This window comes from Clinocottus analis, unplaced genomic scaffold (genome assembly GCF_023055335.1).
Source record: "Clinocottus analis isolate CAN_PGR_092001 unplaced genomic scaffold, fCliAna1.0.p SCAF_12, whole genome shotgun sequence".
Taxonomy (NCBI): domain Eukaryota; kingdom Metazoa; phylum Chordata; class Actinopteri; order Perciformes; family Cottidae; genus Clinocottus; species Clinocottus analis.
The window spans coordinates 9,186,477-9,258,565 of NW_027175843.1; the positions used below are offsets into that span (position 1 = coordinate 9,186,477).

Genomic DNA, 72,089 nt, shown 5'->3' on the forward strand with positions numbered 1-72,089 from the left:
CCTCTCCAAAATTGTCAGAAAGTCTGGCTGAAGGCATGCCCGTATCATACTTACATTAAATAATATACTCTATGTGCAATAGTACATCTTTTCCAGGCAGCTTCAGATCTCATCACACAGACATGCATGCACGCACGAACGAACACACACACACACACACACACACACACACACACACACACACACGTACACACACACACATTCTTCTGTTCTCTTACACTCAAACCAACATACGCAATGATAAAATGTCTTTTCACTTTAGATTTCAAGTAGGTCAGAGCACATGTGAAGGTAGCCCAAGGCAGAGTTCGTTCTAAAGAGAAATAACAATTTTTCCCTTAATTTAGTTGTTTTTCCCAATTTTTGTTATTTTACTTTCATTGCAGCTCATCTGCATCACTGACATTCAGGGAAATACTTTTTTCTTACTAAGAGTTAGATGACAAGATTGATAAAAGTCTCCTATCTGTCTGCTAAATATGAAGCTGGAGCAAGGAGATAATTCACTTCCCATACAAACTGCATACAGCCTGACGCTGTCCAAAGCTATAGAAAAAACAGCTAGAAGCACCTTTTAAAGCGCACTAATCAACATGTTATATCCTGTTTGTTTAGTAATACATGAAAACAGGATGTAACAACACATTGCTGTTTTATTGGGGTTTATGTAGGTAATCGAACAGTGACAGCAGTGACTGCAGGAAGTTCTGCTTTTGGCAAAATAAATAGTCTGACACCCCATGTAAAACTACAACTTAGTTTTGTAGTGCAGATTATTAAACTAAATGATTAGAGGGTTTTGTAGGTGCTGGTATGTAGCTTTCTTTTTTCCCTTTTGGACAGAGCCAGGCGAGTTGTTTCCCCCTGTTTCCAGTCTTTAAGATAAGCTAAGCTAACCAGCTGCTGGCTATAGCAGACAAAAGGTGTAACCAATCTTCTTATCCAACTCAAAATAAGAACTGCATTAAATAATGGTCCCCATTTGAATGCATCTGTAATCTCTGAGGTATTGATTTAGCTACATATGTATCCTGTCTTTAAGCTGCATTATCATAGCATTTAGCTTCCCTGTGTTTACTTAAAAAAATATTTTACTTGCAGAGCTCAGCAAAATCAGCTTTATGGAATGACTGATATCAATTTGCTATGCTTTCAAAGCGATCATGCAGAGTTATACCCAGTATCACACACACAAACACACACAGACACACACACAGTAACACAATGTTGTCTGTATAAATCGGTCCAAGCCTACAAGATGGATGCTAATCCTCTGACCTATTTGATCCCTTGTCACCATTGTTATTATGTGTCAGGCGCTTTGGCAATGGGCAGCCAGCTGCTCGGAGGACGAGTTTATAAGGTCATTGAGCCAAGTTCATACTGTAGATGGATTACTGGCCCTTCCATATTTTTTTTTGAAGGAATAAATGACCTCTTTAAAAAAACAGTCATCTTTGCGGGATGATTAGCAGTTCTGTGTACACTTCCATTTAAAAATACCTGGGCCTCATCTTCCTGTTCTGCTGTTGGTGTGGGTTCTCCTGGCAGCGGCTCTCCATTGTGAATGGGGGAGTCTTGGGAGGGCGTGTCAGGGGGGTTGATGACGACGGACCTCTCAGAGCGAACGCTGTCTTTACTGCTAGCCTTGTGCCGCTCACGGCTTCGATCGCTGAAGTTGAACAAACAGACACAAGAGGAATATAGACACAGGAATTTAAGATCATCAACACATATTCTCATGTGGTTGTATACTTATTATTGATAAATTTGTTAATTATTTTCTTGAATAATAATTTTGGCAATAAATAGTGTTGGAAAACAATTCCAACTACCCTGTCTGAAAATTCTCATACATGCAAAGCTCAAACCACCAAATGTTTGCTTGAGATATGACCAAAGAATTAAACATTAAAATATCTCCAGATACATTTTTTATCGATCAAAAAAACATAATTAATTAATCATTGAAATTATTTTTTATGCACAAAATCAAAAAAATACTCAAACACAAAAACACACTATACAAGAGCTGACACAAACAGACCAAAAGTGTCAAGGTTGAGTTGTTTCCTGTTTTATTTTGTAGTTTGTCTGTTTTCTCTGTCTCCCTGATTGATTGTGTCTTTGTTTCATTCTGTTCACCTCTCCTCAGCCACTCCCATGTGTGTCCCCTGATTGTTTATGCACCACACCTGGGTTTCCCCTCTGCTATGTATATACCTTTCTGTTTTCGTCTGTCAGGTCGTCATATGTAATTTACAGTTCATCATTCAGTACCGGTGTGAATTGTGTTAAGTGTCCTGCTGTTTTTGGTTCCTGGTTTTTGTTTGTCTGTTTATTGGACTAGTAAAGTGCCTTTGTTTTGGACCCTGCCTTCTGTCGTCTTCTTCTGCACGTGACTCCTCTGATTCTGCCACATTCGGTCATGAAAAAAAGATTAATCGACATAAGGACAATAACAAACTACTCAATAGTTAGCTGCAGCCCTATAGGACAAAATACTGGTGGAAAAGGGCCGTAAATCAATATGCCGGAGTGGACGGAACAGTACTCCAATAATTCTCTTATTTGCAGAAGAGGCCGTGTAAATCAGTGAAATAGGCTAGAGTCACTCAGCTGTGATGACCCTAATCCACAAGCTCTGTCTGTCTCACTCTCTTGCTTCTCACTTTTCTGACTCTCCCTGACTTTGATTCATTTGGCTACAACAAAACACAACCAAACTGAAGACGAACACATCAAACTCAATGTGCACTGAAGTAATAAACATACATGCAATAGCAGAAACTGCTAAGAGAGACGCAGCTTGTGATCAAGCAGAAATCTGTGTAACGAAGGAATAAATGGACGGATGCACAGTCGAGAAGAAGGCGGCCGGACAAGAGACATACCCGTGTCGGTTTGATCTCCCTGAGCGGCTGGAGTGATAGGAGTAGCCTGAGTGGGTCGACTCAGTGTCCATCCCAACGCAGGTCAAAGTCAGTAATTGGCCGAAGGGACGAGGAGTAATTGTTGTGTGGCAGAGAGGGTAAGTTGGTAGCGGTACTCAGGAGGAGGAATGGGTTGCTATAGAGAGGGGCCTCAGGATTTCCCAGCGACAGACAACTATCCCAGATAGCTGCTTCAGTGGCCACATTGACCTGCAAGAGAAGAGATGGAGGGTAATAAGCTTGCATCAAAATATGCAATGTTAACAAATAATGCATGAGATCAGTGGTCCTCAAATGGGAATGCTAGTACCCTTGAGGGTACTTGAATGCATCCCAGGGAGTACTTGATATTTAAAATAAATATATTCAGTTAATTAAAAAAAAAAAAAAAGTGTATGTTCTTAAACTGATACTCATTCAATGTATTTCAAATAAGACTAGAATGACAGGTCATCAAATTATTAGAGCCATCGTCCATCTGTATTATCTGTGCTGTAGCAGATAGACACATATTATTTATCCCGAATCTATGGACCTGCTTTCAGAATCTGCTCCGAACTCAAAACTACATTCTTGTTCTATTCACACTGGGCTTGAAATCCTTTACAAGACAAACTTTATTTGGTAAATAAAGGCAAAACCGGGCATTAAAATGCCACATTTACACGTTTTATAAAGAATGTCACCGTTTTAAAATAGCCACGCTCGCTTTGTTAAGCCTCTTGTGTTTTATGTAACTGTGTCTTAATGATGCCATTTTTGGCTCAGTTCCTCTTGTAAAACAAATAATTAAATCTCAGGAGACTTCAATAAAGATTAAATTAACAATGACATCATAATCCCACAAACATACTGCAGGAGCTCTCAGTATGTGAGAACTAACTCCATGTTACAATTCTTGTTTCAGTCATCACGGGGATCAGACTCACGTCTTGGGCCTGAACACCCACTGTGTGATGCATGAGGATGTCTCAGGTCGTCACCGTGCTTGACCGTTCATTTAACCTCAATCTACTGTCTCCCAGACCTGTCTGTCTGTTGTCCTGGCAAGCATGTTCCCATCACCATCTCCAGCCCAGTGTCACTTTACTAACCTGGATTGCCCCCCCCCCCCTCCCCAATCCTGTCATTTACAAGCCATTTGTCGCCTCTGGAGCCAATGGTGAATATAAAGAGTAAAAGCAGCCCATTCAGCATATTGTTATGTGAATCCATGCAGCTGCATGCTATGAAAATAAAATGATGGTGAGAAAAGTGTAGCTGATTACCATTAAGATGATACAGACAGGGTTGAACGTTTTTCTCTCTTTTCAGAACCCATAAAGAGAAATGTGGGCGGTGCACATGAGAAACCACTTACTTTCCATTCAGGATTGTCACACACTGCATATATTATGCAATACAATTACCACTGTCTGGATTACATTGGCCAAACAAAAGATAAAATTAGCAAATGATGGTGTGGTGACAAAAAAGTAGTAGTTAATAATAGTTTCATCAAAAGTGAACAGAGCACCAATTTCCATTGACACAGACACAGCATGTGATGAACAAGGCAGAGCTGTGTATCTAAGCAGGACTTCAATAAATAGTGTACTTAAACATAGCACTCAACATCAAAGATGATGTTATACATCAATTTTTAAAAGCAAAGCAGAGTTTAGAAAGAGGAAATCGCTCATCTCTAACCCACATCTGGAGCGTCCACTGTTGCCTTGGCAACACCGGAGGCAGGAGGCCCCATCTAGGAGCAATAATCAATCACCCCTGCTAGGGGTAAATTTGTGTTATGCATCTAGACGAGAGTGAGGGTGTGTGTGTGTGTGTTTGGCACAGTGAGAGGGCACAAAGAGCAAACAATGGCTTCTCATCGCACCCAGCGCCCATATGGTTAAATGAATGAGGCAATGATTTGAATAAAAGCTGTTAACCCCCTGAGTGCGGATCTCTGAGTGTGTGGCAGTGGTATGTGGGCCAAGATGATGATTCCTCTGAGAAGTCACTCATCCACGAGACGGGCCTGTAGAGGCATAGTGAACCAGGCCATGTGGAAAATCGCAGCCGCAGGGAAAGACAAACTATCAGTTACAAACCAACGGATGACTATATGAATAAAAGATAACAAGGCGCATCAGAGCTAAACGGGCTGTGCGCTTGTTCTGAGTTGGCCCATCCAAAAATGTAGTAGTCCTCTGTGGTTCACGGATTCTCTATGGAGAGGTATAGTTGCTTTGCTGCAGACCGTTCTGGTTGGCTGCACCAAGAACAGGTTCACAAGGGCAGAAAGTGACACTAATGTAAAACTAACACTCGTTAATGTGTTTTTTTTAGTGATGGAGAGTGGGGGCTACTGTAACTACTGTAACTACATGGATTCAGAGCTACAGACACCCGTGGTATGATGCACCCGTTTGTTCTTTATTTGATATATCCTAAAGAGAGAATGCAAACAGACTGCACTATTGAAACAAATATCCACCAGTAAGATCTGATGGATAAGGTTTTTTGTAGCATTTGCCCCACCGATCCAACTCATCATTTAATAATACACATACAAATGACAATTTGCTTCGGCCTCCAAAAGGGTCAGAGAAAGAGAGATGTGGAATTTGCGATTGCATTAAATACCCAATACAGAAATGCTAGCACCCCAAATGACACAGATCAGCCTCGTAGCTCATCCAGAGCACATGCTGAGGCCTGGTTACCAAGCATCTGTGCCCTTCTTCACAACCATTAGCCCTTGTGCCTTCCTTCCTTCATGTGCACCCTGCACTAGTGGCATTATGCCATAATCTGCAGATGCAGCAGCCCGTGGTCTGCTGTGTTAGTTAATTTCCTATATCATTCATTCGTTGTTACTAACTGATAACCATGCAATATCGTTGTGACAGCACAAGGTTACATCTTTAAATCCCTTGTTTTGTCCCAACCGCCAAGACTCAATTTACTATCACATGAGATAAATAGTCACACAAATGTTGACGTTTTGACAAATTGCTTCAGCTGTATATGTTTGTTGTCTAATAAAACACATTCTTTAAAAGTGGCAAATACAACACACACACACACACACACACACGCAAGCACACACACACACACACACACACACACACACACACACACACACACACACACACACACACACACACACACACACACACACACACGTGAGTAAAATAGTTGAGTAAGCTGGGTAAGACCTCTTTGAAATCAAACAATGGGTGACACTGTGTGTGCAAGTGTTATTTCTTGTAATAACAATCTCCAATCACTCCATGGACTTCGGATAACCCATAGAAACAGCTGCTGATTAACACATCGTAACATCACTGTTAACTGAGTAAAATCACACAAATGCAGCCAAAGATGCGTAGACATGAAACCCCAATGGAAATTATTTTGTGGGCCTCACCACAGGGACATATGATGTCATTTGGGACTTATTTCACGAGTATTTTCCTTCTATTGTTTGCTCTACGACTCTGACATTTGAATCTCGGCACAAAGGTATTTGTCAGATATGTGAAGAGAGAAAACTTGTGACCTTTGAGTGACTAGAGAGCTTCTGCTACTCCCACCCTGCTGTTCACACACACACACACACACACACACACACACACACACACACACACACACACACACACACACACACACACACAGTAAAAGGAGAACGTTAAGACCTGACACAGTACTCTGGAATGCAAACTTCCCTCTCCCCTGGTCCGTTCATGTGGAACTAAAGAAAAGTACAGCAGGAGAGGCAGTGCGGTAGAGAGAGCGATAACTAAATACATTCCCACCTTAAGAAAGTGCTTTTGTGCTGTAAATACACTTCTGTACACTGCTCTAAAATGCACCATGTATTACAGCGGGCTATCCAAGCGTAGCAGGATCCTAACACACCTTAGTAGCCTAAAGGCAGCTCCACTTTTCAATACACTTGTAGCAGTCTGTCCTGCCAGCCAGAAAATAACATGGTTTAAAAGAGAGCAATGACAAGAGCCTTGCTGACAACACTTTCTTTTGATCATTCATGGCAAGAATGGCTTCCAGGGGATGAGTCATCTAGTCAAGGGGTTCCCATACCTTCAAAGTGCCCTTACACCTCTGTGCTCAGGACCTATCAGCAATAAACAATAATACATGGCTGCAGGTGAAGCACATTTTCACTGCAGCATTATGATTTTGAGATACTGGTAAAGACAGCACAGGCAGTGTCAGAGGAGGCACGTGAGGCGATATCAGTCATAGTAACACATCATCCAGCTGTGCACAGTGTGCTCTTCAGGCAGCTGATGCTGATGGCGACACACACCATCACCCTGCAGCAGCGGCTTAATACGCCCTTTATTTTACAGGCTCTTGGGTCTGAAAGAGAGGGCGAAGGATGTGATGTTACGTCTCTATTACACAGATGCAGTCTCGGTTACAATATATCTGGTTTCAGTCACATCCTGAACATCAGTAACCACAGCAGATTATTAACTATCACATAAAGTGCATGCATTACGTTGGGTCTGATGTGTCTGAGGCACCGGGCAGTGTCTAAATAAAAAGGCAAATGCAGCCTACGATGGTAGCTCAACATAAATATATGCAAAAAGGACCAAAGGCTGCAGGTCTGATGAAAAGGAAACCATTTTTTTTTCCACGACGGCAGCATTGAACTTCATCATTCATTCCTGCGAGGGGCTGCGTGTGTCTCAGGCGTTTGGGAAGAATGTACCCAGTGAAATGAACGCAACATAAAGACAACACATTAATTTACCTACCTTTTGTGTGTCAGACGCGTGCCATATTCCTCTCTGGCGTCTCGGTATCAGTGTTCCGGTGAATCTGGCGCTCTGCGCTGCTGCTGAGGCGCGTCTGTGCTGCACTGACAGGGGCAGCTCCCTCATACGATCCTGGCCATTGTGGTTAGCAGTACCAGAAAGGGAGAGGCAGCATGGAGGTACAGCACACTACAAGTGCATTCAAACCAGTATTTTCAGCTGTAGCCCACAAGGGGTCGTCCTTTACGACAGACTTCGACCTACAAAGCAGGAAGTTGTTCCATATGAATCAAATAATAAAATCACCCTCCCTTCAAAAATTTGGTTTTCTTCATCGTTACTTCTGTTTGAACTTCACACAGAATGACGCATGTTTGCCTCACACCTACTGTAGAGACCAATGCGGTCCAATAAAGTGGGATGTGGAAACATGAAAGCACAGATCACATACGTTGAGCATTAACTTTTCAGTTTAGTAGAAGACATCTTGCACCCAGCTGTAAAACTTCTGAAAGTTGCATATTCAGTGAGGGAGAACCAGAATATGTCATTTGTTTTAGTTTGTTGGTACTTCATTGAACTTTCTCTGTAAAGAAAAAGCTAAAAAAAAACAAAAAAAAAACTTAATGAGCATATTTTTAGTGTACATATACTGTTGCAAGTGCACCAATATCCAAGATCATCAGGTTCACAGGTTCTATTTTGTGGGGATTGTAAATTATTTGGGAAAAGCTGTGTTTGCAGGACTAAACCAGAGTCTAACGCGATAAATGAAGGGCTTGGGTCCAGCTTCAATGCCTGTTCTTGAGGCAAGTGTCATCCTCGAACTATAATTCATAGAGGTTTTGGTGTCAAACGGACACCAAAACAGAGACAAAATGTTGAGGAAAGAGGCAGTTTTCACTACATGCACACATGAAAAAAGGGCAACGGAAATCCATAACAGCTGGTAAGATAACAACAAAAAGATGAATATAAGTGATAAACAAATACAGCAGCATTGAGTTTATTCCTGACATTCATGACTGCAGCTGACACAATAATCTCACCCCACTGTTTACTTAGTAACTGTTCTCAAGCTTTTGATGATATCTTTAACAGATCAATTCACTATCATTATGCACAGTTTAATTAGATGAAATGAACAATACTTGTGTTTGAACAACTACAATTTTATAACAACTGAACTCTATCTGCTGACAAATCTCATGTGATATGATCGAAAGCTCCAGAACAGCTTCTAAAAGCAAATAAAGCAGTGTTTTTATTTGCTCAAGACATAAACATAACACACAACTTGGCTTGGGTGGTGGTTACACGTATAAAGGTAAACATGCCCCTACAGTTGTCTGAAATACATTTGAAGGAAAGGCAACATGTGCAGTATGTCTTAATAGAGGATTAATCTCCATCAGAGGGTAGTGCTGCTCCTTCCAAACAGTCAGTGGTGTGTGTTAGAGCTGTATGCAGACTTAAATAGCTTACAGTTCTTGCCTAGTTTTAGTATTTGACCCACTTTGGCAAAAACTACATAGAATACGAATAACCATCAATGTATTGCCTGTACAGCTTCCACTGCTTCATTTATCTTAACATCTGATGTTAGGCTTGGCCTGTCCTCCTCTCTTCCCAACATATTGTATCCGGTGTGTAGACCAAGTGTGTAGTGTGTGGGCTGTGCAGTGTGCAGACAAAGGGTTGTCACTCTTACTGCTGGAGTGGACATGAACAATACCTCAACCCCCTTGGGCCACATTACACCGCAGAGACTCGCATAAAGGGATGACAGAGGGAGCACTGACGGCTTCTGACTAATGGAGAGAAAAGTCAAAGGGACACGCAAGAGTTTGTATCCATTGCCTGATCTTGAAAGAAAACATAAAAGCCATATTTGGGGAATTTGCAAAGCAGGGCATAATGTAAAAAACACACACAGAAGAACCACACATGATAGTCTAAAGGACTGCTTTGCTTTGATATTTGATATTTTGGGTTAAAGTTACAGAAATCCAAGTTAATCAAATCATGTTGGCATTCATCCCAAAACAGTGAAACAAATGGTGTATGGTATACATTTACCTTTCTCATACACATACCTTTTTTTAATGCATGTCCACTTGTGTGCTTTTGTGTCCAGAGAGGAAGGAGACAGATGGTTGCAATATTTTTTGGTTTGTCTGGAAAAACACATGCCCTATCCAGAGGGAGAGAAACCAAAAAAAATACCAAGACTTCACCAATGTGGTAGAAGAACAGTTTATGTTTATAGCTTCCCTTTATGAATTCACTTTAAAGGAATAGAGCTACAAAACAAGCTTGTAAGATGAAATATAATAAAACATTCAAATAAGAATCATGGGTTCAGACATATTGTAAGATGACTATAAACAGTATCAAAGCATCAGAACTGCTACAAGCAAGCGTCACTTCTCCAACTCCGACCCCAGACGCATGTGGCAGGGCATCCAGGCCATCACCGACTATAAACCCAGCAACCTCACACCCACAGCCACAGATATCGCCTTCCTAAACTAGCTTAACAACTTCGGAGTCACCGCCACCAAAACAACACTCCCAGCAGACCACCAGCCCACCACACTCTCCTTCACTGCTGTCCATACAGCACTAAGCCGGATCAACGCGTGCAAGGCTGCTGGACCTGACGGTATTCCTGGATGGGTGCTTAAGGCACCCATCATTAGGGAACAGCTCACGGGGATCTTCAGGGACATTTTCAACCTGTCCCTTGCCCAAGCAGCTGTCCCAATATGCTTTAAAGCTAAATCCGTCGTACCGGTGACTCTCTAAACATTCTAAGCCGATGGGCCTCAATGACTACCGCTTTGTAGCGCTCACACCCATCTGAAGACAGCTGAAAGACTCCCTCCCAACCATACTGGACCCACTCCAGTTTGTCTACTACAGCAATAGGAGCATAGATGATGCAGTCTCCACAGTACTGCACTCTGTGCTCACACACCTGCATAACACCAACACCTCCACGCGATTGCTGTTCGCTGACTTCAGCTCAGGTTTAAACACTGTCATCCCCTCCAAGCTAATCACTAAACTTGGAAACCTGGGCACCAACACCTCCCTCTGTAACTGGATTTTGGACTTCCTGACTAACAGACCACAACATGTTAGGTCAGGCCACACTTGCTCTACCACCGTATCACTCAGCACTGGTGTGCCACAGGGCTGTGTGCTCAGCCCATTCCTCTACTCCCTCTTCACCTATGACTGCAAACCTGTGCATAGATCCAACTCCATCATTAAGTTCGCAGACGACACCATGGTGATTGGTCTCATCACTAACAACGACGAGACAGCCTCCAGGAAAGAAATACAGCACCTGGCCACACGGTAAGCCAAAAATAACTTGCTCCTAAACACCAGCAAAACCAAGGAGCTCATCGTGGACTTCAGGAAGGAGAAAAGAAGCATACCTGCACCCATTCACATCAATGGGATGGACGTTGAGTGTGTCCCTAGCTTCAAGTTCCTGGTGACTCACATCTCGGAAGACCTGTCCTGGACCACCAACACCTCCAGCCTGGTCAAGAAAGCGAACCAGCACCTCTTTTTTCTGAGGACACTGAGGAAAAACCATCTGTCCTCAACAATACTGGTGAACTTTTACCGCTGTGTGATCGAGAGCATCCTAACCAACTGTGTCAGAGTCTGGGAGCTGCTCTGTTGCAGAGTCCAAGGGACTGCAGCGGGTGGTGAAGACTGCCCAACGCATCACAGGAACTCCAGTTCCAGCCATCGAGGAAGTCTAGAGAAAACACTGTCCGCATCGAGCTCGCATCATTCTTAAAGATGCCTCCCACCCCGCACACGGACTGTTCTCCACCCTGCTCTTAGGCAGACTCTCCAGGTGTCTCCGGACAAGACCAGCAGACTGAGGAACAGTTTATTCCCCAGAGCTGTGTCCTTATTGAACTCTGCCCCATGCCCAATGCTGACCCACCCCCTCACACTCTCCAAACATCACCACTCTCAAACCCCTCAACTCGTCTCACCCCTCCTTCCCCTCCGTCCCCACACTGATCAAAGGCTGTACACCTGCACTCTAACACTTCAAACCTTACACGAGTCTAGTAACATTAGGCAGCTACTGTTTATTGTTATGCACTATTTAATGTTCACTCAACTAATCATTTGCCTTTGTAAATTATGTTTATAGTTTCTGCTTATAGTCTACCTACATTTAATACACACATCATCCTGTATAATACAGAATTAAAAAATCTGTAAATTGCGTAATTATATATTCAGTTCCACTTTAAATGCTAACTTATTCTCTGTACATATTAACACTTACTACTATTGCACTTCTGGTTGGATGCTAAACTGCATTTCGTTTCTTTTAAATATTTACACTGTCCCAGTTTCATTTCAACTACAACTCAATCACACAAGCACACACACATCCAGTAGACTATCTTTTGTGTAGCTTAAATACATATATTTACAAAGTGGTGCACACAGAAAAGTCACGTAACTGGCAACGCGTTTACGTTCCCAAAAATATATATTGCTATCGATATCCAGAAGTTCTGCCTCAGTCCATCCTCCTGCTGGTTCTCCTAAACATCCAGCACGTGGTTGAGGTAGGAGATGTAACACATTGCAAGTTGCAGGATCTCAATCTTGGACAACTTTTTGTCTGGTGGGAGTGTTGGGAGTAGCTTTCTCAGTTCTGCAAAGGCCACGTTAAAAGACACTACGCGGACGCGCTCCCTGGTGGCGTGCGCAGATCGATACTTAGCGGTCGCGCGCCTCCTCCGCCTCTTCTCCTCCCTGCTGAGGGCGGGGACGTGCGCGGACAGCGCCTTGCAGTTATAGTCCTCGAGATCGGCTGGCATGAACCCACACTGTACATTGAAAGTGTTTAGAATAGTCACTGTGTCCGTTTGTCCCCAGGGCAGGCTGGACTCGAGCTGGTCAGGATTGAGCATCATTCTTCTGTCCTCAGACTGGAAGGACTCTAAAGAAAAGTAGAATTAGAAATTCAACGACTAATTGCTCCCGGGAACTGAGACAAATACAATGTCCAAAGATAGGCACCGATGGTTATTCAGACACAGACATTTGCGAGTTGAAGAGAGTCATTTTTGAACATTAGGATTAACCACTAGATTCAGATTAGCTGTAAACTACGATCGACAACATTAGGATATATGATATTTTGATATTATATATAAGGACCCCGAAATTTGAGACATTTATGGCGTTCCCTAGTGGAGGATCTGTTGCTTGCAGAGACCGGTGCTGTCCGAGGTACTGGAACAATATCAAGACTATAAAACAATTGCGACTTATGAAATCATTTACGATTATTGAAGTTTCATCCATTCGAAAAACATGATATTATATTCTGGCATGTGAGCTTTAATTTCACGTATTTGTTAAATTAAGGAAAATACTTTTTTTAAATTAAAAACATAACTCAAATTATATAAAACATATATTTATTTTAGCTCTGAGCTTCTTATTTAGCAGATTTTCTTTCGATTTTGGAACAGCAGGAGTACTTTAAAGGTATTTGTTTGCAACGAGCTGAGTCTATATTAAGAACATCAAACCTCTGAAACTGCGCTGCAGAGCAAATGTTTCGTAGAAGTGCAGTAGCTACATGCCATTTTAACTTACCTTGTACATTCAAAAACAACAGAGCAAACTGACACAAAAGCCTCACATTAAAAAAGCAGCATCCCAGACCCAATGAAGAGTCAATGCAGCAGCAACACGTAAAAGTATCTTCCCAACAGCCTCTATGCTGTTTTTCTTCATTTTTTTTTACGATGTTGAGTAAAGTGAAAATGCTGGTGACCGTAAGGGATGGAAAAAAAAACTCCATAGTCCCTCCTGTCCTCCTTTCTGTCCGTCATATTGTCAGGTGCATCACATCAAACAGTCAGGCATGTTGATCTGCCCGTTTCCCCCATCAAACCTCTGCTGGTTGCGCACAAGATAACACATCCAGATTTAAGGTGAAAAAAGAAGAAGTGATGACATAGCAGAATAACGCATGTTGTTGTGAACCTCGAGCTTTCACTTTCAACTGTTATTCTTATTCCGACATGCGTACAGATTAACTTTGAGGCGCAGCACGTTTCATTCAAAATCTTACAACCCAGGGAAATGTATTATCACCCTTGTTGTCGATACACGTTAATTGATTATAGTCTACGAGACGTGACACTGCTTCCAATGACGTCATATTCCCCCTTGGATCCTGTAAGTATAAAGTCAAGTGAGCACTTTGGGCCGGTTTTTCAAATTTTTTAATCTGGACTAAACTGATTCAGATTTGGAAATCTCTTTTTCTCCTACCCAGGATAATGTAATCCATTTGATTTTCATGCTGTTTTTTTTTTAAACAAACAATATTGAAAACAGGCACTCCGCTCATCTGAGACCTACAACAAATAAATACATACTTTACTCACAAATACATTATGGATGTGGGCTGCACGGTGGTGCACTGACGCCTCACAGCAGGCGGGTCTGGGGTTCGGATCCCGGTCTGGGCGTGGTTCGGATACTGGTCTGGCAGGTCCCTCTGCGTGGAGTTTGCATGTTCTCCCCGTGTCAGTGTGGGTTCTCTCTGGCTTCCTCCCACAGTCCAAAGACATGCAGCGTAAGTTAATTGGACTCTAAATTGCCCGTAGGTGTGAATGTCTGTCTGTATGTCTGCCCTGTGATGGACTGGTGACTTGTCCAGGGTGTATCCTGCCTTTGCCCATTGACAGCTGGGATTGGCTCCAGCGACCCTAAAAGAGGATAAGTGGTTAGGAAAATGGAATGGATGGACATTATGGATGTTTCAAACAAAGATTTATTGAACTGGCAAGAATAAGATGTTCCTCTGCTAGATGTATTTGTCTCTTTTTGCAGAAGTACCTTGTATCTTTCTGCTTTGAGCCTCTCTCTGGGGGTCTTGTGGGAACTAGGCCTTCTGGCTCCACATGTGATTGACCTCCCTCGATTACAGGGCTGAGATTAAGAATTAATTCAAGTGAAATTGATTAAATTGATGAATAAATATAAATACTGTAAAATGTATGCTATAAATGTTGTATTATTTAACTAACCACTTTTAGTTACCTAGTTTTATTACTGATATCCACCATGAATCCATCCGCCTGCTGGGATGAGATTAATCCTGATTTTTGGGATCAAAATGACCAACCATGAAGTTTTGAGAAACCCAAACTCAAGGGTTGATCCAACAAGATTGGAATACGTGATCCAATTCAAATTCTGAATCCTTTTTTTCTTTTGAAAAAGCCATTTTCAAGATTCGATCCAATCCGATAGCCGTAATCCGATCAGATTACTTTTGAAAAACCGGCTCCTGTATCTAAATAGAAAAAAACAACTGTAGTTTAGTCTCTTTGCCAAAACAAAAATGTCCTCCGCCTATATTGTCCATTAAAATGTTCAGAAACAATGAGAGCTAAATGCAACAACTGTGTCATATGAAGATTTGGCTGGTGATGAGTATTAAAAACTCAATAAAATAGAAGATTACAGATACCGGGAATCTGTAAAAAAATCGGTTTGGTCATAGGCTGTAAATCTCATCACAGTACATTATTTTCAATTTGCAGTACTTTAATTGGCCCAGTGCTGATGGGCTACAGGGTTTGGAGAAGAAGGATGAGGATATCAAACAGTTAGCAAGGAAATGGACACAGACTTTAATAAGACAGAGAGTTTAATAATTATTTGTTTGACTGTTGCCTGCTTCCGTTCTGTAAATGTGTCGCGTATTGCCATGATGTGTACAGTATATCTGATTCCTTTACTGCTAATGTAGATCACTTGAGAGCAATTGAGTTGTTGCTTCGGCTTGTCTCCTTTGCTTAATACTACATTCAATGAGTCTAGTAATTGTTAAACCCATCGTTGCTACAATCGTTAGTAAGTTTAACCTGCGATATGGCCAGGTTGTCAGTGTAGTCTTGGTGTCATACCTGAGGGATATCATTCTTGATAATGGCATTAACTGTTTGCCATTCCCTGTAATGGGATTATTCTAGGTAGCAGTCACCATTGTGGCAATGACAGTTTTTCTATGTATAAAGGTGCTTACTTTTACCTTTATACTAAGATCCAAGAAAAAATTCATTGGAAGTTCCACATTTAGACTAACCAATTTAAGTTCCTTGGGTTGTGACCTTAATGTGCTGTGCCTTAATGCTAATCTGTGCACATGTAGGACTGGGGATGAAAGCTTAACTTCAGCCTGCCGTGGTGTTTGCACCAGCTTTGTTAAATCAGGATGTTCTTGTGCACAACCGGGCAGGGTTGTGAGAAACTGGCAGAACAAGCCATGTGTCTTTTACTGAAGGATGTGATGCACCTGACAATATGACAGAGGTCAGTTTCTTTTAATCAATCAAAAACTAAAGAAACTTTTACGTGATATGAACCCAGACCTTTATATTTGAATCATGACATTGTAAATGCAGCAAAAACTCAAAGCGTCAATAGTCAGTTTTTATTTCCCATCACAATACAGAAACCCCACTGTCTTTAGACTCCAGCTTAACATTGTATTTGCTGTTCATGAGCTAATTAGTTTATTAATATCTATCCAGATGAGTTTTGAAAGGTGATTTACTGGCAGGCAACAATTAGAGGAAGCAAACTTCAGACAAAGTATGCAAAGGAAATTCTCCAATTACATGTTGGAGTGTACAACAGGATCCAAGAAAACATTTGTAGTTTCACGTCTAGACAGTCAGCCAAGGCTGAGAGGTTCCTTGGGGTTTTAATTTAGAATGAAATGTTCTGCACACGTTGGAGAGGATTAAAACAGAAAGCCGAACATTTAAAAATCAAGATACTTAGTATCTTCACTCAGTTACGGGAGATCAGGTTTCTATTGAATGGACAAGTTTTGATTGAGCAAGCCACTCTGAAGGATGTGATGCCACTGCCAATATAACCCTTCATATTTGAACTACACAATTGTAGAAAAAAAAAGTACATTTAAGTCAAATTTTATTTTTTCATCATACAATGATTGAAGGCCCTCTGTCTTTAGACTCCAGCCATCATCTGGTTGTTGGGCGGGAGCGCCTTTCCCAGGTGGATCCCAACAGTCAGCCCATACTCTTTGGCAGCGTGTTTCTCATGGACCTCAGGCTTTAGCTGGAAACCCTTCTCCCCATCAAAGCAGTCAGAGGGAGTGAAGGAAAGAGGTTTTTCTTCCAGGACGCCTTGCAGTCGGGTTCTCCAGCCCTCTAGCATGGTGCTGCGAGCCTCAGAGGGAACGTGAGACGGAGCCCAGAAGATCTGAGGGGCCAGAACCTGGAAGCCACAGTAGTGCAGGATGCCGTTCTGAAGATCAGAACAGTGTTTAAAGTCAAATGTTGTTCTTTCAATAGCTCATTTAAAAATAAAACTTCTTGAGACAGTTTTGAGTTTGGTCCTGTTAGATTATAGAAGGAACCTAGAAAACTCTGAAGACAACCCATTACCTGCTGAGATGTGAACATTTCAAGCAAAGGGGTGGGTATGCATGTATGCCAGTACCAACTCCTACATTCTGAATCTTTAATTAGTTGATGCAATACCTGTAGTGGCCACAGTGTGACATTCATGTCTCCATTGATACCATCTGCACTGAACATGGACTCCTGAGACCCAGTGGTGAAGGACAGCATGGCTTTCTTGTCCTGTGCAAAAATAAAGCAGATTCGAAAAAAGTAACACCCCTTTAAACTGGTGGTAGCTGCTTGATTTGAGCCTTTACCTTGAAGAGTCCCTGGCTGTATCTCTTCTCTTGAGTGAAGGCGTAGCCCAGTGTGAGCACCCGGTCAATCCAGCCCTTCATGATTGCAGGAACACTGAACCAGTACATGGGGAACTGAAGTAGGACCAAGTGTTAATATTTGAACATAGAGAGGAACACCCTCCCCATCCGTCAGGCTCCCACCCTACCATCATTCGAGCAAGCCCTCAACACATCTCTTGCAACTCTTTTGCCTATTAAACCCCTGCACCTACCCTCTGCTATGCCCCTTGCAGCTTCTTCAGTTTGCTTTCCTTTCTTTGTCACCTAAAATGTTCTGCTCGCTTTCCCATTTTTGTTGTGTTGTCGTCGCCTGTTGTCCATAATGTAAAGAGTCTTTGTGCATCTCGAAAAGCACTATACAAGTTGAATTAATTATTATTATAGTCACCAAACAGCTACCTGAAAGATGACGAGGTCTGCCTGAGTGAGTTTGCATTGTTCCTCACTGATGTCAGCACACAGCTTTCCTTCCTCCCATGCCAGTTTGGTCTCCTCTGCATAACAGAAGTGATCGGCATTCTTGACTTCTCCTGCAGAGACAGAGCATTGCATTTGAACTCTGAAGTTCAATAAAAAATAAATATATATATAAAATAAACTTCTCTATGCCATGGAGATATTGATATACCGATGATGTCCTCAGCAGTTGCAGTGGCTTTAAACTTCATGGCGTACAGGTCTGATACTTCTACTGTGCAGCTCTGAGCTAAAGCTTTCACAGCAGTGTCTTTGGCTGCAGCGTTGAATGAGCTAGAGCTCTGGTGGGCATACACAATCAACACTTTCTTCAAAGCTGAAGCAAAAATTAAAGAACAGATGAGCACACATCAGATCAAACAGTTAGCAAGTAAAAAAACAAGTACAGTTTAGAGCCAACATGGAACAAATCACTTAACGAAGACTAGATGACTCACCCATTCTGAATACTGATGTCAACTGCTGAGCTTTACAGAGAGCTGGTGAGTCTGGAGCAACATTCAAAATGTTGTTTTATACACCACAAGACTCAACACACAGCCTTCTCACAGGTGCTGTCAAACAGCAATCAAGATCATTAACCGATCACCTGTTCTCTCTCAGACCTTGTAACCTTGATCGGCATTTTGTGTTTTTGACCCAAAAAAAACATGATTGAAATTAAAAGACCAGTCGGAGAACGTATATTAACAATGTCAATATATATTCACCCCCACCCTGACTGGCTATCTGTTAAGTAAACATTCTCTCAGTACTTCACAGGGGGTCCTATTCAGTTGGTAAAAGCTCTTTTCTGGGTTTTGTCTGCATTTGGTTTATTTGTAACAAGGAAGGATCTAGAGCGGTCCCAACTGTCCCAGGGACAGCAGACATGTTTTGGATTTGCTATTAGTTTTTGTATGCAGCATAAATAATACTGATGTATGGTACAATAAATATAATAAATGAGCCAACAACGTATGTCCCAAATGGAGGAAAGGTCCTATCTCTTGTTTGAGGTTGGGCTTGAAGAGGCTGACGTGAAGTATGAGTTAGTTGCCCCAACTGTCTCTCTGTCCCAACAAACCCGCTTCCCTGCTTATTCAGGAGAATGCAACATTTAGGAAGTAGATTTCATGCAAGAACCTTATTGTGGATTTTATCAACAGATTAGATGACTGTATTTCGGTGGTGAAAAAGTTTGTGTTGACCACCTGTGTTTGTGTTTGTAAAAGTACTCCATGTTTCAGTCCCGGGCTGCGGTCCAATAGTCAAATAATCACCTCCTAACGTCTAACCCTAGGCACTTTTCCTTGACCTCTGTGGAAACGTCACAGGGGTCAAGGAAAGATGGTACGGAGAATTCATGAGGAGTTAGGAAAAGACAACCGCGGTGTTTAGAGAATCCGACTACACTTTCACTAAGCGACGTAGTTATGACGCGACGGCAGGCGATGTTAGTGACGTCAGTTTGTCTGCAGTAGTGAACCTACAGCGTTGTAGTCCATCTCGGACCAGAATAAAGCTTCTTAAATACTTCATCTGTGTTCTTACAGTGTTGTGTTATGCAGACGATTAAACAACCCGGATCATATATTACTTTATTAACGAGAATTGAATAAAAATTAACGAAGGAATATGAAAGTGAAACCCAGGGATTTTACACAGAGTACAAAGCTACTAAACTTTGTACTCTGTTTCAGTTTCAAACCTGCTGAATGAAATACGTTAGCCCACTAACGATGTGTGTCATATGTGTCTCATATCCATTTATGTTGTTATAGTTTATATGCAGATTATAATCTGATCATAAAAATATGCAGACAACAGTTTATGAAACACCACACAACTTGATAGTGCTTTATTGTAATGTAACAAAATAGTGGATTAAAAAGATTATAATCATAAACATGAGTCAGGCTAAAGAGCTCGACTAGTTTAATATTTTCATTAAAACTTCTGCAACTAAAGTAAAATAAAAGAATGAGGGCTGAGCTGTTTCATCACTTTACAGCTGTGTTCAGCAACAGCAACGTAACGTTCATAGTTTTCCAGCCGGTTTAACAGATTATTGAAAGTATTTACAAGTTACGCTAATTATTATTTACATGATCTGCGTTCGTCGGTCATGATCGTTTGTTCTTGTGAACGGCCAAATGAAACGTAACTTTTAATGTTGCCGCCGCAAGGGATTGTGGGTCAGCATTTTCTCCTTTCCTTTCGTTAAGGAAGGTCCAGTGGTTCCTAAGCGAAAGGAGCTAAGTTAGGAGGCATGAAGCTCCTTTCCTTTGCGTTTAGAGAATTCGACCGGCACTTATCATGGCGGCCACTGAGGTACTTCCGGGTCATTTCCCTCAGTTAGGAAGGTTCTTAACCAGAAAGGACTGCAGCCCAACTTTCTGTTCTGTCTTTACTTCCTGTTTTTTTTAATTACTTTTCATGTCTTTGCCAGTTCATGCAACCCTCTTGTGCAATTGAAAAATGTGTAAATGCAAACCAGCTGAAGTAGTTTAATCTTAATTTGTCCCTCTCTCTTCCCTCCTCCCTCCTTCAGCTCTTCAATCTGCCTGGTTCCCATCTGCTGTCCTATATTGTTTCTGCTGTTTGGGAATCAGATGACGTCTAATTAATCAGCTTCATCACCATGGCTACAGTGGTGAGGAGGATGTAGTTTGTGCAAGAGATGAAGAGAAGTGAGGCACAACGAGCAAACTACAAACAATTATTTACTTTGTTGATTATTTTGGTGATTCATTGTATAAATCGTTTATGTCTTTTAAATAAACAAATACAAAATAAATGTGCATCAGAAGTTCAGACACAAAGTCTCATTGCTTGTTTTAGCCAATCAAGGAAAAAAAGGTACTCAAATCCCTGCATTTAAAAAGCTTGAGACAGGAATGTTAAATCACGCTTGCTTGATGTCTAACTTCAATGATTTATCTGTTACATAAGTTAGCTGTTCGTTTTCTATCCATGATTAATTAGTTTCAGCTCGAGACTGTGTGTCAGTTGGGGAATAGGACTAAAATGAAAGGCATCTGATTCAAAGAAAAAAAACACAGACTGACCAATGTTTCAATTGGGTGGACTGCATGATGTTGTGCTGTTATTGGCAACACATTGAAGGCAGTATAAGGAATGGTTTGATACTGGAGTCAAATATTTTGTAAAAGAAATTATGAAGTTTGCAGAAAACTAATTTATGTTTTGTTCACAGCTGGTCAGCGAAACATTGTGAAGGTTTTCTTCAGGCAAGCATACAACCCATGTCAACAATTACCTTTCTAATAATACACTAAATACATAATTACAAATATTTACATGGTTTAAATAGAGCTGTTCTTTCAAGGAAATTAAATCACATGGTACCAAGTTTGTGCCAAGCACTTTGCAAAGGCAAGGTAAGAGCTGAGCTATAATTTAAATGAAGATGTCTCCTTCACTTCTGTTCATTGACAAGATAACAAACAACCTTAACAAGTCTGTATACAGTTTTACTTCAACCTGGCACTTAGTTCTGTTTTGTTTTTCCGGCCTGGTTACAAAATTCCCACATGAAAAAAAAAAGAGGCAGAGCTTCCCAGAGGAGCAAGATGAGGCAGTAAATAGATAATTTACTAAGTATAATTGATTAGAACCTCAAACCATAGTAGATGGATTTGTTTTACACCAGAGAATATCAAAGAAATGCATGTATGAGGTTTGATGGAAGTTAAAATGTAAGTGTTATATCCTGCCACCTTTTTCTAACTCCTCAGGGGCAGTTGATGGACAGTGCAGAGGCGTAAGACGTTGTTACATGTGATTGATAAATAGGGAGACTTTCATTCAGTTGATAATTTACTCTGGAAGCAGTGACTAAAATCTTGATGCCTCTGTTGTGACATTAAATACATGTGCACAAAGTTTGCCTCCCATCCACTCTATTAAGCAACTCAGTGTTTTGCTGTGAGACACTGTCACAGTTTATTGAACATTACTTTACCACTTTGCGTTCAGTGGCATTGGCTCAGGAAACGCTACATGGCTGACAAAATACAATAAGTGACTTATTATCCTGACGAAGACAGAAGAGAAAAAAAGGTGAGCGTGAAGATAATGGAATAAAACATATTTTGCTTATTTAATTAACTTTGTCAGTTACCATAGCATACAAATGTTTCCCTTGACAAAACACAACAACTACAATGCCAGATGGTAGTTTCAAAGAAACTATTGAAGGTCAATACCTTCCTCCAGCTGATAAACCACTTGAATGACTTTTGTAACCATGGCAGGCAGCAGTGCTGAGCGTGCACTACGAGAATCACAGTAAATCCTGGTGCTCTGTTTACTTTTGGTCATTCGAATGATTAGATCAGTGGCATTAATGTGTTAAACGCTGCAGTTTGCATGCTTTACAATGATTCTGTCCTGCCAATAAACAACCACAATTCATATCTCACCATCTGGATAGCGATTACTCACTTTACCCCTCAAACTCTGGCAGATATTCACAATCTGTGATTAAACCATGAATGGCATAAAAACAATCTCTCTACTGGGAAAGATACTGGCAACATCCAGTAGTAAAAAGTCAAAACATACATTCTCTAAACTTAAGTGGAGAAATGGATTGACCTTCAACCAACTCCTCATCATAAATGCAAAAAGGCACTCAGTATTCATATCATCACCACCTTTCGTCTTTTCAGTGACATATTGAAGGTCAACCAAACATTGCACCTTAAATTCAGTATTCTGTTCATGCTGAGACATCCATTCCCACAAATGTTATAAAAGAAACTACAATAAATTGTATTACATTTTAGAAAAGGACCATTTCAGGAAACAATTTATGCATGTTATATTTCTGTTTAGTTTTCTATCTGTTATGCTTTCAACAGTATTTAAATGTATTTAGGTACTTGGAATCTTGAGTCTTCATCAAGTAGCTGCAGGAATATATATGCAAATTACAATAAAATTGCAAACTGGATCAGATGTGATATTCTTACTCAATTTAGAGTTGTAGTATGGAAGGACTATCAAAAAATGAGCAGTGAAAAAGAGAAGATTAAAACATCCCTACTTTTGACTGAGTAGGTCAGTTTGGTCCTCATTTTATGGGTAGGTTATTCCCTTGTCAAAGTTACAATAAACAATGCATTATATTATTTTCATAGTGTCTGCTGTTGCAACATCTCTTAATGTATAGAATAAATCTGTCGCTGGTTTAACTGATACAAATCTAAATATTCTTTAACTTCTAATGGTGCATAAATTCTACTCCCCCATTTAAAAATGCTGTTCAAGCTCAGTAAAAGATATGTTGATGACGGTTCTGAGAGAGAACAGGGGTGTGGACTGGCAGCCAGGAACCTGGGAGGACTGGTTCGACTGCAGGTGGAGCGAACATGTCCACAAACTTGCAAAGTTACCGAAGAGAGCGATCGAGAAGTAGAAACCGTGAGCGAGAGAAAGAGACGGCAACGACGTCTGCAGGACGTGGTCGGAGAAAAGCTGGTCGACAATAGGCGCGACGGTTGAATCAAGAGGAATCAGCTGCTTTGGAGGCAGTTGAGCATGAGCATGAAGAGCATGAAGAAAATTAGTCCATTTGTGCTAACAACAGTTTTAGCAAACAAAATAGGGGAGATTATCTATGCGAAGGTCCTCGATGATGGCAATTTACTGGTGAGGTGTGCTAATGAAGAACAACTTGAGAAAGCGATCAAACTAAAAGAAATAGGAAAAATGAATCTGTTGAGCACAGGGATGGTGGGAGCACAAAATGGTGGATGCAAAGGAGTTATCACAGGGGTGTCAGTGAGTTTTGGTATGGAGGAAATAAAGAAGAATCTCAAAGGAGGAAAATTTGTGAATGCTCAAAGGCTGAAAATGACAAGAGAGGGAGTTAAAATGGACAGTGAATCAATACTTATTGAGTTTGAAGAAAAGAATGTGCCAAAGAAGGTATTCCTGGGGTATCTGAGTTACCCAGTGAGAGTTTATGTGCCAAAGCCACTGAGGTGCTTTAATTGCCAGAGGTTTGGGCATATAGCCAAAAACTGCAAAGAGAAGAGGAGATGAGCTTGGTGTGGGGGCGATCATGATTATGGAAAGTGTGGATCAGGGACACAGCCAAAGTGTTGTAATTGTGGAGGAGCCCATAGTGTGGCATACGGGGGTTGTGAAGTAATGAGACGGGAGAATGAAGTTCAAAAAGTAAGAGTGGAAAGAAGGATCACGTATGCAGAAGCTGTCAGAGAAACAAAAGAAAGGAGCAATGTTGCCAGAACACAAGCAAGAGAGGGGGTTCAAGAGCATCAAAAAGAGAATGACAGGATACACGTGGATAAAAAGAATTTAGTAACATTCATTGCAGGAGTGACCAACAGCACAGCAGAGGTAAAGTAAAAAAATGATAAAATCCAGCTGATTGTCAAAGCAGCAGCGAATCACTTGGGATTAGTGGGACTGACATGGGAAGAGGTGAGGGAAAACCTGACTAATCAGTCAAGTCAGGAATTACCATGGGTTGGGTAGCACTGATAATGGTTATAATATTACAATGGAACGCCAGAAGTCTACTGGCCAATGGCCAAGAATTCAAGCATTTCATAAAAGAAATGGGTGTAAAACCAGAGGTAAGACTTGGTTAAAACCTACATTAGATTTCGTAATACATGGGTATTCAGCAATAAGGAAAGACAGAGATTCGGGGATAAGGTGAGGGTGTGCTACATTTATCAAACAAAATATTTTATATAGAGTTCTGGAAAAGGGAGACAGTCAAGAGTATATAGTGGTGGAAGTGTAGGAACAAGCAACTGGATTTGGGCAGCCTACAAACAATTCAAGGACAAAACAGAAACAGAATAGTATGGTGTGCGGATTTCAATGCTCACAGTACAATGTGGAGGCGGGGGGGTCTGCAAACAGATTCAAATGGAAGGGTAATTAAAGATTTGATGGATAGTAGGGGGCTGATTTGTATGAATGATGGTAGAGGAACAGGATTAAATATAAATACAGGAGCCGAGTCAGCTTTAGATATCGCATTATTGTCGAAGGCATTGGCTGGAGCGAGTAACTGGGAAGTTTTAGCAACAACAACAGTAGGCAGTGATCATTACCCAGTATCATGTTCAGTAGGTGAAAAAGTAGAAGCTAGACCAGGTGGTGGAATCCCAAAATGGATATTTCAAAAAGCGAACTGGGAGGAGTTCCACGCATTAAGTGAGGAAACAATAACAAAGATCGACAAGTCTGGAAGGATAGATGACATAAACAAGCAGGTAACTACAGCTATTATTATGGCAGCCAATGGATCTATACCTAGGAGTAAAAATAGGATAAGTAAGAAACTTGTGCCACGGTGGACAGAGGAGTGCAGCCAGGCTGTTAAAAACCGGAACAAAGCATTTAGACTAGTCAGAAGAACCCATAACATGCAGCATTTAATTCAATATAAAAAGGAACAAGCAGTGGTGAGAAGAACAGTACGACAAGCTAAGAGAGAGAGTTGGAGACAATGTTGCAATAAAATAGGAAGAACAACTACTGTGGAGAGTTATGGGGAATGATAAAGAGGATAAGAGGAGCTAGAAAGGAATGGGAATATCCAGTTTTGACTTCTGACGAGGAAACAGCAGTATCCAATAAGGAAAAAGCAGAGATAATGGCCAAAGCATTTGTGAAGGTTCATGGTTCAGATAAATTGTCGGATGAAGAAAGAAGGAGAAGGGAAAGAAGAATGAATCAGCATCCAGGTGTGCTAGACAGGAGGGAAAAAACATGTGATAGTATTGAAAAACCTTTTACTTTGGCAGAGATGGTGAGAGCTATAAATGGATCAAAACCCACATTGCCAGGGGACGACCAGCTATGCTATGTCATGTTAAGGCACTTGGGAGAAGGAGCACTTTTGAAACTGCTTTGTCTTTATACCAGAGTGTGGGAGGAAGGAATGTTACCAAGCATATGGAAGGAGGCAGTAGTGATCCCAATCAGAAAACTTGGCAAAGACCCAACTAAACCCACCAGTTACAGACCAATAGCACTAACATCTAACATGTGTAAAATAATGGAAAGGATGATAACGGAAAGATTCTAATAAACGCTCGAGAAGAGAGGCATGCCGGCAAGTTTCCAGAGTGGTTTTAGGAAGTGTAGAAACACCATGGACCCAGTGATAAGGCTAGAGACTGACATCAGAAAGGCCCAGGCAAATAAAGAGTCATTTATTGCAGTGTTTTTTGACATTGAAAAAGCCCATGACATGATGTGGAAGGAAGGTTTGCTAAGCAAGATACACAGAATGGGAATTGGTGGGAGAGTATATAACTGGATGAAGGATTTTCTGTTTGGAAGGAAAATTAAAGTAAGGATTAGGTCAGACATTTCAAAGCAATATGTAGTCGATAATGGTATGCCTCAAGGCAGTGTTATTAGACCGCTACTCTCCATCATTATGATTAATGATATATTCACAAAGGTCCCAGTAGACATAGGTAGGTCTCTGTTTGCTGATGATGGGCCAGTATGGAAGAAAGGAAGGAACATGGAACATACAGTCAGGAAATTACAGGAAGCAATCGATGAGGTGGTGGAGTGGGGATATGATTGGGGGTTCAGGTTCTCAGTAGAAAAAACTAAAACAGTCTTCTTCACCAGGAAAATAGTCAAGGATGGGATGAAGTTAACGATATATGGGAAAGAATTAGAAAGGGTTAGATCATTTAAATTTCTGGGGGTCGTTTTTGATTCACGATTAACATGGGCAGACCACATCAGGAGAGTAGAGGAAAAATGTAAAAAAGTAATAAATATGATGAGATGTGTAAGTGGTAGGGAGTGGGGAGCCAGCTCTGCGTCTTTGAAAACTATGTATGTGGCATTAATAAGATCGGTGTTGGACTATGGGTGCAAAGCATATGGGTCAGCAACTAAAACTCTAGTGAGTAAATTAGATGTAGTATATATATATATATATATATATATATATATATATATATATATATATATATATATATATATATATATATATATATATATATATATATATATAATTTTTGTTGTTTGTTTTGATTTTGGGGTGGTTTTGTTTCGGGGGTAAAGAGAGTGATCCATAATCCGGAGCAGAAGGTGGCGGTAATGCACCAAATGTATGGTTGCCAACTAACGTTAAAGAAGAAGAAAAAGCAGACTAAGAAGAAGAAGAAGAAGAAGAAGAAGAAGAAGAAGAAGAAGAAGAAGAAGAAGAAGAAGAAGAAGAAAAGAGAGAGAGAGAGAGAGAGAGAGAGAGAGAGAGAGAGAGAGAGAAAGAGAGAGAGAGAGAGAGAGAGAGAGAGAGAGAACAGGTGATCGGTTAATGACCTTGATTGCTGTTTGACAGCACCTGTGAGAAGGCTGTGTGTTGAGTCTTGTGGTGTATAAAACAACATTTTGAATGTTGCTCCAGACTCACCAGCTCTCTGTAAAGCTCAGCAGTTGACATCAGTATTCAGAATGGGTGAGTCATCTAGTCTTCGTTAAGTGATTTGTTCCATGTTGGCTCTAAACTGTACTTGTTTTTTTACTTGCTAACTGTTTGATCTGATGTGTGCTCATCTGTTCTTTAATTTTTGCTTCAGCTTTGAAGAAAGTGTTGATTGTGTATGCCCACCAGAGCTCTAGCTCATTCAACGCTGCAGCCAAAGACACTGCTGTGAAAGCTTTAGCTCAGAGCTGCACAGTAGAAGTATCAGACCTGTACGCCATGAAGTTTAAAGCCACTGCAACTGCTGAGGACATCATCGGTATATCAATATCTCCATGGCATAGAGAAGTTTATTTTATATATATATTTATTTTTTATTGAACTTCAGAGTTCAAATGCAATGCTCTGTCTCTGCAGGAGAAGTCAAGAATGCCGATCACTTCTGTTATGCAGAGGAGACCAAACTGGCATGGGAGGAAGGAAAGCTGTGTGCTGACATCAGTGAGGAACAATGCAAACTCACTCAGGCAGACCTCGTCATCTTTCAGGTAGCTGTTTGGTGACTATAATAATAATTAATTCAACTTGTATAGTGCTTTTCGAGATACACAAAGACTCTTTACATTATGGACAACAGGCGACGACAACACAACAAAAATGGGAAAGCGAGCAGAACATTTTAGGTGACAAGGAAAGCAAACTGAAGAAGCTGCAAGGGGCATAGCAGAGGGTAGGTGCAGGGGTTTAATAGGCAAAAGAGTTGCAAGAGATGTGTTGAGGGCTTGCTCGAATGATGGTAGGGTGGGCGCCTGACGGATGGGGAGGGTGTTCCTCTCTATGTTCAAATATTAACACTTGGTCCTACTTCAGTTCCCCATGTACTGGTTCAGTGTTCCTGCAATCATGAAGGGCTGGATTGACCGGGTGCTTACACTGGGCTACGCCTTCACTCAAGAGAAGAGATACAGCCAGGGACTCTTCAAGGTAAAGGCTCAAATCAAGCAGCTACCACCAGTTTAAAGAGGTGTTACTTTTTTCGAATCTGCTTTATTTTTGCACAGGACAAGAAAGCCATGCTGTCCTTCACCACTGGGTCTCAGGAGTCCATGTTCAGTGCAGATGGTATCAATGGAGACATGAATGTCACACTGTGGCCACTACAGGTATTGCATCAACTAATTAAAGATTCAGAATGTAGGAGTTGGTACTGGCATACATGCATACCCACCCCTTTGCTTGAAATGTTCACATCTCAGCAGGTAATGGGTTGTCTTCAGAGTTTTCTAGGTTCCTTCTATAATCTAACAGGACCAAACTCAAAACTGTCTCAAGAAGTTTTATTTTTAAATGAGCTATTGAAAGAACAACATTTGACTTTAAACACTGTTCTGATCTTCAGAACGGCATCCTGCACTACTGTGGCTTCCAGGTTCTGGCCCCTCAGATCTTCTGGGCTCCGTCTCACGTTCCCTCTGAGGCTCGCAGCACCATGCTGGAGGGCTGGAGAACCCGACTGCAAGGCGTCCTGGAAGAAAAACCTCTTTCCTTCACTCCCTCTGACTGCTTTGATGGGGAGAAGGGTTTCCAGCTAAAGCCTGAGGTCCATGAGAAACACGCTGCCAAAGAGTATGGGCTGACTGTTGGGATCCACCTGGGAAAGGCGCTCCCGCCCAACAACCAGATGATGGCTGGAGTCTAAAGACGGAGGGCCTTCTGTATTTATTGTCTAAAGGAAAAATAAAAGGTGACTTTAATAAGATTTGCTTGCATTTACTGCATCTACAAAGTCATTCTCCATCATTCCTTGGCACAGCCTAAATAAATTGCCTCCACATTTTGTCCAGTAAAATTGTGCGCTCATTGCATCCTATGGTGCCTTAGCTGATGAGGGTTTTGAATGCTCTGACATGGCTGGCAACTATCAGTCATAATCTTTTATGAACATAATAGTTGCAACTAAATCACCAAAGGGCCTCCACACCTGAGGTGATGGTGAAAAATGTTTCGTCCTACACTGTCAATGACACCATAATTGCTGTTTGTAATGGCAATGCCTACCCCTAATGCTACATCAGCCCCACCAACGCCTAGCCTCCCTTCGGCCTAGGTAACAAAGATGTCACTTTTTGTGAATGTTAGGCAAACGATGTAAAACAACTTGTCACTTGTTTTCAGACCTGGACACATGCCCAACTGTAAAGTAAGAGTCTTTCAGCGAAGAAAGATGAGGCCTTATTTAGATGTATTTATGAAGTAATGTTCTACAAGGAAAAGCAGAGTCGCTGGCTTTGTTTTCACACTAAACGAATGCCTGTCTGAGGTTTGATAGAAGTTAAAATGTGTTATATCCTGCCACCAGTTTCTAACTCCTTAGGGGCATTTGATCGACAGTGGAGAGGCGTAAGACGTGTTGATGAATACGGAGACTTTCGTTCAGTCGATTTACTCTGGAAGCAGTGACTCTTATCTCTGTGCCTCTACTGTGACATATAAGCACAAGGTTTGTCTGCCATCCACTCTATTAGCAAAACAATGAGTTGCATTGTTAATGGTTAGACACTGTCACAGTTCAGTGAACATAACTCCACCACATTGCCTTCAGTGGCTCAGAAATCTCTACATGGCTAGCAAAATATAGTACGTGACTTATCTCAGAAGAGAAGAAAAGGTGTTTTGCTTATTTAATTTTGACTGTATATCAGCATGAATGTTTCCCTTGACAAAACACCAAAATGTCAATGCCAGGGAGCATTTCAAATGGAATGAATTATCAAAAATTATGCAGACACATAGTCATCAAAAATGTGATAATTTAATTTGTATCTATTCAGGTCTGTTTCCTTTTCTGTTTTTCATATACCTGGTCACACGTCAGGCCGGATGAAATATGTATGGTAAATGTTTTATCAAAATGATTTAGCCGCTGACCTGAATGCATCCACAGCAATAAAGTGTTGTGAAACAATATTAATCCAAATGTGTGAGGATCTTAAAGTGAGAGAAAGTTGTAATGGAAGAAATACGGCACTTATAATTGTTGCAGGTTTGAATATGATATATTATATTCAATATCATTATGTTGCGCTAATGCATGGCAAGAACCTTTTTTGAGTCCCCTATTTCCTGAAATTTCTCAAGCATCTCTGTTTTACTCATTATCGGTAAACCTTCCGAGAAATCGCACAATTCATGTGCAATCCCTAATTAACACATTCCTTTTTTACCCTCCCCCATCTGGTTTCTAACTTTAAAGTTACACCAATGTTCCTTCAACAAGCACACTTTCTTATCTGTCTTCTGTAACCAACTTATGAATCTCTCCACGATTGCAATAGTTTAATGAAGTAATCTTTTCTTCTTCCCTTACATACTGTCTATTCTAAACATCTCATCCGAAGCTTGTGAATAGGAGTTACCAACAATTCCACCACAAACTCTATATTGCACTTTACTCTCTTGAGGCTTTCATTGTTGAATCCCTTGATATATGGAAAGAAACAATTAAATATCTAATGTGTAATAATTCATTACATGCAATGTTCTTTTGAAATGACAGACACTTGTTTGATGCTTTAATCCCCAGTTTCATGTTTACTGTCTCACACAAAACTGGAAGTTACAACAACATAACATTCCTCTCCTGGCAGAGACCGTGATACAATTATGCGTCATCAATTGTCTACTTCAACCCTTACTGTATTTACTTTTATTTGTCCTTCAAATTTAAAACTTAATATAAACTATAAACACTGAGCAATGGTGCACCTGCTTCTATGCCAATGTCATGAGAAAGTGATTTCCTGTCTGCAGGTAATGCAATGTGGCACTTACTGGTGTATGCTGCTCTCTGGTGGACTAGTACAGTGGTTTCTCAAATGGGCGTCAGTGAAGGCACTCCAGGAGGAATGTGAGATTTTTAAAGAAAATATGTCTTATTCGCATCCATTCCAATATCCTTTAAAAAGTGTTTTTAAAAAAAATATTCAATACAATATAAGTGCAAGTTACTAAACTGAATTTTAAATATTCTAATTTAATTCAGACACTGATGGCACAGCGCTGTGGATTACATCTTTTTTTTCAACCAAAAATGCTCTGCGCTGGTCAGGGTGGACTTGGCTTTAATCTTTTTTCACATCACTGAAAAAAGGTTGAGAATCACTAGACTAGTACAACCAGTAAAGTATAACCACTTAATGAAAGAAAGGTTATTTCACAGGAGTTATTTATTTGTAAATAAATCTGAGTCACATACGATTTTAGTTTTGACAATGAATCAACTGTTGTTGAGAGGACAGTAAAAGTTTTGAAATTCAGGTGATATGTCTCGGCTTCAGAGCTGGTGGTAACATTGAAAATGAGCTTGGGACAGTGATATTTTCTTTAGGATTTGCTTTTGTTATTATAATTTCTGATAATAGCTGATCTTTGCTGTGTCTATAATCACTGGCTTGTGTTAGTTAATCAGATGAAGTGTCTAGTATGTATTTCAAAGAAAATATTGAAGGCCAATACCTTCCTCCAGTTGATAAACCACTTGAATGACTTTTAATTTGTAACCATGGCAGGCAGCAGTGCTGAGCGTGCAGTTCAAGAATCACAGTAAATCCTGGTGCTCTGTTTACTTTTGGTCATTCGGGTGATTACATCAGCGACATTAATGTGTTAAACGCTGCAGTTTGCATGCTTTACAATGATTCTGTCCTGCCAATAAACAGCCACAATTCATGACTCACCATCTGGATAGTGATTACTCACCTTACCCCTCAAATTCTGGCAGATATTCACAATCTGTGATTAAACCATGAACGGCATAAAAACAATCTCTTTACTGGAAAAGATACTGGGCAACATCTAGTAGTAGAAAGTAGAAAGATACATTTATTTATGAGTAGAGAAATGGATTGACTTTCAACCGGCTCCTCATCACAGATGCAAAAGCCACTCAGCATTCATGCTTTCCTCTTTTCAGTTACATATTGAAGGTCAACCAAACACTGCAGCTCAAGTTCAATATTCTGTTCATGCTGAAGATGTCCATATTAATGTTACAATAAACAATGTATTATTTCTCTTTCCTAGCATCTGCAAACTGTTGCAACATATCCTATAGTGCAATACATATAAACATTATTTGGCTGAATATGGTATATAAAGGATCAAATACCAGTGTTTTCTTACAATGGCCATATGATGGCACTGTAGGCTACATTTTCAAATTATTATCAAGCATTTATCATAATTACAAACACGCTAAAAGCCTCTCTGGGTATGTCCCTATGTGCTAGCTGCATGGTTGTGTTTTGTGTAAAGGAGATCCTAAATTCCGTCAAAACGTCAGTACCATACACTAAATACCTCACACATGTATAGCAGGAATTTTTAAACATACTTGGGATTACTTGCAATGTTGTGGAAAATATGTCTGGGGTGATGTTGCTCAATACATCACAAACCATGAACACAAACCTCCAGGCAAAACACATGATCCCTTCCCGTCACAACAGATAGAATGCAGCCAGATGCTCAATATTAAGCACAACTTGTAAAAAAAAAAAAATAGAGGCCACAGAGACAAAACGATTTGGCCTTGTAAACATCAGAATGTCTCACAGGGTTACATTAAAACAATGCTAATTTGGCAAGCATCTACCTCCCCTTAAAACTCAATTTCTATAAACCAGAAAAAAGAGAGATTATGGGAAGAAAGTTAGCTGACAATAGGTATGTCTCACTCATGCAACATGCTTGCACGCATGTACACCTATATGCTAACCCATCATCCTGACAGTGGCTGAAACTCAGAGCTGATTTTGGTCCCAGATGTGTGCCAACTCATGTCTCATGGCTTTAAAGTCCATGCTGAGTCTATTTTTTTTTTTTACAGGGCAACATTCGTGAGTGGGCTCAACCGCAGGCAACTTTTTCTGTAAAGAGAATAATGTTAAGGATAACAGAGCTGGAAACCAGAAACAGTAGAGTGAGAGAATCACTGAGCCACATCTGCTTCATGTGGTTTCAAGACATCAGGACTGGCACACCATTTTTTAAACATCTTGAACACAGACAGACAAAGACAGACATGCACACTCTCAAATATCCACACAGTTGCTCTCTAAAAGTCACAAAAACAAAGACATTGACAAACCATCAGCTCAGTCTCTTTCAGGCTGGGCTGAAATGGGAAAACATACATTGCCTTGAAGTAGAAGATGCATGTCTACAAGTATTATTGTAAGTTCATTTTGTGTTAAAAACAGGTTAAATCTGTAGCTGCTTTAACTGATAAAAACCTATATATTCTTGGCTTTTCGTGACACATGAATTCCACTCCCCATTTAAAAATGCTGTCCAGGCTAAATAAAAGATATGTTGATGACAGTTGTAAGAGAGATAAGGTGATTGGTTAATGACCTTGATTGCTGTTTGACAGCACATGTGAGAAGGCTGTATGTGGAGTCCAGTGGTGTATAAAATTATTATCTTGAATATTGATCCAGACTGGCCTGCTCTCTCAGTCAACACACCAGCTAGCTGTAAAGCTCAGCAGTTGCAGTTGATGTCAGTATTCAGAATGTGTGAGTTATCTACTATGTGTTTGCTGAGGGATTTGGCACTTTGTTCAATGTTGGATCTCAAACTGTCCTAGTGTTTCACTTGCTAACTTTCTGATCTGATGTGTGCTCCTCTCTCTTCTCTAATTCTTGCTTTAGCTGCCAAGAATGTGTTGATTGTGTATGCTCACCAGAGCTCTGGCTCATTCAATGCGGCAGCCAAGCCATGAAGTTTGAAGCCACTGTAACTGCTAAGGGCCTCACCGGTATATCAATATCTCCATTGCATTGAGAAGTTTGGCTTTTTTTAAACTTTAGAATTCAAATGCAATGTTCCTTTTCTGCAGAAGAAGTCAAGAACACCGATTTACTTTTGTTATGCAGAGGAGACCAAGCTGGCATGGGAGGAAGGAAAGCTGTTTGCTAACATCACTAAGGGGCAACGGGAAACTCACTCAGGCAGACCTTACCATCTTTTAGGGAGCTGATTGGTGACTGTAGTCTGTGTTAAGCTTCTCTATGTTCAGTATTAACACTTGGTCCATTCCCCATGTACTGGTTCAGTGTTCCTGCAGTCATTTAGGGCTGGATTAACCAGGTGCTCACACTGGGCTACGCCTTTACTCAAGAGAAGAGAAGAGATACAGCCAGGGACTCTTCAAGGTAAACACTTAAATCAAGCGGCTATCAAAAGTCTAAAGATGTGTTACTTTTTTTCTAATTTGCTTTCTTTCTGCAAAGGACAAGAAAGCTCTGCTGTCCTTCACTGCTGGGTCTCAGGAGTCCATGTTTGTGTAGAATCTGGTATCAATGAAGACATGAATGTCACACTGTGGCCACTACAGGTACTGCATTAGAATAGTGTTTCAACTAAGCATTACAGCTTCAAAATATAAGATTTGGGTGTTTAACGGTATTCATATAATGACTTTAACATGAAACTTTCATATCTCAGGAGTGAATGGGGCATCTTTAGGGTTTTCTAGGTTCCTAATAGCCTCTAAAAGGGACAAACTCAAAACTGTTCTTCAGAACGGCATCCTGCACTACTACTACACCATGCTGGAGGGCTGGAGTACCCGACTGCAAGGCGTCCTGGAAGAAAAACCTTTCCTTCACGCCCTCTGACTGCTTTGATGGAGAGAAGGGTTTTCTAGCTGAAGCCTGATGTCCTTGAGAAACGTGCTGCCAAGGAGTATGGGCTGAATGTTGGGATCCACCTGGGATAGGCGATCCCGCCCAACCAGATAAAAGCTGGTATCTAAAGACAGTGGGCTTTGCGTATTTATTGTTACTGAAAAATAAAAGCTCTCGCATGAATTATTGCTACAATATCATGTTTGAAATATGAAGGTCTGGGTTTATAGCAAGTACAATTGCAGATTCAAGAAGGCATGTAAAGGACTGAATGCTAGTATTTATGTCCCGCAAAGTGATTCACCACTTGGTTGTCAGCTTTAATGGTGTTGCAGTAAATGTTACTCTGGCAGCTAGAAGTGTTTATGGGCATTTTCTAAACTTATAGTAAATGGGCCCCTATGTCCATAAAGCTCCTGCTGGGATCTTTAAGCAATAACAAAAGTGTTTCTCTATTCTGATGTATTTTTAATCTTTGTTTTAATTGTATTTTTTATTTGGGATACACCTCTTAAAATCCATCAGTGGAGCACAATACCATGTCCAGTATTTGCTTTATGCTGTGTACCAGCTCTTGACCTTATGTTGCATTTAAATTAAACCCTCTTGTAAAAATGTTTTCCCCAAATTACTGTTTTAGTAATTTGAACAAGTTATGCATTTGACTCTTTGTATAGTGCCTGCTTGCGCCCTTACCATGCATTGTCCTCTACAATGGTGTTCTGACCTCTCAGATTTGCATGGCTGCTGCAAAAAACATGCCTTTCCCTCAGTTCCCAGCCTTAGTCCATTTTGGACACGCTGGGGAAAAAGAAACTAACCAGATCAAAGCTAGAAGGTGATGATGATGAACACGCTATTGGTTCTGCACGTGCAACAGAGCTTAATTTCTTGCTGATTTCTGTGCGAAGTTTGATTTCAATGTTTGGGTGGTCTAGATTGTGTGCACTTGTTTTGGACAGCTTATTTTGGAAAAATCAATCCTGTCACATGCCATCTGGTTTAAGTTGAAGTACTGTGTACCTCGTGTACAGACATGCTGACGACAAGAGTCTGCATGCAAGCATGTTTGAGCTCTACACAGCAACATAAGTGGCTGAGCTCTTTTCCCAGAGAAGCAGCTTTTGTTTGGGTATGGAGGAAATGAGATCGGGGAGGGTGTGCACACTTAAGGAAATGGCCTTCCACTCTGATGTCCAGACCACAGCCTGTGACATGTAGAAACTCAAGTGTGCACAATTCACAGCTGAGGTTTCACAAGGTCACTATTTGTTTGTGTTCAGTTGGGTCCAGTTTCAAAATCACCTGTCCCTGCAGCTGAAGCATGTTGAGATATTTTGCTGTTAGGAATTCATTGATCCTGAGTTATCAGTGATTAAATTAATTAATGAATATTGTGGTGAGCCCTTTCAACTTAAAACTCTGCTCCGACATGAAAGAAGTTGTGACGGCGCGGTAGTGTGAAGTCTTTGATGCGTATGAACTAATTAGCTTCATTCTTCTACTTAAAACAGACACTTTGAATCTCTTGTTCTACACAGAAAAATAAATGCATATATGGTCAGTGTGATGTTTTTGGAGTTTTATTTATGCATCATTGATCCAGACAGAAAACCATAGACTATGTTTGTAGTGCTGAGTTTTGGGGCGCTGAGTGTTTATGTAAGTCTTACCACAGTCTCTGATCTGCTGTCCAACCGCTTTTCCCATTGTCCATCCCAGTTCTCCCACCCTGGCTGCAGAGATGGCCATTTTTGTCCGGTTCAATGGGAGGAAGTGGGCACAGTTTTATACCAGATACGGAACAGAGTCACCGGAAAAGCAGTCCTGCGACACAGAAAGCTACGCACGATCATTCAGACAAAACATAACAATGTAGTGCAGGCTAAGCCTGTTGGTTGAGTGAACCTAGATATTTTCATATGAACAATTTTTAATCTTAATCCAATTTAAAGGATACGTTGCTCCAAGACAAAAAAGCACCTAGATGAGAAGATCTATACTAGTACTCTGATGTCTGTAAACTTAACTTAGCACAAAAATGGCTGCTTAATATTTAGACATGACAGTGGTATTGATCTCTTGGCAAGAAAATACATTTGTTGAAACTATTCCTTTCAAGGACCGTTCCAAATCCAAATATAAAACAATACATACATAAAGACATTATTCCTTAAAACCAAGGTTGGCCATGCTGAGCCAGATGTGACTGATTGTTATTTATTGGCTTTGGATGTTTTGATTAGGCCATAAATGGGTCCCTGTGTTTGCACCAGATGTCATAGGGTTAACAAGGCCAGGCAGAGAGAGAGAGAGAGAGAGAGAGAGAGAGAGAGAGAGAGAGAGAGAGAGAGAGAGAGAGAGAGAGAGAGAGAGAGAGGGCAAAGTACAAGAGAAAGCAAGCTAAACTAAGAAATGAGGCCAATAATTTACATCAACAATCCTCTCACTCTTTCAGAGTACATTAAAATCCAATCAATTATACCTACAGCTTTTTGAACTTTGCCTGTTTGAGTGCAGATGGGAGTGTGTGAGAGAGTGACTCCATGTGTGAAAAAGTGTGGCACTGTTAAAGGCAGTTATGTTAAGATTGGCAGCAGGAAAGGTTTTTTTTTGATGAAGAACTACACTTGCATTCCTCTTGATCCTTTTACTGAAGTTCTAACTGCCCCCTTTACCTTTACCCTTTCCTCGTACCACAGAGTGTCCATTGTACGTTCCCTGTCATTAGGAAACTGAGGAATTCACTCTGACATCTGAGCACAATCATCCCTCAAACTACACCAATCAAAGTAGCCCCTTAAATCAAGTTGTTCTTGCAGGGTATACTTTGTAAGATACGTTCAATATTTGTTATGGTGAACAATTATGAGATTGATAATCCATTAAAACACCACTTTACATTTAACTACTATTTAATTTACATTTTAATGTCCATTAAACATTTTCCAAATAGTTTTACTTCAGGGAGTGAGACAGTATACAAAAAAATCATTTAACAGAGTGTACTACTTGCATGAGTATCTGAAAATGTGTGTGTGTGATCAAAGATAAATCTCTCACGGCCTGAACAGCTGGTTAGATAAAATTATTTAAAAAAGGGTGGCCTACAACAGCTGTGGAGGAACACAGCCACAAATAGTGCCAAAGAGCTCTTTATACAAGGTCCAAAAAGGATAGAAAAACATGGGTGAAAAAATAATAACAATCACTGCCTCCTTCCTCTTTTCATGAACTTCTGCAGGATGTGTCTTTCATGCCTTGGTCTTTTCATTCTCATCTCCATCCTTCTTTTGTGTTAGTCCTCTCCTCTCACCAGTGTGAAAATGCACAGGAAACTTTTATCACAATGGGAATTTTCACAGATCTTTTGCTCATTAGGGAACATTCACCCGAGACACATTTTCTCTGGGGAAACGGATTGTATTTTACCACACACAAGAAAACACTTTGGCAAATCATCTGTAATAATACTGATCATCACGTCATGCACCCAGTTAAAAACCAAAGGTTGTCGAGCATTTTCACTTGTTGGCCATTTATTGAGGAATAATTTGACACTAACAATTAGATCTCACCTCCTCCATTCATGCATTTAAAATTCATCTAAAGACCCATCCATCTTCTTTAGCCTCATAATTATCATTACAAAGACATGATTGTGCTAAAGTTTTTTAATAGTTTGTACTTTATTATGTGATTATTCCTGCGTTTCATTTAATATTTTTGAAAATCACTTTAGTCAACCTTTCTTGTTTTTAAATATGCTTTATAAATAAACGTGACTTGACAAATCAGGCTACTGACTTGCACTTCACTCAGCTGGCCTGGCAGTGAGAGGGCGCAGGCAAGCCGGTACAACTTTTAAACAGTTACACGGAAGGCCTGCCATCATGGTTTTGATGAATGAACATACCGTATATCAGGCTATTGGCCTCCATTCAGGCTCTGATGTATGAAGCGCCTGGTGCCGGGAAGATGACGTAAGCGAGCAAAGCTGTTTCATATTTACAAGGTTTGAGAGTGGCTGAGAGGTTCGAGGGAGGCTCTTGATGCTTTGGGGCCTCAGAGTGACAGGGTTAGGACTAACGTCAGCCTTTATGCTCTTTTCTAAATCCTTTTTTATATTGTAAGGAGAAGCAGATTGCCGCTATCTCCATAGCCTGGAGAGAGGGGGAAGAAACAGACACATGGTGAACGTAATACATCCTATCCCTCACTTCTGTTTGATCGCCTGCTGCCATTTAGACTCATCTTCCCTTTCTATCTCTGATCCAATTTTCTTATTGGCTTTTGTTTCATGCATCTCCCTTGGACATTTCTCCCACTGTCACACATCAACAATGAAAGACTACAAATGTCCTCCTATGTTTTTGTCTGTGAGTAATAGATGTAGCCAAAGCTCAGGGTTACAGATGAGACTATGAGGAAAGACTAGATGAATGGAGGTGCGAGTGCCACTAGCTCCAGGCACACAGGGCTCAACTCCAGATGCTGCCTGGGTTGCCACATCCTGGCTGTAATCCCCCTGAAGTGCCACATTCGCTTATGTGTATGTGGATGTGAATGCAATTGGTGGGGAGACCGTGAATGGGAACCACCCGGGATAGAGAAAAATGCCTAAAGGTAATTTTCCATCGCATGTTGCTCTGGTGATTTTGATCATTTTGTGCCGCGGGGTCATTTCTAAAGGACATGATATTTACAGTTTATCGGCATTTAGATCTTTTCCCACTAAAATGAGACAGGTTTCATTCTGCTGTTTATCTAGATTATTTACTCCATCATCTTGTTTGAGTGCTATAGAGTCGTGTTTATATCCAATAAAGCCTGCAGTGTTTAGCTTTCCCTCAGTGCTCACGCTCTTGTAAAACTTGACATTTCTTGTTTGCAAATGGAACGCCACTTTGTCCATGTTAAATCGTATTGTTTACCAGTGATACAAAGTTTCAAACTCAAGTTAAACCATGAACTTGATTCCAGTGACAGTGCATCAACATTTAGTTTTTTTTCTGTAGCCATGGGCTAGCAAGGCAACACCTAAAGGTAATGTAGACGGTGAAGCTATTGCTGCAGGCTTCTCAAAAACACATTCCAGAAGAGCTCATGGTCCATTTTTCATTTAGCTTTGACAGGACAATAGGGGTGAAAGTTAGCCACCTTATCTGTGAACTCTCCATGTCAGTAGCATGGTAAGGCAACGTGTTTTGAAGCATACATCAGGATGGTCAGGATAGGATTACTAGATTAGAGCTACAGCCCCCAGGGAACACAGTAAGACAGACACCTTCTCGTGCAGCCTCTAAACAGATTTTGTCATTCACAAATCCGTAGTGGACACTTGCTGTCCCCTGGAGCAAGACATTTCTTCATCTTTTACCCATTTTATATGATCCCATTGACCTCTCAGCTGGCTCATGTTAATGAACATGGTATGTGTGTGTGTTTGTGTGCAAGAGTGCTGAACGGCTGGGGGTGAACAGAAACCTGTGAGGCTTGGGGGAAGCAGAACCTGCATGCTTGAGTTACTGCTGCGTGCAGAGATGATAGACAAAGTTAATGGACTGTATGACTCACAGTCGGTCATGGTCAACGGCTAACCATGAATTCACTGACAGATTCAGTGAGGTCAGAGAAAGACTATGCAGAAGTAAAGTTTATAAGGCTACTTTTTTGGGATGGCAATATCTATCGACCAGTCATTATCACATTAGTGCAGACAGAAATATGAAATGTTCATGATTACCAATGGATGACTCCAATCTTTAGTGAACCCTTGACTTTACCTCAATTACTACCATGAAGTTGACAGTTGTGGTTCAGAGTGAAATATGCTTACGTTTTTCATTTTGTCAAAAAGTAGTTGATGGGCTCAATAGATAATAAAATACCTCTGCCAAAATAATCCCTGATGTGCTGTTTCTGCTGACTGTGTCTTCCCGAATATTCCTATAACGTGCAAACAAGAGTAGATTAAAACTTGCCCAATTGAAACTAATAATTGAAGACTCTTGCCATTTCTCTTCCATAGATGGGTTGGATGACAACCATTCTCTGGGTATACTGCCAACTTTTCATCAAATTATGCAGGAGCTGGGTTTACATACCCCAAGCCAGTTTGATGGCTTAAGACATTTAAAAAGTTAAAATTGACAATTTAATAGAAACTCGGCTAATGTATCCTGACTTTGGTGATCCCCTGAATTTCCTCTAGCGGCCACATCGAGGTTGACTTTTTTCATTTTATTTTTATTGAACAGAAATGTTGATTCCCTGACTCTTTGTTTTCCAATAGTGTGCGAAATACCCACAGGAACATCGGGGGAGTCCCGTCTTGTGAGTCAGTGTTAGCATTAGGCTCAAGTACAGCCTCACAGAGCTCTTAGTGTGGCTGAAGATCTTGTTTGATAACCATGGATCAAATTATTACAAAGGTGTTACAAATCTTTAGAAAGCCCACTTCAAGACCGACACAGCACTAAATGCAGACAGACATAGCAACGAGCTGATAAACATAGCGTATCATTCAGCAGAATCCAATATTACCGTTTAAGAGTTGGTATGGAACACACAATGAAGATCTCAAAAAGGTGGACCTTGCACGAACATTTGCTTCAACATAGTTCACCACATCAATTTCAAAGCTGGTGATATGTCAGTGCACCTTGTTTCTGCTGCCCCTAAGTGACCAAAAACTTCTTGGTATAATCACACTTTTTTGCATGTTTGACATTTGAGCAATTCTCAGGTTTCACCGACATTGAGTGTGATGGGATGCTCTGTTAATGTAAGGAATGCCTTAATTGCTACATTCCCCGACAGGGAAGCACTCTTTCTGCCAAACATGCACCTGCATGAACATATCCCTCAGAGAAACAAAAAGATAACCTTATCATCGCTTGCAGAAAATCTCCAGTGACAAAACACTGGCTTGAAACCACCAAAAAAGCCCAACAGAAGAAATAGCTGCCAATCGTATGTCCTTTGCATTTATTTTACTTCCTGGTGTTGACACACTTCATCACAAGCTCCATTGTGAGCACTGCTGTCAGCTTCACTCACATAGGCCCTCAGCCACCTGAAAGATAATTGTAAATGAATAATTAATTAATTGAAAGATGAGTGAGGTCAGAAGAGCAAGGGATGAGGAGGAATGTGAGGGAGCAGAGAAATGCAAAGCATCAGAGCAGAAGGGAGGGAGAGGGGACAGTAAAGACGGTAAAGATGTGGTTGAGAATGAGTTTGGGAAGGACCCTCTGAATGGAGATTTACACCAAAATAGATTGTGTCTGTCAGACCCCCCACTATGACGCAGGGCTAGACGACAATAGAAATGGCAGTCATTAGGAATAACTCTCAATCTTTCTTCCTCTGTTTTCCTAAACTTTTCTCCCACAGCCCCATCCCCCTCTTCATTCTTTTACGTCACCACAAACCCTTTTCCTTCTCCTTATCTCTTGATTGTTCTGTTTGTCCTCAGTGTGAAAATGTGTTTGGCGAACTTGGCCTTGTCTAAAAAGTGGTTTAACTGGTTGAAAAGGACTGTTCAAATGCACTCTCCAGACACTTCTGTTTGAATAGTGGACAAATACAACTCTGGATGTTGTTTGGAGAAAAAACCCATGGAGCAAAACTGTAGGTGTCCTATGTGTAGCTTAGGAGTAGTAGAATTACAGGTTTGAAAATGTGATTCAAATTAATGAACCTGGATTGTTTTAGTGGGACTATTTTTAGTAACAAGTTGTCAAATAAACATTAATCTTTGTGTCGATACAGCAAACTTTTTAGCAAACATTTGCCCACATATCTAGCAGACACAAAGAGACAATATTATTCATTTGGAGTCGTGTTTCTGGCCAAACAATGAATATGTTCAACATTTATTTTCTTTTTGCCCTGTTTTTACTCCCCACCAACTGTGGAAAATGTCTGCCTCTTTAGGCTCAAACTTTGTCTGCTGCTTAGAGCTACAGGTAGCATGGATTTATTCCAGCTTTTTAACTGAAAACAGCTGCCTGCTGCTTATGGAAGCAGCTCTGATTAGAGTGATGAGGGTAAACCAGTAAAAACGGCATAAAACCAAAACATTAAACTACGAAGAAGGATGCAATTTAATAATAAAAATGACCTTTGAACAGATTCAGGCAGAAGTATATGAAAAAAAGTGTTATTAAACATTATTGTTGTATATTTATGTTTTCTGTAGATCTATTGCATAATTCAAAATGCTTCGAAGTCATCCTGTTTTGTCCAAATCTAACTAGATTTCTTACAAAGAAGATATACTAGCAGAGGGAATAAGGTGGCCGGATGGCATTTTCTCAAACAAAACACACACACACACACACACACACACACACACACACACACACACACACACACACACACACACACACACACACACATACACACACACACACTCATACATACGAACACGCACACACACGCACACTCATATGAACACGCACACACACGCACACACACACACACACACACACACACACACGCACACACACACACACACACACACACACACACACACACACACACACACACACACACACACACACACACACACACACACAGACACACACCCTGCTGTTCCCGGTCCGGCCTCCCTGTGAATGAGGACTGCAGAACAGAGGTTGGCAGCAGTCAGCAGGGCTACGGATGCTTATCAGAAAGGCTTACAAATCCCCCCTGATGCTCCTGATATGAAGGACAATGGGTATGCGTGCGTAGTGGGAGCTCTCTTTAAATCCTCATGGAAACTGACTTCATACTCTGCTCTTTAATGAGGTCAGAGAATAGCCTACTGGCTGCATTTCATCACTGAATACAAGACATGCAGTCATAATAAACTTCAGTGAGGTGACCTGTATATCAACAATATCTTGTTCCTAAGGAAACATGCTGGACACACTGTACTTGGTTAAGTCAATACTTCAATCATTGGACATGACATAATTATAATTACTTTTACTTATGAGCTCTATTGAAGCATATTATCAACAAATCAAACTTAATAAACATATATATTTTGATAAATTCCACAGTGCTTTTCTTGTGATTCTGTCTTTGTCTTGAACTTGGGGTTAATTGCCCTGGTGGGAGCAGCTGTAAGGCCACCAGAGTTGCAGGTGAGCTTTCAACGGCATTCAGTAAACACAAGAGCCTCCCTCAATGTTTTGTATTGCTTCCAGAGGATGTGCCAATTGAGACTGAGGCCCACAAGACAATGAAACAAAAAGGCTTCAGCACCTGATGTTTTTTTCCATGTAGTTTCAAGCAAGCATTATGTCAATAAAACAAACTAAAGAAACCTCTTAATTTGGTCAAAATGATTCGAAATAACACAGACTATCATGGGGTTGACTTCTAGACCCGACCATGAATATAGGTGTTGGTGTAGTTCGTTATTCAGAGGGTTATTTCAGTTACCTCAGTGGGGCTTGGTGTTGGGTTCAACCCGTTTGGTGGTTTTGGGTGGAAGCAGAAAACAGATGTCGTTGACTGTCTGTCTGCAACCCTGGTTTCATATTTAGGTAATGGGGCGGGACACAAGGAGACGCCCTTGTAGTACGCTTTAGTGTGGTTAATGTGTAGTTTGCGTATTTTTGTGTATATTATATATCATACTATAACTGTGTTGTTTTTACTAACATGAGTATCGTCCATTTTCTACTGATTTCATGCTTTGCATACATTAGACACAGACCTGCACAATATTATAATAATATAAAAACTGGAATATGGAGATACACAGCTACATTTAAACTTTGTATAAAATCATTATGATGTATAATAATTTATTATGTGTTATTAGCCTGTACCAATCAGTCAGCAGCATTTAAACAGATAGTTTCGAAGTTTGCAAAATGTCTTAAAAAGTTCATCAAGCTAATAATAATATAAAATATTATGCCATACAAAAAGGACTTGTTAATTTATTGGTATTATATGCATATCTTTAATATTGTGGTAACATACAGTTTGATGTTAAATACAACTATTTTAATATTTTATATTGAATTTATATATATTGGCCTGTAGCAACTTAATTGTACTATCATTTTAAAAGGCCATTGTTGCAGAATATGTGTGCAGCATAGGTGAGAGAGTGTCATTTATAAAGCCTGAGGATTTTACGTTTCCTAAATTTGCACAATATTTGGTTATTCAATTGTTCTTACATGGTAGCTTTTTCTAAAATGGTCATACATTACACCATTTCTATGATAACATTATCAATGCATCATAAACTTTGCATGCCAAATTATAGGCATGCACGGACTTGAATTCCATAAAAACACTTGCATGATGTAAGAAACACTTATAAAGTTCAGCATTGTGAAATGTTGTAAACAGGAAATTCCACGTGTTCTTTTTTATTTCCTACTTGGCCGAAACTCGCCGGACTCGCTGTTTATTGAACGTCTGAGGCGATGCCATGTCAATGCGCATAGCCGTTAGGACCAGCCTTGGAGGCGTTTCTCTTCTGAGTTTCAGCAAGTGCAGAACAAGGAACAGGCTCAGATTCATTGAAGGACGCGGAGTGTAGCGCACACAAGATCGCCACAGTGGAGTTGAAGTTTACCCTGAGCAACAAAGCTAAACAAAAACAAATCTGTTCTTCTGAAGAAAAGATTTCACCGAGGGATCAGGAATCTAAACAGGTAAGATGCCTATAATTTTGCTCATTTGCGGACAAGACAAGACTTAAAAAATGAGATGCTCGATATAGGATAATCAGTGCATGGACATATACCTAATAAGTTTCCATCGAACCATTCTATAATCTCCTATAATTACAGATACAAACTGGAATAAAATGTATGACACATTTTGATATTAAAAAGAAAGTTTTTTTAGTATGTCTGTAGTTCTCCATCTTTCCAACGTGCCTCTTATTTGCCTCGACGCTTAATCACGGAATGAGGCTACTGTATACCGAGCGGACATCTGATAAGAGAAGTTTGTTTCCAGACTACTAGAAATCAGCAATGGCAACAATGATATTGTATGTGTTCGCCGTCAACAACAATCTAGGATCTTTTCGCTGGTTTCGGCTGTGCGTAATGACGCACAAGGCAACTCGTTTTCTTGTAATCAACGCCAAAACCTGGAGTTGTGTTTGAAAAGGAACATATTATAATCTCTCCAAACTAAAATCTAGGGACACTTTTGACAAACACGCTGCACCTGCACTATTCATGTCGGCAGCATTAGCACATGAAAATCGCTCTCAATCGCTTTCATTTTCTGTGTATTGAGTAACAAAAGACGTTTTCAGCTCATTTGTAAAAGGAGAAAGAGAGAGAGAGAGAGAGAGAGAGAGAGAGAGAGAGAGAGAGAGAGAGAGAGAGAGAGAGAGAGAGAGAGAGAGAGAGAGACAGGGTTAGGGTTAGAGAGAGATGGGCTCTACCTGACCGTCTCTGTTATCTGTTGATGGTGTGGGTGTTAAGAGGTTAATTAGCTTGAAGGCTGTGGGGCTACCTGGCACCTGGAGGTATTTTCCATATAATATAAGGGAATTAGACAGAGGCCATTGTGAGGGATTATCTCAGCATATAAATCCCTCTATTAGAATGAATAGCACTTTCCAGTGTCTCAAAATAATTGAAAGTGGAATTAAATGTCAAGTTTCTGACATTTCTTGAAACTGCTTAATCAAAAGCTGTGGGAGATTGATATTAAATTGAGGTAGCAACAAGTATGTGAAAGATTATCTCATGAATACATTACAAATAAGAGTCCTGCATTGAAAACAAAATGCACTATTTGTCAAATGTATTATAAAATATGCTATTGCACGTATTTTAAATCAGATGTGTATTATTATATTTCACAAGAGGATTTTTTTTTTTGCATTTACAACATTTTTAACCTGCAGACTAAGGTCTCAAATACTTGTTGTAGTTTAAAAAGTATATTTTCCCCTGGAGGCAGTGTAGAATAAAAAAGTAGCATAAAATGAAATTACAGAAATACAGAACTGACAACTAATAACAAAGCAGACACAATACACACTCGACAACTGCACATTATAAGAAGTTACAAGTATCCTTGTATACATTTTCCTTTTACCTTTTTTTATCCTCCTCTGTGACTTCGTGCCAATTATCCTCTGTACAGCACAAGTCTCCTCCACAGACAGATGTGTGAAGCGGTCACATTTCATTGTTTTCCGGCATGCTGTGTCTGTGTCACCCAGTGGTCGGTGACCCTCTTTTTAACCTCGGACGGACCATTTTGCAGGCGTCAAGACTCCTGCTGATTTCTGCACACAAGTCACGCCGTGGGCGTACAAGTCAGTCAGGGGCAACAGCTGGGTTAAGTCTCCCGTGTTCTGGTGTCGATCTATTACCTTTCACCTATGATCTTTTACACTGTGGCAGGCTGCCAGTTAGAGGAGCTAAAAAAGACATCACAGCATAAAATTAAGAGTGCAGGCCATGCAGAGTTTCAGAGGTCTTTTCAGGCTTAAACAAATCATGCCAGGTTATTAGCATGACAAGCTGCTCCAGACTCCCACCTCTGTGATCTTGCATATTGCTTCAGTCACCTTACTCATAGATTTAATGGATCCTGTTTCTGAAATTGTGTGCATGTGTTCCCAAGATATAAGACTCAGATGTTGTAAAATGACATATTCAAGGTTATAAGCAGTCTTTTCTTTGATCATCTGGGTGGTGACAGCTCCTCTCTCGCCCTGTCCTTCACAGGCAGAAGAGAAACATTAGATTTTTTTTTCTTACTATAACAAGCATGTTAAAGCAAAATATGGCATCAGATTTCCCACCCTGACCAACGCTTTATCTTAGAATGCCTGGAACTCTACGGAAATACACCATGTTTGGATTCCTCTAACCCACTTCCTTATGTCTAATCTGCACTCTGTGCTAGTGGAGCTAATGTAAACATTTATTGTACTGCCCCCGGACAGCACATCAATCACAGATAACTTATATGTTTGTGACACGCCAACAGAGAGTCTCTATTAACCCATGAAAGTAATGTTTTAACAAGTTAGCCGCATTAAGATTCTTTAGGATCTGGTGGCATACCACAAGTGGCTTTATATTTTATTAGCTTAAATACTTTGAATCCACAATGGTGAAATAAGCTATGTTTATGAACAGAAAATTGCTTCTCAAATATGATGACAGAAGGTAGCATTTAGTTGTCAGAAATTTATCCAGATAAATAAGTACACTGCAAGAAATGATGAATTGATTTCTTGTTTTTACAGAATCCATCCCAGTCGGAAGTGGTGTGCATTACCTCCCAGTGGTCGTTGGTCCTCTCCCAGTGTTGAAAAATGAGTCTGAGCACCAGTGAGCTGGAGGACCTGTGGGAGTCGTTGGGGGACCTCAACTTCTCCGAAGCCTTTAGCAACATATCGAGTGTGGATGCAATGGTGTGTGCCACGGCCTTCAACCGCAACGCTCTGCTCTACTCCATGTGTGTCCTCTACACATTTATCTTCATCGTCGGTCTTGCTGCTAACGCTTTGGTCCTCTGGGTAAACATTCGTGCCCAAAGAGACTCCACCCCTCGCCATGAGACACACATGTACATTACCCACCTGGCAGTCGCAGACCTATGTGTTTGCGCCACCCTGCCTGTGTGGGTGAGCTCGCTGGCCCAGCATGGCCACTGGCCCTTAGGCGAGGTGGCATGTAAACTTACACACCTGCTGTTCTCCGTCAACCTCTTCAGTAGCATCTTCTTCCTGGCCTGCATGAGCGTGGACCGCTACCTGAGCGTGGCGAAGCACGGAGACAATGAAAGAGGCACACGGAGAAAGCTAATCCGCACCACAGTGTGTGTAGGGGTGTGGCTTCTGGCTCTGGTCGCATCCTTGCCAGACACCCACTTCATACGTACTGTGAAGTCAACACATGGCGACACCATGCTGTGCAGGCCAGTGTACCCAGAGGGGAACCCCAGGGAGTGGATGGTGGGCGTGCAGCTGAGCTTCATCCTGTTGGGCTTTGTTCTACCCTTCCCCGTCATTGCAGTGTTTTATGCCCTGCTAGCCAGCGCTTTTACTCGCTCCTCGTCTTCTTCATCATCTTCCACAGTGGAGCAAGAGCGCCGTGTGAGCCGCAGGGTTATCCTGGCATACATTGTGGTGTTTCTGGGCTGCTGGGGGCCCTACCATGGTGTCCTCCTGGTTGATGCACTGTCTCAGCTAGGCCTGGTGCCTCTGACCTGTGGCCTGGAGAATGTGATCTATGTGGCCTTGCACCTCACCCAGTGTCTGTCCTTGCTCCACTGCTGTTTCAACCCCATCCTCTACAACTTCATCAACAGAAACTACCGCTATGACCTCATGAAGGCCTTCATCTTTAAGTACTCCACGAGGACGGGTTTGGCGCATCTAATCGACGCTTCCAACATGTCTGAGACTGAGTACTCTGCTGTAGCTGTAGAAAACCCACCACAGATCTAAGACAATTTGTATATCCAAATGAATATAAATGCAATACACACATATGTTACAACTGATTTGTTCTTCTTAGAATCTGTACACAGGCACCATCCTGTGAACAGAAATCAGCTTGAGTCATGTACAAAAGCTTGAAGACAAGGCTAATATCAATGTTGATTTATCAATTGAAAAGCACTTACAAAGCAGTTTTATTATAACAGCTGATTCTGAAAGCATATATTTCACTCACTGTCACTCATTTGTAAAGCCAATATGGCTAATAAGTCATTGCTTGTACTGTTGATGTATTACTGTGTGTGTATATGTGTGCGTGTGTGTGTTAGTGTGTGGCGTGTATAATCTGACAGGCATTGAATATCAATGTATGCTATTGATATTCAATGCCTGTCAGCAGAGAAATATTGTTAATCTTTTTTTTTTTTTTATAAATTTGTATTTATATACTTTACATTTTAAATGTGTTGCCTCCCTCGTGTAAATCATAGACATCACACACTGATGGCTGCTCAGTTCTCCACTTCATTCAATGCTGCTTCATCAATTTAGTCGAGCTACTGACTGGCTTAGTGTTTTAGTCCTGCTGTCTCTGTTTAATCATAACCTTGTCATATCAGTTGAATCCTTCAGACACAAACATTTTGAATTCCTTTTCCTGCAACTTGCACTTTTTAAATGATGTTCTAAGGTGCAGAGTTCGGGAATAGTTTGACTTGTAGGAAATGTATACGTCCGTGCACTAAGTATGAAGCTACAGCTTGTTGCTCAACTTAGTTTAGGAAACAGTGGAAGTGGCTTGCCTGGCTCTGTCCGAAAGATCCCCTCCACCCCAAGAATCTGCTTACGAGCATATCCAAGGTTTACTAATTAACATGTTTATTAGTTTGTTTGATTCATACTGAAAACAACCCTCTGTGGAGGATTAAGTGCTGGACCATGTCTTTGCTTGGGGGCAGCGACTCTCTGTGTTTATCAGTCGTTGTGCCCAACTGAGCTAAAACAATCACATGCTGGCTTTAGCTTCATATTTAGCATACGGATAAAAGAGTGGCTCTGTATTGACCCTCTCAACTGATGTAACTCTCTCTGCAATGAAGCAAATAAACATATTTTACTTAAGTCGAAAACTGAGCTGTAGTGCTTGCATGTGGCACACATGGCAAATCATTAACTTCTCTGTTTTCTTTTGGTTCTAAATATGTCCAGTGTCTGGATGCTTCAACTTGGACTACTGAACTTAAAGAGTATATGTAACTCTTGAGTCTTTTATATACACTATAATGTAAAAAACTGTATTGTCGCTATATTTTGCATCAATGCTAATAGTGGAAAGGATGCACATGTATGTGCACATGTGTACATCAACGTGGTGTTTATCCTGCTATGTCAGCACATGGGCCACAGATGGCAAACACCTTTATGACCAAATAACATTAAAAAAATACCCTAAATACTTGTATCTAAGCAGCAGCTGTGATGTGTAACAACAACGTGTGTATTCGGGACCACATAAAAAAAGAAAAACATCTTTACAGAGTTGTGTGCGTTTGTGAGTAGTCACAGCTTGACTCACAGAAATGAGGTTTTATGTGTCATAAATATTGAGTTATACAGTTTACTCTCATTTTTAGGAGGCACCATACTTCTTTGAGACTCTGGCAAAGAGCACATTGTGTCATGTGATTGATTACACAGACACTTTTACATTGAGATGATTTCTTCCAAAAGAGTGGGGACACAAACATGTGTCAACAAGAACAGAGGCATTCCTTTGGTATTGTAATGTGTGACATGTGTCTTAGTTATATATTAAATACTGTCTCAGTGTCTCAGTTTCTTTGGTTCTTGTTAAATTAAGCTTACATTTTAATGACCTAAAATAATATGTTTCAGCTGAGAAGCTCCAATGACATTGGTTTTGTAACTGCTTTTACTACCATATTTTACTGCCAAGCCATTTGAGGCACTGGATTCATATATAATAAACAAACAAACTCATCCAGCTAAAATATAACATCACTTTTTGATGTATGCTCTGTACATGCAAACCACTGTTTGCCAGGCTTTAGCTTTTCAGTTCACGTCATAACAACTTTATTTCAGACTGCAAAAAACGAATGAGATGTTACTCCTGCTAACTTAAAGGCACAGTATGAAGTTTTATTTAACCATCTTATTGTTGATATTTCAAATTGTTATTGCAAGGAGGACACACACTTCAGTCACTCTTCAGTAAGAATCTATTTCCTCAGGATATAGGAAGGAACACTAGATTGAATTGCTTCTTAACTGTACTTCTCAGGCAAAAATATCTCCCAGAGAAATCACCACATCCCTCCGCCGAGAGTCGTGTGGTCTTTGGCCACCAAGATGATCTTTTTCATTGAGCTCATTCTCCCATAAGAGGGGGAGAAGGCTGCCTGAAGAAGCGGAAGGCTCACAAATGGAAGTTGATTTTAAGGAGGGAATGGGGAGTGTCGTCAATAATACTGAGGATGACAGTGGCAGGGGAGTGTCCATCCCACAGGATAGGTCAAGCACTAGGGTTAAAGGAGCAAAACACTGATGAAGTGACATCTTACCATTTACCGACTGTATATCCTTCTACATTGTTAGGGGCATATTGTCACCTTTAATTGGGCTTAAGTGTTTATTTATGTTCCCACTAAATGTACTAAATTATGTAAAGAATGCAAAAAACAAACTCTAGTGTTTCCTCTGCAAACCATATATGTTGTAGTTAAGGTGATCACTGCTTTTGTCTTATAGAAGGTTAGTCTCATACATTTCATTACATTACTATTTAAATTATCCTTATGTGGTTTATATTGTTAAAAATCTGTACATTTACATTGTACATTTCAAACCCAAAATAATCTGCATTCCACTCACTACAAAGTTGTTTCATTTACACATGTCATTTTGTTTAGTGAGTCAGTTGGTGAAAGTTCACTGACCTGTAGCAAGCCATCAGCAGGCTGCAACATCAGGAAGGAATTGACGGGTTTCAGGTCAGACGAGTAGGTCCTGTGAGGGGAAAATTATTCAAATAAGAAAGGAGAGGAAGTAAGTGGCAGAGGCAGAGATGACCACCACATACCAGGAGTGCCGTGAGATCAAGGCGGTTTCACAGGGGAGACGGAAGGTATCAACAACAGATCAATCACTTGGTTTGACCTTTGTGACTGCCCGCACAGCTTCCTCATCAGAGTAACCAACGGCACTCATGACCTAACTTCACCAGTGGTTCAGCAAAGAGGAAGGCTGAGCTGCCCTCTCTCAACAATGCAACCCTTCAACACATCCTGTCAGCAAGACTATCTCAAGGGCACCACAGCTGGTGAAATGAGCAGATACTGAAATAGGAGGCCAAAACACTGTTAATATGGTGAGGTGAGAGGTGAAAAAACTGGAAAAGAAGGAGGTGTAAGTCAAAAATGTTTTCAGACGTTAGTGTGATGAGGCAGACAAACAAGAAAAGTATCTCTGAGGGAATCGTTGGTTGTCCCCCCCACCCTCCCCACCCCACCCCACACATTCTTCCTCCTTGTCCATCCCTGATGCCTACTTTACGGACAGTAAAAATTCAACAACTGCCGACACATCAGTGAGAGATTTGGGTGTGTTATGCTAATGTGGCCGTGAGCGACTAGTCTCAAGCCGAGTCTTCACCTCTATCTCATTTTCCAACTTGAATCCTTTAGCCCCAACTAACAACTCCACTATCAGCTTCTGAGCAGCTTCCTGGAGCCACAAAATGTTTCATACAACGTTCACAAATATGCAGCAGCACTCCCCAGGATGTTTAAACAGACTCGTAAAATCAATGGAGTTCCCCCTCTACACTCACACATTCCAGTTTATATTAATCAATAGATCAAGATACCACAATATAATTGCCAACCTTAGGGCTTCGAGGCCCAAGTATGGGTCCTTGGGGCAGCTTCCAATTGGTAATCCAGCCTCAGACATCACTTGTTAAATTTTTCACGCTACAAGAATAAAAACACCCTAAAGCGGTGGTTATATAGGCTACATACAGACCGCACACACACACACACACACACACACACACACACACACACACACACACACACACACACACACACGCGCACACACACACACACACACGCGCACACACACACACACACACACACACACACACGCACACACACACACTGAAGATGCAGGTTTAGATGGAAGTCAATACAAGTTTTAATTATAACTTGAGATCAGACCTTCATTTTAAACTATTCCACCCATACAGTAGATACTCAGGTGCTGCAGTCATGTCTGAATACACTCAGTGTGAGTGTAACACACACTTCTGCTGCTGCGTGACTGAATGCCTGTGTTTTACTTGGCACGCACATATGCCGTAAAGTGCCTCGCTTCCTTTTACAGTTTACCACTTTTGATTCTCCTCTGTTCCCGTTGTAAGTTGCTTATACAGTACACAATGTGTCAAACACACTTAGGAGCCCATCTTCTCCTCCAACCCAAACTACTACTCCGTGTAAAATCTTAAACTGGCAACACAGGCGTGAACTCTAAAAGTTTCTCATTCTCAGTGTTGGCAGTTTTCTGTTGTTACCTGGAAGGCATACAGAAGTCTAAACTGGTAAAACAAAAGATTTTGTGAGATTCTGAAAAGCTCAGTGGTTTAACACTGCATACTGAAATCATCCAACATCCAGCTCTGTCGTGGCTTTTCTGACGGCTGGTTTGTGTATGAGTGACAATGCATTCTAATTTGTTTTAGTTTGATTAAAAAAACGTAGGAAATGGGCCAGAGACAAAGTTGATTAGGTAGTGTTGCTTTACAGCAAAAGGATAATCTCTACCTTATGTGAAGTAGAGATAGCATTAATTAATGATGAAACAGGGAGGGGTAGGTGGAGAGTAATTTAGAGCAAGTGGACATTTTTTATGTTATCTACTTGAGGAGCACACTTTAAAACTGTACTAAGCACTCACATAGCAGGCTATGTTTATGCTTTATGCATATGTAGTTGTAAATTACATTATTTCTGGTCCATTTCCAAGCATTTGGAATAAGTTCAATTCCCAATCAAGACTGTACTTGTTTCACTTGGTCTCGCAGGAATTCCACATGAGGACTCATGCGTGACGAATAAAGACTGTTGAATTATGAAATAAGTAGAAGAGGAAGGCAGCAGATGCTTGTGCTCACAGAGTTTTTGGTGTGAATATAAAAAGTCATAGGATAGGGTTAGTTTAGCACTCCCGTCAGAAGAGGAGGACAAGTGCTACGACCAGATGTCGGACAGATGTTCAGTCAAAGGGGAAAGGACAAATTTGAGTTAAAAGACCATCTCGAGTTTGAATCAAACAACACTGATAGCAGATGTCAATTTCCAAAGTAATGGCTTTTTAACTTTTTAAGCTCAAGGTCCTTGTGTGCACAGGAATAGATCAAGATAAACTGAAATGTTGCTGGGTTCAAGACTTATGATGATACAGTAAGAGTCTTTGAGGGCAAATTAATTATGCATACGGTATTTTCTGAGCTAAAGGTTGTAGAGTAGAAAGACAAAAAGGGGATTAAAGTATATATATATATATATATATATATATATATATATATATATATATATATATATATATATACATATATATATATATATATATATATATATATATATATATTCATTTTTATGTGCAGAACTTGATGTACAATAGTTTATTTTGGCTCTTTACCTGTGTACAACTGGCTTTAGTTCAATATTTTGCTTTTATAGTTAGTATACATAGGCCTAATGTGTCATGCTATTTATATGTGATGAATATGTTTGTTGATACAAAGTCCAAGTTCATGGGCTGTTCATTAATAAAAATACATGTAGACATAATCAATCAAGCTGTTGTCTTTAAAAAGCTTTGCTTAGTTAGACTGACATTCTGTGACTGTTCTTCCTTTTTTATGGGGTTCACCAGAGCTTTGTGTACATCATGTAGCCTAAACCTGAATGCTCTGCGCTAAAAAAAAGTATTTCCTGTACTTTAAATACAAAATACATGTATTGCATTTTGTTACATTTTCTGGCACCAGTATTTTGTATTTCATTTTGATACATTTATTTGAGGGGTAATTTGTATCAAAATACATTTTGATGTATTTTTGCCCATCTTTGATCACTTGCACATTTTACAATATTTTCCCAATAGATATTACAAACATATTGATAAGAGCAGCTTTGAAGATTGTGTGGCTTTTGTACAATAATCCTGGATGTTAAAAAATTGTAAAACATAACTTTGTTTGATTAAAAAACATTAAAGCCTAGCTCTATGGTTCCGATGGCTGAACTATCCACCGTAGTTGGGTGCTTGGACTGGATCTCTTCCTCTTATTTAAGGTTCAAACACAGATTAGACACAGAGCGCTCCAAAATAAGCTTCATATGTACAATGAATAATGGGCTGTGATGTTCCTTTCTGTTATACCACCGCATGCCGGATAGGGCTGAGCCCTTCATAAACCATCTTCCGCTTATTGTTAGTGCGAAAACGCTAATCTCTTCCAGATCCACAAATGTAACTGTATAGGCTGGACACATATGGCTGTGAAGGCTTGATATTTAGGAGGACTGATTTATACCGCACTCCGTGCCTAAGCCACGGATCCGGTGTTTAGACATCACCTAATTCATCTACCATCCCGTCGGCTTTAAGAGCTGAGCCTGATGTGCAACTTTAAGTTCTCCTCCACTCCATCAGCTCAGCAGCACGCTTGTGTCAGAGCCGTTGATGAAACTTCAGAGATGTGTCACAGAAGAGCAGGCAGCTGCTTTACGGCTTATGGAGGCATACAAATCCATACAGACCATTTGCCTGCAATTATTCAAATATCTGTGATACATTTACAAGCAATGCAGTAATGTGTTTGGCGTTAGGAGGAGGTTGATTATAACTTCATGTGGAAGTATCACTTTACTTATATTCAACCATTGTTTATTCAACTAATCGGTCTTTTAATCTTTTCATTTTAAGTATTTTATGTTTCTATTGTGTGGATCATGGGAATGGACAAAGAACATGTTAAACCCAAAGAGTTATAATGTGCTGAGCGCACACATCTTGCTTTAGCACACGGTCTGGTTGTGTATCACTCTGTGAAATCACTCATTTTCCCGACATGGATAATGGATGACTTACCCAGAGCACTTTGAGACTGGCTGCAGGTAATAATAGCTTATTTTGGTTCCTGTGAGAGAATGATAGAATTAAGCCGTCGACCCACTTTCATCTTAACAGTGACAGCTAAATTCAAAAGTAGGATTTATTTCCTCATTTAAAGAAAAAAAAAAAGACAAAAAAAATAACGTTTGGCTGTGTGTGATGTTTTGTCTGTGATGGTGTTTAAACAGACGAATGTCCTCCTTTGGTTCCTGTCTGGGGTCAAACTCTGGCATTTGGCTGAAAAAACAAGCATGTTTATTCAAACAGAAGCAAAGCGACCCAGCCAAGTCAACATGACGTCATTGCACCAGCACCCAGTTTATTAAGCTCCATAAACTTGCAGTTTCCTCCCCAGTCTTCTTTCTTTGCAAGACATTCACAAGACATCCCACATTCCCAAGATGTGTCCTAAAAAAATAGTCTTTGTTCAACACTGCAGAATGAAACGCTACACCTGAGATCAAAACATGGAAATCCCCCAAACTAGAGTTTGCTACATTTAGCTTCACAAATGAATGCAGCACACACAATAGCAATTCTGTTTTTCTGCATTCTGATGTTCTCATTACTATCACTGAATGTTTCCTTCGCACAATTTGAACCCACCACAGGATAACAAATTCCACAGAGAATAGTGCATGTTGCCAAAGATGTAATTCATCTTATTTGGGTTTTGTCCGGAAATTATTAAATATCATTAGAACATATGAATTCTGAAAATAATAATGCCATGTAAAGCGATATTCCAAAGTCAGTATGCTCCCAACAAAAACAAAAGAACAACAAAGAAAAAGACATGGTACGAATGAATTATTTTAATTTTGACTGTGTATGCTCATTCTCTACACCTGCTGACTCCATTACAGGGTCAACAGGAAGATCATACACTAATCTTGCACCATGCTTTGTGACATTGCTTTTCAGTTCATACGAAACAACAAAGATCCAGGATGAAACCCTAGTCTCTCCTGCCAACGGTCTCCTAGAACTAACGATACATTTACATTGCCTACTGTCAGGCCCGGTGATAAGGGGGCAAAGAATGGGCAAAAGGGATGGACCCAAAGTTGAAGTAGAAATGAAGTAGTCGAGGAATGACAGAAAACAGTTTTAATGAACAGGCAAAATGCTTGTATAAGACAAAAGCAGTGGAATCAAAACGGTAAAACAAACAAAAATGAAAGAAGATTAATAAAAAAACAGGCAAAACAGGATCAGGACGCAGACAGCAGAGACTATACCTATAGGAGCAGGGATTGAAACAGATGAACCGATACTGGGGCAAACAGGGTTTAAGAGCAGTTATTATGGGGGAAAATGCCTATGTTGTAATTAAACCACCAAAACCTTTTTGTGTTTCGACATTAGCTGGAGTTTTGGTTACTTTGCTTTTATCCATCATGACTCAGCAATTCACATTTACAGACCCTTTAACTCTAATATCATTGTATACAACGTATGTACAAAATGTTAGCAGCAAATAGTCAACAATGTCACTGATGATATGTCAGTGTTTAAGTCTGTCTGCCTTTGAAAAGAAAGGATCTCTGTCTCTCTCCTCTGCTTTATTGTTCTTCTTTTCTGGATAGCAGGACAGATAGATCCCTGCATGATATCAGTTTTCAGGGAGTTTCTCTCACTATGACAGACACACACACACACACACGCACGCACACGCACGCGCGGACACACACACACAATTTCCACCCTGAGGAAAAGGAATGTCTGTATGTCATTCACCAATCACCTATATCATGTTAGATTTAACAAGAGGTCCTCGCCATCCTCAATAACACCCCACTTACTCCCCCCGCAGGCGCGAAACTTCAACTGCTTCCCTGGGACTCACTCAACTCTTCGTCCATCATGTTGCCTTGGTTGCATGTCCGCTTTTGTATGTCATGCATCCTTCTGCAAAAAGAATAAATTCAAAATGAGCGCGCATAAACACACCCACACAAACAAGATTAATTACATTTGACTGTTTCCAATACAAACCAACTTTGATCCTGAAACCGAAACTGCTGCATCTTCTTGTGGACGAGGTTTGCTGCCTTTGGCTTTGACACAATAACCCCAAAACCTTTCTGATTGAGGTTTCTGAGATTCTTTTCTCTGTATACAAAGGAGAGTTTCCTCAAACACTGTTTTCCTAAGCTTGGTTTCGGGAGGCTCACTAAACTTTTGTGTGGCTTGACAAATAGGTTTGTAAAACAGCTCCTGAGAAGTAAAACAAAATCACTGTGAGATGAATGGGGGAGGAAGTTATAGTTTCCGGGTGTGGGTGAGGGTGGTTTTGGTGGGGAAGCTGAGAGCTGACACGCCCAATGTGTGTGTGACACCAAATCTTAACATTCCCCTCACAGTTGACCAAATGAAAACATGCCACAGATGTCCCTTCTGGCCTTTAGTTATGAATAAAAGACTCATGGTTTGTCCTGTTCTGTCCCATGTGGGTTTGAGTTGCTCGTGTATCATTTACAACAAGTTTTATTGTCTTCAAGTCTTTATGTTGTCACAGCTGCAGGTAATCCATTTTTCAATAACAAAGCTAAAATGTTTAATATAGCAATTAGCACCACAGAGCATCACGGAAGCATTTCTCTGAACTGTTGGTAACTCTTTATTCTATGTACAGAACTAAGGTGCAGTGGATCAACAAATTCAAGTAAAACAAAATTTGAAAAATGAGGAATAAACTCATAAGCATCAGCAGCAGAGTTACATGAAAAATGTACCCAACATGAAAACATGGAAAACAACAGTGCAGCAGAGATTCTTCTGCAGCATCTTGTCTCATAAAACAAAATGACCATCTTGATCTTTTGCAGCACTGTCCAATTAAGTTACCATAGTTACCTGGAACATCAAAGGACCATAATTTTGGGCTTGGGGCCCAAAAATGCCAGAACGATGACAGGAGAGATAGAGGGAGGGAGCAAAAGATGGAATGTAAATCCTTTGTGCCAGCTTTTTATAATTAAGTGGAACTCACTCAATTAAAGTGAAGACCGTTGAAAATAAAGGCAAAAAACATGAAAGGAAGAAGAAATATAAAGGAACATAATTTTTTTTGGTGCACTTTCAATTTAAGCTCTTAACATTATCACAGATAACAGGCACGCCAATCTAGGACACTGGACAAAAATCCAAATACAGACTCAAACCTCAGAACTTAGAGGTAAAAAATAAGACAATAAACTAGTGTATGTTAATTTATTTGTCTATTGTTAACATAAAAAAGGAAAGATAACAGTGATTTGTGTTAGTTGTTATGGTGACACACATCGGTGGCGCCATAAAGTGTCTCACACATTGTTGCTGCGCCGCTAAGGTCGTTCAGGCAGAATAAACGGACCGTATACTGATTTTAGTGCGATTTGCCAACAGTGGAGGTTGCAATATAGGAGCCGAATTGAGACACAGACCTTTTAACGGCAACGGTGCACATAATGGCCGCCTGCTGTTGATTCTACTCCTATTCTGTTTATATGACTGTCAATATCCTGCATAGCATCACAATGTGCCCAAGACTACAGCCTCACACTAGCATGGCTAGAGACCGTAAGGCTTGTTTTAATGTTGGATTTACAGCCTAATACTACTTCAAAGTGACAACATATTCCTCAATTCTTCAAGAGAGGGTTGTACAAAAGAAAAGGAAGAATATCAATAAAACAATGGTCAAGATGTCTGCTGTTGCACTGAGTTGTATAAAACAAAGGCTCAATCTTAAGCGTTATGCATAATTATCTCATAATTTGAATAAAATCACCTAAAATCATCATACATTTTCACAGATCAAAAGTGATACGTTCTCTTAGTTTTACCTGCTTTTTAGACTGCTCTGTAAATCCTGAATGTGTAGTAGATTGATGAATGAACATTTTAATTGAGGTCAACATGTCACAAGTAAAGGCTGCAACCCACACTGGGCTTTCCATCCTGACCTTACGCTTGGTATATGGGTTGTAATTCTATAGGAGAAGAGGGGGGTTTGAACAAACAAGTCTTAGGGAGGAGGGTGCGTAGGTGTGTGTTTCACCACTCTCTGCTACAGTATTAAATAGCTTTCCTTCACATACCTGTCACCTTATAATCAATAATGCTAGAATAACACCCGGAACACAACAGCCATCCGTAACCTGTCACTCATTCACACCCAAACCTACCCACACATGCATACAAACTCAAAAGCATCAATCATCCATAAATGTCTGGTAGCTGTTCAGACAGGCACTCTTTTGAACAGTCCTTTCAGACATCATCCATCACCTCGCCCCACCAGAGGAGGTCCATGGCAGGGACACACACAGGCAGCGAACCTGATCCACACCAGGCCACAGACTGGTTACACACAGACCTTCCTCTGGGGATGGACAACTACAAACCCATTTAAAATACAGGTAGCCTACGAGCGCACACAGGTGCCCTTTTACATTGCTCCAAGCACTAAACACTTCACCTCCCTCTCTGTCATTACACTGGGTAATTAGTTTCACTCCTTAATCAAAATTCTTAATTAAATCCTTTTTTTTTTAATGCATCCTACCACACATTCTCACCAATCTCTCACCCTCCTCCTGCTTCTCCCGTTATGCGGATTATGTTTGCAGTCTGGTGTATAAATAGTGCCGAGTAGGTGGCCTAGTAATGGAAACACAGATATACAGATATCAAAGGTTCAGTCCCCATCTTTCAAATTCTAAACAAAATTAATCAAGACTTGTGTTTAACAGATGTTTCTAAGCACATGCGTTGACTGCCTTCTGCGTATGTGCGGCTACAAATGTGCAGTGTGCACCCGTGCATGGTTGTCTGGAAATGTTTGAATGCATGTTATGCTCGCATGTGAGAAGATATAGGCACAGTTTACTCTTTCTTGCAAGAGCAGGTTTAGTAAAAGCTCCATAAGCTGTGTGCATCCATGCAACATCTTCAGCCTGTTTCATTCACAAATTAAGAGGTGTAATGAAATAAATAAGAACGTAACAGAGATAAAGGTGTTCATCACATTAAGTTCTGAGAAACATTATCAATGCTGCTCTTCCATTAGCATCCATTAGATCGAATTTGCTTTGAAGGACAAATTTGACCGTCAGTATGGAGTGGCTACTAGATTAAGTTAAGATAAACAAATATGTATTTAATTTATATACATTTCTATTGCAACAGTACCTTAAATATGTTATAGTGTTGGTTATCTGTTTTTGTTGTTCACCATGTTCTTTGGTCTGCTGTAAAATTGTTATAGCGCATTCAAGGGGGTATTAGAGCCCATCAAGCCCAAAGCAAAGGTAAAATCCATCAGTAAAATGCAACCATGTTCACTTTCCAGACCACTGCTCTCCCCTTTCAACCAAGGGGGGAGGGGTCCTGTCTCTTATCTTACCTCCAGGGCTTGTTAAAGGCTCTAACATTTGCTGTAGGGAGGCTCCAATCGATTGTCAAACCTCAGATCCAGGAGGAGCACTGCATATTCTGTCCTTCATGGCCACTGAACAGTGGATCAGATATTAACCCTTGCAGATCTGATGGAGGAGTTCTGGGAGTTTGCATGGACTTGGACAAGGCTTACCCCGGGAAAAATAGAGTATGAGATGGACAGACGGTTCAATGCGGAGACAGCCGTGAATGTGGGTATTGTACCGATAGGTTCAGACACTCCCCGATGCCGTACTGAGGTTTCTTCGTAGAGGTCAGACATCCAGAGTGTGCTCAGTGCTGAGCTGCTGCTCCTTTATGTTGAAAGGCTGAGGTGATGGAAGATCATTGGAGTACTGTTGGTGGTTGTTCTGCTCAGTCAAAATAATGCACACATAGAAGTAAAATAGAAGCAGAAGCGTGACAATAACCCGGAATCAGCCTCTGGAGCAAGATAAAGTCAAACCAGTAGCACTAAAAGGACACTAGTCAAAAGAGAGCCATCACATTGCTCACACACACGCAGGTCTCACAGAATACTTCACATGTGTAATGAATATTACTTGAATCGTGACATCTGTCAATACCTGGACAGCTGACTTGTCATTGTTAAATACTCTAATAACCAATATTTGTGGCTACTCAGGTGCATTAGAAACAAGCTGTTAACGGTTGATTGACATGTTATTACCTTTAGATAGCAGCCTTCTTACACATCCAGGAGACATAAAGGAATATTAGCATTTATTTGGAGTTATGCTTCTGCACACCTGATGAATGTAAGCCCAATATTCCCACATTGAGAGTGAACCTAAAAAAGTAAAGTTGCATGCAGAAAAAGATACTAAAACATTAAAGAGCTGAGGGCAATTGCAGTCAGGTTTTTATATCTCAGTGGGTTTGTCACAAGCGACACCATTCATAGTACACATAGTAATTTAATTATGTTTTTATTTAAAAGAATATTCTTCAAGGCAGCAGAGTAAATATTCTGTAATTATACAGATATTCTGTTATCAAATCAACCAATGTGTCTGCACAGACAGCAGGACGGTTGTTTAGAAAAGAGGGGGAATATTAAAGTGTCCACTATAACCTGCAAAAAACATCTGGACATGATATCTTACCATGACGCAGGAGGAAAACCAAGAGTCCCACCCTTGTAACCCATGTCTCCATTCTCCTGATCTTTGCATCACTGAATAGGTCAAACCCAGATGAAAGATTTCACACAGCCTGATCTAGTGAAGGTCATATTGATTATAGTCTACCCATAAATCACTCAGGGAACACAGTTTGGAGACAGCTGTGGACAGAAATATGAAAATTGGACCCTCATGGCATCGAGCCGCAGCTGAAAAAAAACAAAAAACTTCCTCCACAGAACATTGGGGATGTTGCCAAGGCAATGGCATGAATCACTTCTTGTTTTTCTAGTATTATTTTAAGATGCTATTCACGGGCGTTTCTTATCCTTTTGTCTGCAAGTAATGTGATTCTCCCACCGGTCACTGTCATAATCATTGCAACAATAATCCTATTCCTTTATGTATTCATGGGTTTGTTGAACATTATATAGGTTATTCTGCCTGTAATACACAAAGGATTTGATATGGATCTGAGTACACTGTGAAACAAGCCCACACACAGGCACAGAAAAAACATACCCACATTATTTAAATGTTCTTTACGAATTCAGGAAACTGCCAAAAATAATCTTATGAATTTAAGTTTTAGTATCTCACAGTGAGGTGGACTTTTTGCCTTAAATAGTGCAGTGTAACACTCAAAATAGAAAAAAGATTCTTTCTCAGATTCCAGATTTGATGTGGTTGAACTTTCCCTCACCTTCAGAAGCAGGGCAGGGACACAGTAGAAACAACAGAGAGCGGGCCAGGGGAAATTCCTACCAGGGATGCACTAGTGTCTTAATACCACAGGAATGCACAAGTGAAATCTATGACTGTCATGACAACTAACAGATACAGCAAGATAAACCCAGGCCATCCGGAGCAAGTTGTTATTGTTGCTCTCACTTTTGGTTGTTATTTATGATGGAAAGCTGCAGACAAATCAGCACAATTTGTTTGTTTTCAGAGATCAATTTTTAATGGAGTCATCACAGAATGGTATGGTCTTGTGACAAGAATTACATTATATTGACATTATTATCTAATGTATCTTACATGAGACAACAAAAAAAAGCATATCCCCCAAACATATATCTATAGATAATACACTTTATTCCATAAGGAATAGTTTATTTATTCCAGTCATTTAAATTTAAAAAGGAATACAATAATATTGGTGCTTGTATTGCAATTTTGGCAGGCCTACAACAGAATCACTATCAGAATCAGCTTTAATGGCCATGTACATTTTCACATACATGGAATTTGATGCTGGATTCTGCGGATCGTACTTCTTTTTAATGCAAGAGCTAGATATAAAAAAGAGAAATATAAAAGAAAGACCAAAAAAATAAGACATTAAGGAAACAGTAAAACAGTAAACAGTAGTCCAGAAAGTGCAGCTAGTGTAGAAGTGGAAGTGTCTGATTATTTGTTCAATTGTTTATCAGACTGACAGCCAGTGGGAAGAAGCTGTTCTTGTGTCTGGTGGTTTTGGCGTACAGTGCTCTGTAGCGCCTACCAGAGGTGAGGAGTTGGAACAGCTTGTGTCCAGGGTGTGAGGGGTCTGCAGTGGTCTTTCTAGCCCGCTTCCTGACTCTGGAAGTGTACAAGTCCAGGATGGAGAGCAGGCTGGAACCAATAGTTCTCTTTGCAGACCTGACGATCTGTTGAGGCCACGGCTCTGTCTTGTTTGGTGGCCGATCCAAACCACATGGTGATGGAAGAGGACAGACTGGATGATGGCAGAGTACCTTTAGCTTATATAAAATAATAATTTGTCCCAGGAAATATACTTTCTTGCCGATGGTTAGAGAGTTAGTTAGAAACAAAGAGAACATAATATGAGAAATAATGTGAGCTTTAGAGGTGCTGGATGGCACATTTTGTGACCTCTGGAAAGAAAGTCAGGCTTGCTCTTCACCCCTGCTTCCAGTCGTCTTTATGCTAAGCTAAACTAAGCTAAGCTGTTGGTTGAATCAAGGTTAAAATCTCTTGGTCTGAAAAGTGAAGCCAATTAATGTGGAGGTACCTTAAACTTACATTCTGTCTGAATGTAAGACATTAATGACCTTCTTTTTCACTTGACATATTCCCTCAATAAACATTATAAACATGTGTTTATGGTCCCAATCTCTAGTTTCAAGTCTTCTTCAAGCTTGATGTTAATTTAGTAAGTGAAGGTCCCTTTCAGAGTAGAATACACATTAAAGCAACTGTTTTGGAGTTACACAATCCAGTGAGGGAACACCCTGTCACAGACTGCAAAACAACATTGATTTGTTGCTTTGATGTATTTTATTGCTGGGTGGATCACCTCTGATTCTGCCAGCATTCTATTCATCTCTCAAATAGTTTCTGAATTAGCAAGAGCAAGATTTGTCAAGGCTGTTGTGAATTTGTGGTTCACTTTTGTACTACACAACCCCCTATCGTTTCTCCATTCCTGTAGATGGAGTAGCTTATGAAATCTGTAGGCAGAGGACCGATTGATCCTTGCTCTACAATTGAGATCCTTATTTTCTGTTTTTTTTTCTTCTTCTCGTTCAATGCTGTGGGGTGTTTCCTGGCAAGGACAATAAAACATAAGTATCTTCCTCTTTGGAGCTGCTCAGGCTTGAGTGGCCAGGTTAAACGCTCGAGTAATCTTTAAAATCTGTTAAACTCTTTTCTTTGGCATTGATGGATATGGGGATAACACCATAACATTGAATGCAATGCATAAACAGTACACCAACCCAAATTTCAGTAGCTTGTTCCAATATAGCTGTTTCTTGCGCTCCATCTCTTCCATTATTAGTTGCTTTTCATGCTGGCTATCTGCCAGGACCCTCTTTTAAGCCACTCAAAGAGGCCAGCACTAGAGCCTGAAGCGTTTCCATGACAAACAAAAGTACATCACTAAAGTCAATATTAACAGCAGTAGGAAAAGCAGAATACCAGAAGCAAAACACCTCAAAGGATATCGAAATGAAATGAAAACTCTCAGATAGTCGGATCGGTAGGCTGACACAATCACATGAAGAAGTGTTCGGTGAAGTGCTCTTGCAGGTCTGTGTGTCTCCAGAGGGCTATAACCCATCACACTTTTGCTCTTCCTTCCCTTCTCTGTGAAAGGTTAATTGGACAGTGGGACACTGTCAGGATGTGTATGTGTAAGTCTTTACAGTCATTAACACAAGCCTTTTTTTATGGAATGTGTTATTTCCTCTGGCGCTCACTTGTTTCACTGACAAGACTGAAGACTATAAAGAGTATAATGTGTACATAAAGCCAAGCTATGATTCTCATACAGTGACAGGCACCATTTATTTTGTGCACTTGAACAGTTATTTTATGACATTTACAATATTGTTCTATGCTGCAAGGACAGAGAGTGATAGTGGAATGGACAGGTCTTTTTTTTAACATCATCAACACAGCAGCACACAATACTCACATACAAGCTGTGGCTTTATTGCAGTACACAATATTGAGCCTTGAGAGAGTTTTTGGAATGGCTTATATTTTCTTTGTTAAACTTCATCTTGTGTGGTTATTATACCATGGCTTCTCTTGCAAAATATAACTTAACCTTAAAGAGATTGCCTAATTAAATAAAGGCTATAAGAAACAAAGGTGAATCTGGAGAGAAAGCCACTGCCCTTTTTTTTTGAAAGCCTGACATTTAGTGTCAATAACTAAAGGGACTGAGTATTAGATACATCAGAAATACCGCATTATCATCATATGGTGAGTCATCTGCTATCTCAGAAAAATGGACAACCAAACAACAAGATCAGTAAGGTAAGGTTTGTTTCCAGCTATTTAACAGCAGTTTTCTTTGGAGATCTGCACTGCAGGATGTTTTACGATAGATTTCCTCATACCACCGCTTTTTAGCTGCACTATCAATACATCTGCCCTTCCTCACTCATGGATGCAGATGTTAATCCAACATGCAGACCATTGTTGTGATAAGTGATCACACACAGACACACAATGGAAGAGTTGACAAATTATTAATTTTAGATTAATTAGCTGTATGAGGTTTGAGCTTTGAGTTCTGTTCATCACCAGTACGACATGACAGTCCTGTGTAACTATTTATTTATATCTTCAAGTATTGTAAAATTGAGTGATTTTATTATAGAGCCAGTACAGTCTCAATAATTTGTTAGCAACTGTTTTGATAGTTAACGGTTAGTTATTTGATTTGAAATAATTCTCAAAGTCTTAATGTTAACCTTGCTTGCTGTCAGTCAATCAGTCAGGAAGAGAGAATGTCTCAGAGAGTCAGTTTGTGTGTTCAACTTGTGTATAAGGAGCAGCATCAGCATGCATCAGAAACCAGTGTCCTCAAAGCCTCTTCATTGAGGAGAAGGATTTTTGAGAATGTCTTAATACTGCTGGATTCTTAAGGATTCTCTACGGTGGGTCCAACAGCTGTTGGAAACACCAGATGGGGCCAGGATTCATATTCCCACTTGGAAAATGTAATAGCGATAGTAATAGTTCTCACTTTTTTTTCAAATAAAGTTATTTTTCCCAAATGCGATTATTGATTAGTGCCAAAGATTTTGCTCCATGTTGTTTTTTCCACAGCTAAGTAATGCTTTGCAGCTGATGTTTGAGTATAGTATTCTTAGCACTGACAGCGTGTTAACGCTTCCCAGCGGATGAGGGAATCCTCATGATTCACATTTCAGCCTGCACATGGATATCGACCAGGCAGCTCGCCGAAGAGTTTGAACAAATATTCTCATTTGTTTCCAGGTTTGCTTTAGCTTTGTAAGAATTTAGGACTGTATGTCTAAATCATGTCTGTGTGTGTTTGAATATATTAATGCAAAAGAAGAGAAATTTCAGATTTATCTAAAAACACAGGTTAAAGCAATTTAGGATTATACTTGTTTGAAGAAAAAATAAAAAAGGATAATGAAATATGAGTAAAGGTCAAAAAAATTCGCACTGTATGATCTCATGAAACAATTTCATTGGAACTGGATTTTCTGCTTTCGTAAACCAAACTCCTGCACTCTAAGAGTTCACGTTGTGAAAAATTATTAAACCCGGCTGTGTTTTCTCAGCAGCCCCCCTACATCCACAATCTTCAAATAATAAAGATCAAATCAGGTGGATTAGATCTTTTATGAAGTAGGGAAGAAAGCTTTGCTCGCATAAACCTTGTGGGCTGCTGTTAGAAAATCACAAAAGAATATTCCACATTTTATTTTAGTCTTCACAAGCTCAAGTTGTTGTTTTGAAATGTTACCGGTGCCCCCGTGGTCACATCAATGGCCCTTTGAAGTAAAACATTATCGCCTGTAAAGCACCAAATTATGACTTTTGTAAGGGTCCATTTCTCCCTGGAGGTGGTTTTCACAGGTAATTACTGCATGCTGCTCTGAAGTGTTCTGTGGTCAGAGTACATATAGTTGAGGTCATATCAGAGAATACACAATATGATTATATTGATTAAATACTGTTGAGATAACTGAACAAAGCGTATTATTGTTTTGACACACATATTTGGACATATAGCAAGACAACATCTAGCACATGAATATTGAAGGACCACTTTAATGATTCAAATTGTTTTCATGCACTTCTAACGGTGTGACGTGATATACAACATTAACTAAAAGAAATCCTGTGTTCATATATGAAGGAGCACAAATAATCCTTATGTTTGTTTCCAAAGTCTCAGTTCACTGTGGTTAATGATTACAGGTCTGGGGAGTCTTTGCAGCTATTGCATTCCCTGTGAGTGCATCATCATAATAAAAAGCCCTTCTACAACATCCAAAGAGCACCTTTTTTCCGGCGGAACCCACCCCACCCTTCCCTTATTGACCCCAACCACAGCGACATAAAGCTCAGGAAGGGAGAGGCTGCAAGGACACATGTTCCACACGTTCCTTCTGACCATCACAATACACTATTTTTGCGCTATCTGTTTGCTCAGGAGTCTTGAATCAACTGCTTAGGGGAAGCAAGGAGGAAGGTTTCAATCAAGATAATACATGAAAATTTGGAGTTGTCCCAAGTCCTTGATAATCAACCACTGCAGAGGAAAAAGAAAAAGAAACTGGGCTGCAGTGTCTAAGTTCCTGTCCTGCCTTAAATGTCAAAGGTTATAGGTCACATCAACCCAATTTATAAAAGTATTAACATATTGTTAAAAGTAAATGTACATGACAGGATTTCTCTCCTTAACATACAATTTCCCTTGCAGATCAGAAACTGTAACATAGGTGGCTGATTTTCATTAGGTTCTTCATTGGAACTGAGCTCACCATTGGTTTACCAGATAATTAATTCACAGTTGGAAAATATTGCACTTCAAAAGACAGTTAAACAAGTTCAAACATGTTTAATATATACTGCTGTGTGGCTGTTAATTAGTTACATGCAATGGCTAAATCTTAATCTGCAGGAACACATTTGAAAGTGCTGATGAAGGTGTATGCCAACTAAGTGAAAAAGTAATACCTTCTGGGAAAATTGGGAAAAACTAATATTAATTTAAAGAAAAAAAGAAATGAACAAACGACCAGAAACTGGCAACGGCTAAAACATATGAAAAATGAACACACACCACTTTAGCAGCCGAGAATGGAATTGATTATTCTTCAACCTTTCAACAAAAGACATTTTTAAATTGTCTTTACAGATGGCTGAGATGCCGGAATGCATATAACGTGCCATCGTGGCGCAGTGGTGAGTAGGGGTCGTCAACCACTAATGGACTACAGTACTGATTATTCTGAAGTGTTATTAAGATGAGAATATGTCAACAATGAGCAATAAAGAACAGCCAGACAGTATCCTGAAAATGAGTGCGAGTCAAATTCCTAAGCTGCACTTAACCAAAAAAGATGTACTTAATGGGGACCTCCAGTGCACAGAGGCCTCTGTTTGAGTGAAATGATGTGCTTGGTATTTGAGCTGTTTACATTGAAGGTGACGAATGAGTCTTTGTATCAGCTGCAAGACAAAAAAATAAACCCTCTTAAAGACAACACAGAAGTGCACCAACCAGGCAAATCAATCTTGTGTGTGACTTTTATCAACTTAAAAAATAATATTTTGCTCAAAATATTGTTTCACCTATGTTAGTTTAAAAGAAAATTGTTATTTAATGAGTTCTAGTGAATCTTCCTTGGACACCCATCAACTGTGCTCTCAATCCGTGACAGATTTTTGTATGGAGACTTATGGTTTAAATATATGGTTTAAATATATTTTGCAGATAGTGCGCTGGTCCACAAAGTGACTATTAAAGAAGCTTTTTTACGCCCTTCCTCAGAGAGTCTCGAGGCCCCAGTTCTTTATGAAGCCAACTTACTCTAAATCAGCCCCACTCAAAAATCACATATATCATCTTCCTGTCTGCCACAGTACATTGTGCCACCAGTGTTTCCATCATTGATGCAGTGAATGTAAAAAGTGGGTACAACTCGTAAATGTCAGATTTTATTTAGCCAATCTGAGAATATGAGTGTTGCTCTTTGTGGGCTGAGTAGAGTGCTGCAAAGGCTTTTTGAAACTGCCGCCATCTGCTTCTTATAAATCACAACAACTCATCTTGCTCATCTGGAAATAATCATCCCATTCCAGTTGCAAGATGATGATGATGACAAACAAATAAAATTAATTAGTTAATTGATGAATCTAAATGTGGATGTGAGCATGAATGGTTGTCTTTTTCTTATCTATAACCTGTTTTTTTTTCTTAAGTCCAGACAACTTTATATTATTAGATGCTCTTGGTGCTCATTACATGCGCTTGGTGCATGCAGCACCAAACGCAAAAAAGTCTTACATTATGAAACCAGTGGTTAAATACTAAGAGAAAATAGAAGCCAAGGGTATACTGGATAAATAGAAGGGATTCAACATGCAATGTATGCCCTTCACACCATTTATCAAACAAACTTTCCAACATTATTCCTACTCAATGTGCCCCACATAATACAGTGGTGATGACAAAACAGTGTCATCAAGAGTCGATTTTTAGGTCGTTCAACTTCTTGTTATGGCAGTTCCTTGCCTATATGAGCTTTGCGCCATCTAGAGTTAAGAAGTGAGAAACGTCTATTTTGAAGGCGGAAATTTGAGATCACAGGTGAATCAAGTTAACAACTGAAAACAAGACCGGAAGTTAGGATTTGTCGTATTCAAAATATTTGAGACCGCATTAAAAACAATTGGATTGAAGTTATTTAAAAAATGGTTACAAACAGATCGTCAATGATATATCTTCTTTGACCTAAAAGGAATTCATTACTTTCTTCTTTTTCTTTATAATCCGCATTCCTTTGTTTTATTTTGAAGGTCATCGGCGGAAGTGGTACTTGATGTTGCAGGTAACTGGTGGTAGCTGGCTGGCTGCATGCAGACAGTAACAGCAGCAACAGCATGGCATACAGTGCGAAGATCGGTCCGTCCATCCTGAGCAGCGACCTGTCCTGTCTGGGTAGCGAGTGCGTGCGGATGATGGACTGCGGGGCAGACTACCTGCACCTAGATGTCATGGACGGGTTAGTTTATCAGCTGGTTAACGTCAGTTAAGACAAGCTAGCATTGCTAAGTAGCAAGCCGATTGGAAGTTCAGTGCGCGAGAGCTAAAGTTGGCTAACACCAACATGCTACACTAGCTTGCCAGAAGTTAATCCGGGGGAAGCCAATATTTATGTCCCTGGATTTAAATGGCTCGAATCTGTCAATAATGAGGCTTCCAAAACCTCAGGG

General features: G+C 40.2%; 5 protein-coding genes and 1 pseudogene across 5 annotated transcripts in view; 4 read left to right on the top strand and 2 right to left on the bottom strand.

The window, feature by feature from the left end:
* Positions 1 to 7,868, bottom strand: part of LOC137782844 (vang-like protein 1) — an 18,533-nt gene extending 10,665 nt beyond the window's left edge. Inside the window, exons 1-3 of the mRNA XM_068572514.1 lie at positions 7,709 to 7,868; positions 2,895 to 3,143; positions 1,504 to 1,672 (exon numbers count right to left, since the gene is read on the bottom strand). Of these exons, the coding sequence (XP_068428615.1) occupies positions 1,504 to 1,672; positions 2,895 to 2,965 (240 nt within the window). The 5' untranslated portion in view covers positions 2,966 to 3,143; positions 7,709 to 7,868. The remainder of the gene's footprint in view (positions 1 to 1,503; positions 1,673 to 2,894; positions 3,144 to 7,708) is intronic.
* An 8,903-nt stretch (positions 7,869 to 16,771) lies between these two features.
* On the bottom strand, positions 16,772 to 18,446 carry LOC137783227 (NAD(P)H dehydrogenase [quinone] 1-like). Its single transcript, XM_068573028.1, has 6 exons — positions 18,443 to 18,446; positions 18,157 to 18,321; positions 17,928 to 18,058; positions 17,487 to 17,600; positions 17,308 to 17,409; positions 16,772 to 17,071 (listed from the first exon to the last, which is right to left on the bottom strand). The coding sequence occupies exons 1-6, from the start codon at positions 18,444 to 18,446 to the stop codon at positions 16,772 to 16,774; spliced, it is 816 nt and encodes a 271-aa protein (XP_068429129.1).
* Positions 18,447 to 27,479: 9,033 nt separating this feature from the next.
* On the top strand, positions 27,480 to 29,149 carry LOC137783228 (NAD(P)H dehydrogenase [quinone] 1-like). The gene is made up of 6 exons (XM_068573029.1): positions 27,480 to 27,483; positions 27,605 to 27,769; positions 27,868 to 27,998; positions 28,321 to 28,434; positions 28,512 to 28,613; positions 28,850 to 29,149. Exons 1-6 carry the CDS (start codon positions 27,480 to 27,482, stop codon positions 29,147 to 29,149), a joined length of 816 nt encoding a protein of 271 aa, XP_068429130.1.
* Positions 29,150 to 34,230: 5,081 nt separating this feature from the next.
* LOC137783230 (NAD(P)H dehydrogenase [quinone] 1-like) lies at positions 34,231 to 35,269 on the top strand (annotated as a pseudogene).
* Positions 35,270 to 45,690: 10,421 nt separating this feature from the next.
* LOC137782809 (atypical chemokine receptor 3-like) lies at positions 45,691 to 51,354 on the top strand. Its single transcript, XM_068572452.1, has 2 exons — positions 45,691 to 45,817; positions 48,394 to 51,354. The coding sequence occupies exon 2, from the start codon at positions 48,463 to 48,465 to the stop codon at positions 49,597 to 49,599; it is 1,137 nt and encodes a 378-aa protein (XP_068428553.1). The 5' UTR covers positions 45,691 to 45,817; positions 48,394 to 48,462; the 3' UTR covers positions 49,600 to 51,354.
* A 20,356-nt stretch (positions 51,355 to 71,710) lies between these two features.
* The window catches only part of rpe (ribulose-5-phosphate-3-epimerase), a 2,319-nt gene continuing 1,940 nt past the window's right edge, over positions 71,711 to 72,089 (top strand). Inside the window, exon 1 of the mRNA XM_068572568.1 lies at positions 71,711 to 71,878. Coding sequence (XP_068428669.1) covers positions 71,757 to 71,878 — 122 coding nt within the window. The 5' untranslated portion in view covers positions 71,711 to 71,756. The remainder of the gene's footprint in view (positions 71,879 to 72,089) is intronic.

Coding starts and splice junctions, on each gene's coding strand:
- LOC137783228 (XM_068573029.1), top strand. Junction 27,999..28,320: donor CAGACCTCGTCATCTTTCAG/GTAGCTGTTTGG, acceptor GTCCTACTTCAG/TTCCCCATGTACTGGTTCAG. Junction 28,435..28,511: donor ACAGCCAGGGACTCTTCAAG/GTAAAGGCTCAA, acceptor ATTTTTGCACAG/GACAAGAAAGCCATGCTGTC.
- LOC137783227 (XM_068573028.1), bottom strand. Junction 18,059..18,156: donor AACTGCTGAGGACATCATCG/GTATATCAATAT, acceptor CTGTCTCTGCAG/GAGAAGTCAAGAATGCCGAT. Junction 17,601..17,927: donor CAGACCTCGTCATCTTTCAG/GTAGCTGTTTGG, acceptor GTCCTACTTCAG/TTCCCCATGTACTGGTTCAG.
- LOC137782809 (XM_068572452.1), top strand. CDS start 48,463: ATGAGTCTGAGCACCAGTGAGCTGGAGGACCTGTGGGAGTCGTTGGGG.